The 60948-nt window shown below is 46.2% G+C and overlaps 2 protein-coding genes across 2 annotated transcripts; both read left to right on the plus strand.

Moving 5' to 3' along the window:
- Window positions 1–2005: 2005 nt before the first annotated feature.
- LOC119397627 (arylsulfatase B-like) lies at window positions 2006–19485 on the plus strand. The gene is given in 11 exon segments (XM_049416624.1): window positions 2006–2098; window positions 4043–4202; window positions 6994–7106; window positions 9668–9778; window positions 12453–12578; window positions 13305–13431; window positions 15712–15965; window positions 15967–16006; window positions 16541–16907; window positions 16957–17029; window positions 19321–19485. Coding segments are annotated over 11 exon segments (1629 nt in total).
- Window positions 19486–25347: 5862 nt separating this feature from the next.
- On the plus strand, window positions 25348–38991 carry LOC125758887 (arylsulfatase B-like). Its single transcript, XM_049416625.1, has 10 exons — window positions 25348–25352; window positions 27523–27740; window positions 28260–28372; window positions 30741–30851; window positions 32788–32913; window positions 33628–33754; window positions 35658–35954; window positions 36449–36598; window positions 36657–36970; window positions 38809–38991. Exons 1-10 carry the CDS (start codon window positions 25348–25350, stop codon window positions 38989–38991), a joined length of 1644 nt encoding a protein of 547 aa, XP_049272582.1.
- The last annotated feature ends 21957 nt before the right edge of the window (window positions 38992–60948 follow it).

The following is a 60948-nucleotide window of genomic DNA, read 5'->3' on the forward strand; positions in this document are numbered from 1 at the left end:
GAAACTTTTAGCGAAAATGAGACAGTTTGTTGTCATGATTCCCCCATGGTTAATTTACGCCCTTTCCAGCAGACGTCCAAAGGCCCTTGAAGTTCCCGTGTGTCATGGGTACGTAAGCAAGTACGCGCGAATGGCTCGGCCGCATTAATGACAAGTTACTTGTTTTTAAGCACTTGTCGTAGCTGTGACAACAAACACACACACGCACACACGCACACACGCACACGCATGCACGCACTGTCCAGCAATAAAGGTATCTCATTAAAATGAAGAGCAAACGCTTTTCGCTCTTCAGACATAGGCGTGGGCAGGGTTCCCCTTCGGGGGGGGGGGGGGGGGGGAGGGGGCAAAGCTTCGTCGCAGCGCCCTCCACCCTCCCAATTATGTCAATGTATGGCGCTGACATGAAAAGGGTCATTAAAAATGGTTCGTGGCAAGCAGTGCGTCAGAGATCCTAATAAAGTGCACCTCGTTATCGTGACCTTATAACGCGCTTCAAGCCCCTCTCGAAGAGTGTTCTTACATCGTGCAGTTATCTACGATGTAATCTTGCTTTCGTTTACTTTTTCTTAATTGTAGGGGCGATATAAGTTGTAACGAGGTACGAGGAAGCACCACGTACCCGACAAACAGTTGCGCAATTAACACCATCAGGATATCGCGTGCGTTGTTTTTTTACGCGTCCCCGCTTGGTGACGTCTCGTGTTTGCATACCACCCTGGAGCTATAGCGTCATAACGGGGCAGTAGTAAAGCAGCGTGTCCTTCACCGGGTAGCCGGAAAACAGTGTCACGCAGCTGCCAGTGCCAAGGACATACACGCAATGCGAGATAGGCGGATTAGGTATAACTCTTCTGTTCTGACGGCAACCTGGCGCTGTTGCCTGTGACTTGCAGCTCACAGAAAGGCTCGGGAGCTTCTGCTGGACTGCACCGTTCAAAAGGCGTGTGGGTTTACTAAGAAAATCTGTGCTTAAGGGGAGTCTGTCTTTTCCTGCGGCTGCATTTGTTCACGGCGCGAAACTGACCTTAATTGCAGAGTCGCTGATACATAAGTAACAAAAAGAATAAGAATCCAACAGACAATTAGGCCAGGGAAAGCACAGGGACCATGAATTGCTGCCTTTAACTGTAGTGTATTAATAGTGATGTAAATTGAAATGAATTAAAGTGGACGAAAAAGCAGCCTTGCGGTTGGTGGGATCTGAACCCGTAACCTTCGAACTGCGCGTCCGATGCTCTACCACTTGAGCAACAACGGAATTGAGCAACTACGGCTTTGAATAAGAATGCACAATGCTCAGTTTACTCTATCACATTCTGCTCGAGCCGGTATTGCTGCATTTTTGCCTGTATTTCTGCCGTTATTTACTATGTGTTCCATTTGTGTTACATTAAATTTGGTTACGTAATTTTTTGCTGTGATACGCTTTTATTGTTTTGTACAGGTACATTTTATTTATTTATTTATTTATTTATTTATTTATTTATTTATTTATTTATTTATTTATTTATTTATTTATTTATTTATTTATTTATTTATTTATTTATGCTCTGCGGTCATATGTCTCTGTGTGCATCTCAGTCAAATTGCAATTACCGTTGATCTCGTCCCTCCGGTTTGGAGCTTCAGCATCTGCATGTTTCAGATATTTAATATGATGATATAAAATTGTATTGAATTTAATTTGACCACCGCATCGCAATCGCATGCCTGGCAAGCACTGCGCCTTCGCGTAAGCCCTCTACAGTGAAACTGTTGTTTTGACTGGATTTTAATACGCGATTCTGTTCGTTTCATGTCGTCCTTGCATCGCATACCCCGCACCTCTCCCATTCTGTTCATTCCCCCGCCTCTTGGCACATATGTATATTTCTTTCTTTCCATTCTTTCTTTTTTGTTTGTTTATTTTGCGAGGTGCAACCTTTTTAGCCCAGCTGCTATTTCGAGGGCAACGTATACCAACTAGGCCGAAAGCTCAATTGTGTTGGCCTTTTCTTTCAGCATGATTCCGATTTTTCTCGCATTGTTGACACCGTCGGCCGTTCTTGCCGCCGAAAAACCTCCTCACATGGTCTTTATTCTAGCGGACGATGTGGTAAGTGTGGTCTTTGCGTTTTTTACAATGCCTCGTCAAGCTAAACAGAGCATGGTGCCTCTTGATTTGCTACCCTGTCCTTGGAGAGAGAGAGAGAGAAAGAAAGAGAAACGAAGAGGGAAGGGTTGGGGGTTTGACTAGGTACGTGCCCGGTTTGCTACCCTGCAATTAACAATGAGATATAATAGTAGATAGAACAGGTAAGAAAATACCAAGGGTAAGAAAACTAACAGGGGCATTGGAATGTGAGCGTACGGTACATACGCTAATGGTTCACAAGCGTTCATAGAAGTCCGGTCGCCTTTGAGAAACTTCATAAGGTTTTTGTAGCCTCGTACTCGCAATTATGCGTAAGCTCCTTCAAAAGATAGGCAGTGGCACAGATGATGTTCAATAGTGCCATCACAGCCGCAAGAGTTGGAGGCCGCGCTGCTGGCCATTTCTGTAAGGAACGAGTGGGCGTTCGCATATGTCACACGTACCAGTAAAGCAGGGTGTCCTTCAACGACCTTCCCTGTTTGCTTATTGCATGAAGAACGAAGATGTGCCCAGTGAACACCCACGACACTAATATACCCAATCTTCGATTCAGTATTGCAAGAACGCTTTTTCTGGAATTGTCGTATACGACTCGATTACTAAACATCGCTATTCAAACGCCTATAAGTTTACTAGCCTCTTCAAGCCGTGGCACCAATCTGGTACCGTGCCACTTGGTTGAATGTTGAAGCCATTGCAGTTGCGCTGTTTGTAAATTATGGTTGTTTTGTCACCATACTTAGTCAAATAGTCAAACTTAGTCAAATAGAATGTTTTACATTTCTTCGTGCAATTCCAAGATGGTGAGTTGAGAAAATTTGATGCTGTGCACTTTCGTGCTAAGGCAGCAATTTCCGCTCGTTTTGTGATGGAAGATAGATGTCCTAAAAGTTTCACTTGACCGCTGGTCTATGAATCCGAATAAAGAATTAGCTGCGCATATATTTTGTCTTTGAAGACTCGTTTATTAGAGCGCAGCTCTTAGGCGCCCGTTTCTTCGTTGAGCGGCGTCGCCGTCCGTGGCGTAACCAATAGACATGAAAAAATAAAATCAGAAAAAGTTACCCAGAATTCAATTTGAATTCGGGCCCTCTGCGTGGCAGTCGAGTATTCTACCACAGAGCCACGCTGGTGCTTGAAACTCGTTTGCAAAAAGACCCTATACAGGTGTCATTTCGGTCAAGGAATCGCTCTAACCCATGTAATATATAGCGTGGCAGAAGAGTAAAATAACAACCAGTCATCACACAATGCTAATTGCGCTATGAGTGTGTGGTTTATTGCTACCCACCCACTGCAATGTGCTCAGCCATAATTCTTCATCGTCATCAGCCACATGCAGCATCAACAAAGGGCACATAATACCTTACAGATGTGTAGCGGGTACCGCGCTTATCCGCAGAAAGACGAATAATGGCGTAGTGGGCACTGTCCTACTTCACAGAAATTATGATTTATGGCGTAGTCGATACCTTGCGGAAAGCCATAACTTCGACCACAGTTGGCCTTTCCCCAACACGAAGCTGCGCTCAGAATTCGCATTAGGCAGTATCGTAATCGTCGGTGAATTTTTTGAACACCTACGTTACCTTTTCTTGCTATTGTGGCGACACCTACTTGTTCTCGCACGGATGAAAAACAACACGACAAAAAAAAAAACGCGTTTTGCTTTAGATTTGCAGCCTCTCGTCGCGTTGATCCGCGTCATCTCAAGCCGCATGTAAAACCGCATAACTGAAACAAGCATTACAATGTGTGGCACAGCGCAAGGACACAGTGGTGATTCTTCTTTGTGGCTCTCCGTATTTGCGTTGTTTCATACCTTACAATGAATCCGAACCAACTAGCCCACCTCGACATCTTGCAACTACCGCACGACTGCGGTACGACTGACACATGGCGCAGGGATGGGCTGACACAAGTCTAGTAGGTGGCTATCAAATCCCCACGCCAAACCTGGACGCACTGGCAGCCCACGGCGTCCTGCTGACGCAGCACTACACGATGCAGACGTGTACGCCTTCCAGGGCGGCTCTTCTGACAGGACTCTACCCAATCAGGACGGGTAAGGGATTCTCATCGCTAAGATATCCACTTCTATACAGCCTGCTGTCGCGATTTATCGACGTACCGAGTCTCAACTCCCGTGAATTCAAGAGAGACGCTCAGAAGTGAGGGAAATCTTAATTTGACATGATAGGTGGGCATTTGAAAATGTTCCTTCCCAACCAGACAGAATCCTTCCCAACCAGACAGAATTCTGGGTGTGTCCAGATAAGATCGAACACGAGGTCCCGGTCACCATTCCCGATTGTGATGAAATTTACTGTAGGTCTAGGCATTGCACCCAGAACAATGGTTTCGCAGTTAGTTTTGCGAAAAAAAATTTTGTTCGCCTGAAAAAAATATATATAAATTTTGGCCGCAAAAAACGCTTTTCCGCCAATTTCGCGATTTCTGAATTTTGAGCGTACCTAGGGAAAAAACGGTGCAGTTCTTGGTCACGATATTTATTCCCCTTAAAGAACAAGTAAAATAAAATCTTACGAGTCTATTACTTCCCTTGCTTGTCGAAGCACTTTTGAACAAAAAAATCACAAACTTGGCAAATCGCACAAAATACTTCTATTTCAGGAATTTATTGCTGCAAGCAAGTTAAAGTGAGGATAATGAAAATCGGTACGTATTAACTTTGATACTTTCGCTCTCTTTTAAAATAATTTGCGCGGTTTTATCGCGCTCCGTTTTACTCGATAATTGGGCTGAAACGTAAGTGATTTACGAAAAACGCCGAAATTTGAAAATGATTTTCTCAAAAAGGCCATTTTTAATTTTTTTTAAAATCCCTCTGATTGAAGTCAAGGACGTCATCTACCATTGTGCAGAAAAAAACGTTGCATTATTTTGGTTGCTGACATGTTATAGTGCGTCAAATGTGTCCATGCCAGCCTAGCGGCCGCGTCGTTCGTTATCGGCTGAAACTCGGATATAAGTTGCTAAAAATGTTTGTACGTGACATAATCACAAATCAGCAGCTCCACACCAACAAATGCGCAGCCCGGTGTCATGGTTAAGCAAGCTTTGTCTTGGGATCAGCCGCTTGACAAACCCGCAGCAGCGGCCGCTCGATGCTGCGGGCGCTGACATTACATGAGTGCCGCTTCGACTGCGGATGAGCTCCGCTTGAGCGCCAGACTACGCTCAAAGGACAAACGAGAGAAGGAATGCATCACTGTGAAAGTTAAAGGCCGTTAAGTGCCAACAAATGTCATAGTATGCAACGAAAACTCTGCCAGCGATTTCCCAGTGAGCGCCTCCAGTAATGCGCTCATGTGTTGCTTTTTCTCTTCGGATGGCCTAAATATAATTAGGTTCATTCTATGAGCAACATATGGCACAAAAGAAAGCCATTGACATCTAAAGAAAGCTGTCATACGTGCTTCCGATGGTCGAGCAACTCAAACTGTAGTTGTTCATCTCGTGCCAGAACACTTGTGTCAGCCGGCTGTGAAAAGAAGTGTGTCCAAGTCCTTTACTTCATTAAAGAACCGCTTTTACAATACTGTATTGTTGGGCGTCCGCAGATAGAATATTCAACGCAAGTCGAGCGTTTATCACGATATTATGCGGCTTCGGGCATAACAGCAGGGAAAAAAATACATCCGTGCTGTATTGAAGGCGCTCACTGAGAAATTGCCGGCAGAGTTTTCGTTGCATATTATGACATTTGTTGGCACTTAACGGCCTTTAACTTTCACAGTGATGCATTCCTTCTCTCGTTTGTCCTCTGAGCGTAGTTTGGCGCGCAAGCGGAGCTTATCCACAGTCGAAGCGGTACTCATGTAATGTGAGTGCCCGCAGCATCGAGCGGCCGCCGCTGCGGGTTTGTCAAGCGGCTGATCCCAAGACAAAGCTTGCTTAACCATGACACCGGGCTGCGCATTTGTTGGTGTGGAGCTGCTGATTTGTGATTACGTCACGTACAAGTATTCTTAGCAACTTATATCCGAGTTTCAGCCCATAACGAACGACGCGGCCGCTCGGCTGGCATGGTCACATTTGACGCACTATAACTTGTCAGCAACCAAAATAATGCCACGTTTTTTTCTGCACAATGGTAGATGACGTCCTTGACTTCAATCAGAGGGATTTTTAAAAAAATTAAAAATGGCCTTTTTGAGAAAATCATTTTCAAAATTCGCCGTTTTTCGTAAATCACTTACGTTTCAGCCCAATTATCGAGTAAAACGGAGCGTGATAAAACCATGCAAATTATTTTAAAAGAGAGCGAAAGTATCAAAGTTAATACGTACCGATTTTCATTATCCTCACTTTAACTTGCTTCCAGCAATAAATTCCTGAAATAGAGGTATTTTGTGCGATTTGGCACGTTTGTGATTTTTTTGTTCAAAAGTGCTTCAACAAGCAAGGGAATTAATAGACTCGTAAGATTGTATTTTACTTGTTCTTTAAGGGGAATAAATATCGTGACCAAGAAGTGCACCGTTTTTTCCCTAGGTGCGCTCAAAATTCAGAAATCGCGAAATGGGCGGAAAAGCGTTTTTTGCGGCCAAAATTTATATATATTTTTTTTTCAGGCGAACAAAATTTTTTTTTCGCAAAACTAACTGCGAAACCATTGTTCTGGGTGCAATGCCTAGACCTACCGTAAATTTCATCACAATCGGGAATGGTGACCGGGACCTCGTGTTCGATCTTATCTGGACACACCCTTCTGTTAAATTTTCACCTATAAATTGTTAAGTTTTCTTTATTGGACTAACCTCTTCTTTCCTTGAGAGCTCGACAGCATATATATTGAAGCTCGCATTGAATTCGGTCCATATACTTCGCAGGTCTGCAGCACGATGTGCTCCTTCCTGCCCAGCCAGGAGGCATGGACCTCAGCGTTCCTACTTTAGCCGAACGCCTCAGGGACCTTGGTTACCAGACGCACGCTCTGGGAAAAGTAAGCATATAAACATAGTATGGGCTGTTTATAAGCAGAGCTGATTGTCAAGAGCAATGAGAGAGTTTTTCAGCATATACGACTATAGTAGAGCGTCTTGCCAAGTATAATACAAAGCGGAAGGGTGTTTTATGCCATTCCGGTTTACATACGCCTTAATAAACACGCCCAGGACTTCGGCACAGGTACACGTCCCGCATTGTATTGGCGGTGGCCGGACGCGCCACCGTAATATAGGAAAAAAATTATAGGTGACCAAAAAACAAATAAGTAAACTAGCTATAATAGCCGACTTATGACAAGTTAATATATTTTCATGACCAGCTGGAATATTCTGACGAATGCTAGTATATATAGCGTGGCACCGTGTACCGTACGATTTTCTTTTGAGAGGTATATATAGTAGAATTCAAATGTCCTGGCACACGATAAGCAGCTTTGTTCGACAGATGTGTTCTTTTTAATTGTGTTCTCATTGTGATTTCGCGTCCTATGACACAGCTTATTCTGGGCTATTGATAGTTTTAGTTCTGGGGACCCCAAGCCATGCATACGCACGCTCTTGCATTACTTGGTACTTCCAGCTGCACCCAAGGAGAATGCAAAGGAACGCAAAGGCATACGTACGCAAGCCGCTTTTGGGCCGCAGCACTACAACTCTCTTTTATAGGGTTTTAATTTAGGGTAGGCGAGTGGCTTGGGCCTCGCTTGCGTACGCAAGCTGCGTAACTCGCACAAGAGCCAAGCGCAAGTGGGGTGGACCAAGTTTACTTAGAAAAATTGACATTTAAGTCGGAATTGTGCAACTGTTCAGTGGAAATAAAGATTCATTCATTCATTCATTCATTCATTCATTCATTCATTCATTCATTCATTCATTCATTCATTCATTCATTCATTCATTCATTATGTTAAAATGGGCTGTGCGAAAAAACCAGGACACGAGAAAGAACACAAACCACAGCGCTGTGGCGCTGTGGTGTGTGTTTCTTTTCGTGTCCTGGCACATTTCAACACATATGCGTTCGCTTAGTTGGTGAAGTGTGCTTTCTGAATCCTCTATCTGCGTTTCCTTACCTTGAAAGGCTTAGCATGCAGGAAATAGACGACACGCTTTTGTTTCACGATTTATTTATTGCTCGTATATCAGTGTAGGCATACTAGTACGCCGTCACTATTTCAATATATTTACATGTTTGGCGCGCGTTTCTGTTCGGAAAGCTTCTCATAACAGATTAAGTTTGGCCTTCGAAGATATTTTGTCGACATATGATCATTTTAAATGGACGTTAGGAAAGGACGCGCCAAAAAGTTGCAGGACATTGTCCAAAATATTTGAAAGCGGTATCTACCACGTGACTGTCACTTCACGGATGCCTTTGGCAGGTCCACACCCTAAATAGCTGGTGCGTCTTCGCTCACATTCTCCATAACGCTGGTAGTGCGTGTTTTCTTTTAGATGCGAAGCATCTTATGGCGGAGTTCAAACCGATGGTCCGATGGTGTGCGGCGTGAGCACCCTTACTGCGCATGCGCAAACCCTCTCCACACACCTCTCCACTCCCTCTCTCCCCCTCTACACTACCCCTCTCCGCTCTCCCTCTGAAACGCGGGCTCGACATGCCGAAACGCTGCTTCGCATCGCCTCATGGTCCCCTTTAGCGGGAGATGGCGTGATTTTTTATTTTTTATTTGTTCGCAGTGAGCTCAAGTAAATTTAGCGCTAGGTATTATTTGGCCTTGTCTCACGGGTGTAACTGCGATCCAACTAATCAAATGAAGCCATATCGCAGAACAAGAGTTAGACAACGCACCACAAACGCTTGTGGCCTTTTTAACTCGAAAGCGCTTCATGGCGAGGTTGGCGAAAGCGCGCGCCCAGCTGGCGCCCGCAGAAGCGGTGTCCGGAAAGCACGTGACCTCAGAAACTCCCTGCAGCCGTGGCGGTCGTAGGAGAGAGGAATGCCCGCATGAGAAGAAGAAGCCCCGACTCGAACGGGGAAAAAGAAGGCGCATAGAAATAGTCGGCGCACTGCGTAAGCGCACCGACGTCTGCGACACGTGACCATGCACCGACGTAGCCTTATGGCAATGTAATTTTGCCGAACCCCTGCGTAACAGCAACCTAGCCTAAAGGAACGATTTCGGTGTTCTCATTTCATAAAAATAATGCTTAGGAATCCTCCGCAATTTTTGCATCTGTTCTTTCGCGCTATATATACTTCATTTCATCGTGAAAACGAACCAATTAACCGAAGCGTCATTCCAATCTTGCTGCAGCTAGTATGACTCTGAGGCCTTAGTATAGATCAACTGAATGACGCTAAGCCGAACTCGAGGTCTATGCAATGCTCCTTATATGCACTTTATATATTAATATGTGAAATTTGCCTGGTGTTTGCTCGCGCTGCGTGTGAACACCGCACGTTGCTTTTCCGCTTCAGTTACCCAGCTCATGTGATGCTTCTGAGAACAGCTATGGATACGATAGCTGCGCTCGTTCGTCAATTGAGCCAGAACTAAATTTGCTACATGTTCTCGTATGTCTTCTTCCATCTCAGTGGCACCTTGGCTACTCCAGGATCGACTATACTCCCACGAGGCGAGGCTTCGACACTTTCTTCGGCTACTACAATACTGCCAAGTACTACTACTTCCATGGACTAAACTTCGTGAGTTCCCCGCGTCTCAGCGCTTCTAGTGTGCTGCTTTTCCAACTTACTTTCGATAATATAATAATAATAATATCTGGGGTTTAACGTCCCAAAACCACGATATGATTATGAGAGACGCCGTAGTGGAGGGCTCCGGAAATTTCGACCACCTGGGGTTCTTTAACGTGCACCTTAATGTAAGTACACGGGCCTCAAACATTTTCGCCTCCATCGAAAATGCAGCCGCCGCGGCCGGGATTCGATCCCGCGACCTTTTCGATAATATCTGCATAGTTGTATGATTGACTTGACTTGCAGCGTATATGACTCTCTTTAAAGAGACACGTGAGCTCTCCGTGGATATCATTATACACTCGTCGGAGAGTCGTGGGACACCCAAAAGAGAGTTAACGTGTCTCTTTAAAGAGAGTCACAGACGCGACAAGTCAGGACTCACCGAAAGGAGTAAAACATACTCTCTCTTTTTTTTTAATAGTGTCAACGCTCATCAGGAAAAGAGCGAACCACTTTGTGCAGCCATGCTTCCCGAGCTGTTCTTGAAGATTTCCTCAAAACTTCTGCAAATCCAGTCTACAGAAAATAGTATTGAAGGGAAGCCGCGTACCACGTATACCAGGCGATCACTGGCATTGGGGGGAGGGGGCGTTGAACCCCCCCCTCCTCGGAAATTTTCAGAAAGGATAAGGTTTGGATGTGTTGGTTGGTCATCGCTTAAGCAGAATACATGGCGCAGAACCGAACACAGGTCAAGAGGATGACGGGACGAGCGCTCGTCGCGTCGTCTTCCTGTCCTGTGTTCGGTTCTGCGCTATGTAATCTGCTTGAGAGAAAATTTTCAGTTTTGCGTATGTATATATACACGCATACATACAAACACACGCACGAACATGCATAACGTGTGGCTGAGCACCCCCCCGAAAAACATTTATGGCTACGTCCCTGTCGGCGATGGAATTGGACGATAGGTGTTACGTGAAAAGCTGGAGGTCGTCAGCACGTATGAAAAATCAGACTCGGCCAGACGTTAGGATGGTGACGCATAATTTAGCAGGTTATCTAATGCTCCGATCTATTAACTGCGAGTGCATGCCTGTTAGAATAAGAACGTTTGGTGGTGCGTGTGGCACAATTTTCTAGGTTAGACGGGTTAGACCAATCCAGCAGCTACTTGGGTGCCGCGGTCGCAGCTGAAATGTTATAATCGCGCGAGCGCACCTGTATGTAAATGCCAGCGTTACTAGAATACCTGATATCTGTACATACTTGATTACAACGATGTAAAAAACAAAAAAAAAAAAAAACCACGCCAGGCCTGCACGGTAAGCGCAGCACAGTCACAGCGAAAGTTGGAAGAGCGGCATTTCTAGAGCCCGTTATAAACTCTCTTGGGACTATTAATACAACTACACCTGCAAGGTACCAACTACGCCATAAATCATAATTTTTTTGAAGTTGGGAAGCACAGCAGACTACGCCACTCTTCGTCATTCTGCGCAGAAGCGAGGTACCCGCTACACATCTGCAAGGCATTATGTGCACTTTGTTGATGCGGTGGCTGATGACGATGAAGATTTATGGCTGAGCCCTTTGTTATGGGTTGGAAGCTTTAAGCGAAGTTACGTAATTACGGGCGTCACACAATTCCTATTGTGTGACGCCCGGTCGTTCTTTCATTCTCCCAACACGCTATATAACATATGTTAACGTGAGAGAGAGAGAGAGAGAGGAAAGAACTTTATTGAGGCCCCGGGGAAGTAGATCATGGGGGCGTTATGGGCTTCCCTGGCAACTAATGCAAATACAATTGCGAGGTACCCACTACGCTATATATCATCATAACTTTAGTGAAGTGGGGAAGCAGCCACTATGCCATTTTTCGTAATTCGACAGAGAACCGTGGTACCCGCTACACATCTGTAAGGCATTATGTATACTTTGTTGATGCTGTGCCTGATGACCATGAAGAATTATGGCTGATTCCTTTGTAATGGTTTGGAAGCATTCCACGACCCACTCGGTGCGCAATTCGCATTGTGTGACGCCTGGTTACAGAATTCGCGTTGTGTGACGCCTGGTTATTTTACTATTCTACCAAGCTATATTACATATGTTAATGGGGTTCTTTCCCGACATGCATCCTGTATAGGGCCTTTTTGCAAAGCAGTGTCAAGTACCGGCATGGCTCTCAGGTAGAATATTGGGCTCCCACGCAGAGGGCCCAGGTTCGAACCCCGTTCCATCCTGAATATTTTTTTCTTATTTCGCGCGATAGAGGTTACGGACACAGGCGGCGGCGGACAACTACGGTGCCGAAAACGGCCGTTGTGATCTCATAACAGCTTTCGCTGTGAAAAGAAACGCTGTCTCGGATGTTCTAAACAGCGTAGATATTTACGACCTGAACGAAAAGTTAGTGCAGCGCGCGCCTACATGGAGAAACAATCAAACAAACACAAAAAAGAACGTTTAATTTCGCTATTGCCTACACACACACACACACACACACACACACACACACACACACACACACACACACACACACACACACACACACACACACACACACACACGAAAGAACGAAAGAACGAACGACACACAGTGGACGTTGCCGACACTGGGTCTTGCAGTGCTCTTTGCATTCTTTGTTGCTTTATATTTATTTATTTTTCAGAACAACAAATGTGGCCGCCACTTCTGGGACGACGAAGAGCTGGTGAAGGATGCAGACGGCGTGTACGACACTGACCTCGTCACGGACAGGGCGGTCGACATCATCTCCAGACACGACAGAGATAAGGTTAGACTCGCGCCGTTTGACGCAGGCATCGCACGAGGGTGGAGCAATCGATATGTTGGCGACAAAGCGCGCTACACAGCATCTGGCGCCACGAGTGATTTCAAAGTGATTGGATAGGCCAGGGGTCTCAATCTCACCTCAGCTCGCGGTCCGCAATCACGAACTTTAGTCTTTCAGGACAAGGGAGAGGGGGGGGGGCAGTAGCTTGAACAAAATGTCAGCGAACGTTGCCATTTGAAGAAAGACCTTTCCCATGTCTCATATATAGGTCATTTCTGAAGGGGATATTGAGTGAGGATTCGAGAAAGATGTCGCTACTGATCTCTAGAATGGCTGAAATCTGGACCGCCGATTCTGAAATATAGTTTTTTATTTCACGGCTATGTTTTAAAAAACACATGGTGACTGCATGGGTTACGTCACGACAATAATGCTTGAGATCGCTTACGTCTGTATAGCTCAGGAACATACTAATTAAGAAAAAAAATTAGGACGAAGACAGTCATTTGCGGGCCGGGCCGCCAGCGAAAGGTCCGCGCGCCGAGTGTCTGAGACCCCTGAGATATACAACAAACGTTTCTGTACGAATGCTCGGTCTCAAAAGTAGAAAAGGCCACTCGTTTTTTTTTTTATGCCGACCTTGTTTTGTTTATGAAAATAGAGAAGAAGTCAAGCAGAGGAAACGCTTTGTTTAGAATATACTCCTTACTCTTGTATGCTCTACAGCCGCTGTTTATGTACATGGCCACTCTAGCGGCGCACGGTGAGACGACCACTCTGACGACTGCCGCACCGGAAAGGAACCTGGCCAAGTTTCCGTACATCGGCGATCGCAACAGGACGCTCCTCGCTGGTGAGTGGAGCATGATGTACAGCAGCAACACAGTATCAGTGTTCGTGAGTCGCACCAGTCGTCTACGAGTGTATAAGCAAAAAAGAAGACACGTCGAAAAACAAAATGATTTCTTTACGCTTCGGCCGTGGGACGACCAGACTTCGTCAGAATAACAGAAGTGACAGTGGTGCTACAGCATCTGAGCGTATACATTTTGATTACAATGATCACTTGAGCACAAACATCATAAAAGAAATTGCAACAGTCAACAGCACCGCATCTAACTTCAGCTTGAAAATAACTGGTGACTATAACTGCGACGCGCGTAACGTAGTTTAATTATCTCCTAGAATGTTCAATACGTAAAATGAAATATGCAGGCGAGACCGAAACACCCTTCCGATATCGGTTTAACAACCGCAAGGATCATACCTCTTCACTTCCTCACCTTCCAATATCAAAGCATGCTAACGTAATGGGCCGCTCATTTGACAACATCACAGCCACAATACTCGAGTCTGGTTTTCGAACGCGTCATGGCAGGAAAGTTCGCGAATTATTTTTTCATCTTTAAATTCAATGCAATCGCAGGTTGTTTGAATGGAAGTGCGGAGAAACTGAGTGTCTTGCATCAATGACTGCAGTCAATTTTACTGCTTGTGCTACCTGTAATCCTTCTGCACGTGATGTGACTTCTGAATTGATTTGTTATAACGAGGACGTAATACGGGGCCCAAACTGATATGTTCCATTTCTGATTGTTGCACTGTTTAGGGGCGAAGCACCTTAGGGTCTAGGCTTGTCCGTTGTGTGGTGTCCGTGCTCGCAGAACAGCGCCGCGTAAAATTGAAACATCAGGTTTATAAATAGACTAATATCAATCACAATTGCAACAGAACGATATAAAACTCCTACAAGCACAGACCCTTTATACTAGTCGGCGACTACAACGTAGACAATATGGACCTTAGGACCTAGCTTCGCCCACTCGTCATCATTGACTTCGTGCAGATGCATTCCATTTTTTTCATGATGTTTGTGCTCACGTGATCATTGTAATCAAAACGCATGGGCTTTATATGCTGTAGCATTACTGTCACTTCTGTTATACTGTCCGAAACGTAAAGAAACCATTTTGTTTGTCGATGTGTGTCTTCATTCACATTATCTACCGGCGTCCATGAAGTCGTTTCCTTCAATTATATATATATATATATATATATATATATATATATATATATATATATATATATATATATATATATATATATATATATATATATATATATATATATATAAAGCTACGATGTCACGTGGTGACCTCATACTGTCGTGAAGCCACGGTGACGTCATAGTGACATCACAATTTTGGTGATCTGTGGCGTCGTGATGACGTCATATAGTGAAGTCATCACGTAATGATGATTTTTTTTTCATGACGCCGCGGACGGGAGACGCCTACGCCCTGGGACGTCGGTCAATTTTCGCGTTTGATGAGGCATCTAAGGCTTTCGCCTTTAAACAAAAAGTCACAGTTTCGCCGCAAGGGCGAAGCAATGAATGCGATAGCAAGAAACTAATGCTATACGAAGTGAGGCTCGCCAATGGATACTCTCAGTTTGAACAGCGCTCCTGTTGCAAAGGCGGCCGAAGCAGCGAAGGAAACTAGAGTGCTTCAAGTGTCGAGCTGTGACACTTGATAGTTCGCGCTTATCTTCTGTTTGTTCGTTTAGCGGCGTCCCTTGAGCTCGAGTGACTTTCGTACGCTCCGTAACATGAGCGCGGCATCACGGTGAAAGCTTGAAACAACCCTCTTCCCCTCACCACGAGAAAACCGCGCGAGCAGACAGCGGAAGGGCAAGGTTCTCCTTGCGCAAATATAAGAAGAAGCGAGCGAGCTCGCCGATGCGCTCCTCGCGCCGTCTCGCTGGTAATGAAGAAACACTTATAAGCGCCTGCCGTCTCTGAGTCCTGCCATCGGTGAAGGGTGTGTATATAACGCTCGCCGTTAGCTACCTGAAGGATCTGCGCTATCTGGCGTAGTGGTTAGCGCCTCGCGCTGCGGAACGATAGGTCGCTGGTTCGATTCCGCGCTTCGGAAGCATTTTTCTGAATTCTTTTTCTTTGGGACTTTGATATATATATATATATATATATATATATATATATATATATATATACGGTGCATGACGGCGGCGACGGCGACGGCGACGGCAAAATCCAGCCGAGACTGTCCATATAATTGCTATCGCAATGAAAACAAAAGAAAGGTGTACGCGGGCTGGTCTCTCTCATCAGGTACGGTGGACGCCTTGGACGAGGCCGTCGGCCGCATCGTGGAGGCCTTGCACACTCGCGGTATGCTCGCCAACAGCGTCATAGTGTTCACCAGTGACAATGGGGCAATTCCGTGGGGTGTGTACTCGAACACGGGCTCCAACTGGCCGTTGCGAGGCGTCAAGGGCACTCTCTGGGAAGGCGGCGTCCGTGTGCCGGCTGTAGTCTGGAGCCCGCTCCTCCGGCCTGGCTCCCGGGTCGTTCTGCCCCGACTCGCACTTGGTCGACTGGTTGCCCACTCTGTACTCGGCTGCTGGTAAGTGCTTACCCTTAAGCAATAGCTATGAGAGACGCTGAACGCGCAGTTTACGTAGTATATGCTTTAAAAACCTTCACCTCGATTTATTTTGACGAATGGGACAGTTAAGAACCTTCTCCAAAGTACGTAAGTACAGAGCCTGCAATTCCTGCAGTCTGGTAATTAACTGTACAGAAAACTAGCAAGGCCTAGGAGTAATGCAGCAGATAAGAGATTTAAAAGAACGTGAACGCTCAATCACCGTAAGACACGTAAATTTAACATGTGGTAGAGAGAGAGAGAAAAAAAGAGAGAAATGCAACTTCATTTAGTGAAATTTGATTTTTCATGGGGACACTCAGGCGGTGTGTGACGGCCACCTCTCCAACTTTTTTCACTGGCCGGAGTTAGGTCTCCAGGCTTGCGTTTAGAGAAGTTACCTAAAAAAGTGTGACGAGGAAACTATTAAGGAAGATAATAATGCAGTGACCGTGGAAACTAGAAGCGCTTGATAATTGCAAAGTCCATGCAATAACGATTCTGTCTCACCAGGCGGTAACGTCAGCGACCTAGGCACCATCGATGGTCTCGACCTATGGCCAGCGTTATCCACGGCGAAAAGCGATAGTACCGCCACTTGGCCTCGCAGCGAGTTCCTCATCAACATCGACACTGCTTCTGGGCTTTCGGGCTACCGCGACGGTAACCACAAACTCATCGTACTCACGAGTCCCAAGTCTCAAGCGCCGAACCCATTCAGCGACGTCGCACTACAGCAACACGTCCCCGTACCAGGTGGCATGCCAGAGTCTGAAAGCGAGGAGGCCGCGGAGGAAGACCTGGACCGACTGATGAAGTCCTCGCTGGCCTGGAAGACCCTGGAAGAGTTATACAGTGACGGACCTTGTTGCGCAGATGTGTCAGTGGCCGCAGCAAAATATTTCTCAGTCGGGATTCAAACTGCGTAGCGAGGGCCGCTACCTGTTCGACATCGAAAGCGACCCTTGCGAACTCAACGACCTGACCTCCACACTGCCGTCGGTAAGAAAAAAAAAAAAAAGAAACTCTGGGTCCTTTATGCATTCGCCTAACACGACTCGAAGGCGAAAGCCATCGTCTTTTTTTTCTTCTCAATCGATCTATTGAACCTCGGCCGCCCCCCTCCGAAAGCTTTTTTCGCCCAACGTGGTTTTGCACTGCCTCCAAGATCGGAGGCATTCCAGGCTTTGTGCACTTCACCTGATTTTGCACTACCTCCGTGATCGGCCCACCTTTGACTAAACGACGATGTCATGTGATGACGGTATCATGTGACGTCATAGTGACATAATAAGGGCGTCACGAATTGTGGCGTTGTGTGACGTCATCACGTCATGATTTTTTGCATCATTTGTGCTGACGCCGACGGTCAATTTTCGCGTTTGATGAGGCATCTAAGGCTTTTGCCTATTGGGAATCGGTGCGACAAGGTCGGGTTGTTTAAACCACGACCTCCTCTATTTAAACATGAGTGTGCGCAAGAGGCGATCGAAGCTGCTCGTTAAGATGGGGCTCACATCAGGAGCGCAGCCAGAAGTTTTTTGCGAGGGCGGGGAGGGGGGGGGGGGGTTTCAACCCTACTTTATGTATGTTCGTGCGTGCGTTCGTGTGTGCGCGTGTATATATACACAAGCAAAATTGAAAATTTTCGAGTTGGGGGGGCGGGGGGGGGGGTGTTGAACCCCCCTTGGCTACGCCCCTGGCTCACATCTGCATTGCATAGATCAAAGGGGCCAATCAACGGTGCTTGAGTAGGCTTAACTGGATCCGCGTTTCGTGTATGGTAGCACGCTAGCGGAATACAAATAAACGAAACAAATATAATGTAACAGAACAGGAGCGAACCTAGTATCAGGCTGACTGAACGCAATGCGCAAAAGTGCGAAAATGCTCGTAATAAAAACACACTAACAAAAAGCAGTCTCGACTTTTAGGGGCGAAGCTCCTTATAGCGACACCCGTTCGTCCCTCGTAGCGTAGTATGTAACCAGTCTTACGCTTTGACCTGCAAGGTGGTGCCGGTGGGAGATTTTTCCTGTGCGTTGTTGAACAATAAAAAATTCGCAGCGTTAGCTAAAAGCCGACTTCTTCTGTCTCTCATTCCCATTAGCAGCCATTCTTTACCTCCAAGGTAGTGCCTGGTGAGATTTCTCCTGTGCGTGATTAAACAATAAAAATTTTGTTCAAAACGCCGTTGATTGATGAAATAAACCAACAAAAGACGCCAGATGTTTTGTAAAAGCAAAACAAAAGAACGCCAGATGTTTCTAAAGCAAAACGAAAAGACGCCAGCTTCTTAACGAAAGACGCCAGATGTTTTCTAAGCAATGGTTTTCTAAGCAATGAAAATTCACAGCGTACATGTAAAATTAAAGTGCGCTGCAAGTCGTCATAACTCATCGAACCTTTAGTATAAACGCACCCGATCTCATGTCGGTGATGATGTACTGGGCAGAATTCACGGAAGATTCACGGTTTACCGATGAACCTCCGCAGCTTCGCCCACTCATCATCATTCACTCCGTGGATATGCTGTGATTTTCTTTGCGAGTGCTGCCTTGCCACGTATAAGTGCTGACTTGCCACGAATGCTGACTTGCCACGTCTTCATTTTTAGTGGACCAGTGGTGAGTAGTGGGATTTACCAAATTTCCGTGGCACATTTGTTGGGCTAACTGTTGCCTTCTTCGTTTTTAGTGGCCTCGCCACGGTGGTATGGTGGTTATAGCGCTCGACTGCTGACCCGAAGGTCGCGGGATCGAATCCCGGCCGCGGCGGCTGCATTTTTGATGGAGGCGAAAATGATTGAGGCCCGTGTACTTAGATTTAGGTGCACGTTAAAGAACCCCAGGTGGTCGAAATTTCCGGAGCCTTCCACTACGGCGTCCCTCATAATCATGTCGTGATTTTGCGACGTTAAGCCGTAGATAATAATATTATTTTTAGTGAACCAGTGGTGAGTAGTGGGATTTACCCAATTTCTGTGGCACATACCCGTTTATGATGATGACAGTTTTTTGGTTCGTCGGACAAGGAACGATTTGCTAAACAGCTTCGCTAATAAAAAAGTTGGACAAAGAACAGCTTGGCTCACGTTAGGCGGGGCATCGTAATACAGTGTAGTAAGAAAGTCGGCCGCCCTTTCCTCCGGTTCTTGATGTTTGGCCAGTTTTCGGCGTGCACATTTTGACGCCAACATGTCTTTTTTCTTTCCCTCGTAGTCGATCTTCGATATCTTGATTCTCGCCGATGCATTTCTCAGAGTCATTGGACGCTGCATGTTCATTCCGCAGGTGGTTGACAGGCTAGCGAAGAAGATGGAGTCGTACACAGAAGTCGCAGCGCCACCGAAGCCCCTCATTATGGACCCTATGGGGCAGCCTTCCGTCAACGACTGTGTCTGGGCACCGTGGAAACAAGCCGCCCAGACGACAAATCGCACCTGTCCCTGCCCTTGATGTTCCCGACCTCCGGCTTCCCATTACCTCCCATCTACAAACGTATTCACCAGTTTTTTTGCTGAGAGGAAAAGGAGGAGGAAATAACATTTATTAACGGCCTGCACGGATGGGATACTTCAGTCCAGGGCTCCTGCGGCCTTTGATGTGATTCGACCCCGTTGAAGCAGCTGTCGCTGATCCAGGAGCACGGGTTTTTTTATATGCTGTCGGTTACAACTTAAAAATAAATAAAAGCTCCTCCTCCGGGACTGCGGCGCGCCCGCCGTTTTTCTGAGTCGTGATAGGTGGTTTCAGTTCTAACAATGAGTACTTTTTCGCTGCTAATGTAAAACTACGTACATTAACAAACAAAAGTTTGTCGTCTCTTCTTAAAATATCACGTTTGGATGAGCATTGATGTCGGAATCTTCGCTGATATTTGCCAGGATATTCATTTTTTTTTCGATGGATAACCCGGCGCATGAACGTGTGTCTATGGAAAAGTCACGTACCTCAAATTCGCGAAAGCCACTCGACGTCACGTGAATAAGCAAATGCGATTGGATGAGGCATCTATGTAAATTCTGTCTCGATGGGACAGCGACGGCTGTAAGCGGAGCTTACATTTGTGCTCACGCTGTAACCGACTATAGTTGATTTTAGGCAATTATTGGTACCACAGCGCTGAAAGCACGTGGACAAGTTATAGGAAGATGAAGATGAATGTTGCCTGTCCTCGTCGCCTTCCTTGTCCACCTGCACTAGGACGCTATGGCCCCGTAATCAACTTTATTCGTTCGGATCGATATGATCGTTCATACGCGCAGCTGCGTATGAAGATTCTAAATGACTGTGCGTGAAAAGACGGACGCAAGAGAGAAGTCAAGACACGACAGACGCCGACTAACCTGGTTAGTCGGCGTTTGTGGTGTCTCGACATTTTTCTTGTGTCCGTGTTTGCCCGCCCACTCTTTTAGAATGAATACTTGCCAAGCTCAGCTCTCTGTTATTCGTATTTTTTTTGCATTATCTTTAAGCAGTGCCCTGATGCCAACTTGCGCATCGAAATTCGTATCGAGAATACGGTAGATCAGTAGTGTAGCCAGAATTTTTTTTCGAGGGGTGGGGTTGGAGTCTCAAACATAATTTATGTATGTTTATTCGTGCGTTTGTATGTGCGCATGTATATGTATACACATGTGAAATTGAAAAATTTCGGGTTTGGGGGCCGGGTTAAACCCCACAAACCCCCTCCTCCGGCTACAACGATGCGGCAAATTATTGGCCGCGTATCTGCGTGCTTCGCTGCAAATGTCGTCGAAAGACGATAGTCTTCTGCTGGCTGTACTACATGAGTCCTCCTCCTCTATGTTGAATCGCCGCATCTGGCTCATAGCGTCGCATTTTCAGCGCAGCCGAAGAAACACTAGCATTTTCAGCGCAGCCAAAGAAACACTAGGGTCTTTAGAATTACGTGTCTATGTATTTTCTAGAAAAGGAACACACCACCTAATACCTAAGTATTGATGTTGCGTGTCAGATATGCGTAATATTTGCTTTTTGATCGACAATGTTCACAAGTATGAACGCCGCTACCAGTTCAAGATGGCTGGGCGTTCAGCAAGTGTTTAAGCTTTGACCGGGTGGCTGAATCGTGTGACAGACAGACAGAAAGACACACAGAGAGACGGATCAAAATTTCTGCGTTCAAGTATCCCAAGAAAGACTATCGTCTTTAATAGAGAGAACCATTAAAATCATATTTCCTGCCCTGTGCAAACACGGGGACGACGCGATGGAATTACGAAGCATCGATGCGTTGCGTCTCCGTAACGGGGGCGGTCATAACTGTGGTAGCTAACGACTGCAGACGTTTGGGGGTATTGTTCAGCTGCCCGACATATAGCGTCAATGATATAGTAATAGGATCTGTTTTCCTTCCCCTTCCTGCCCTCCTCCTCCTTTCTGTCCTCAAACCCTTTACCCCTATATATATACAGGGTAGTATGTAGGCGCCTTTACATACTCCGGCAGAATTCTCTGTTTTTCATTAAATAGCTTTCTCTCTCTATCTCTCGGTTTTGCAAGCACAAAGAGTAAATGGCGTACCGCCATACTGTCGTCATGGGCTCAGTCGGCTCGATAAGGGAACGAAGACAGTGTTTTGCTCATCCAGGTATTGTTCAAAGTAAGCTTTTATTAATATAATATTATAATTGTTAACATTTATCATAGTAGTAATACTAATAATTGATTAATATATAATATAATGTTACATATATTCTTTATAAATAAGTACTGTATTTATCTTGAAGGGTTCGCGCCGTCGCGCTGCCAAGGAAGTGGTGGTGGCCGGTTGAACTCAAAAATAAACTTTTAATAACACTAACAAAGCCATGCGAAAGCTAAACGGTACGATAACGTGGGCACACGCACTCGCCCCTAACCTTGGCCTCGGCGGGGCACACCCCACCCGCGCACACAGCGTTCCGTCACCGACTGTCCGGGCCGCGCCACGGCTGCCGCTTTTAAAGCCCCTGAGTGGGCCACGCGCATCACTGGCGCGCAGCACGTGTCACGCCAGCCTCGCGATGGGTGAGATTCCCACAGTCTTAAGTTTTAAAGCTCCTTTCTTTCCCGCCACGGTGGATAAGTGGTTAAGGTGCTCGGCTGCCGATCCGAACGTCGCGGGTTCGATCCCGGCCGCGGCGGTCGCATTTCGGTGGGGGCGAAATGGTAGAGGCCCGTATACTGTGCGATGTCAGTGCACGTAAAGAACCCCAGGTGGTCGAAATTTCCGGAGTCATCCACTACGGCGTCCCTCATAATCGTATCGTAGGGACGTTAAACCCCAGATAATATTATTTCTGTCTTTGAGGAGCGGAACGTCAGAGGACGTCTTATAGGCAGGCCTTAAAGCAGGAGAGGCAAATGGGGGTGGAAATTCCGGCTAACATTTATTTATTTATTTATTTATTTATTTATTTATTTATTTATTTATTTATTTATTTATTTATTTATTTATTTATTTATTTATTTATTTATATAGGCTCGTGTTGTGATACCTTGTTATGTTGTCCTTCGGCCATCCAGCTGTTCTTAAAAAAATGGAATGGATGGGGAGACGGTCCTCTCGAGCATAAAAAGAAGAAAAAAGAGGGCAAAAAGGGGAAAAAAAAGGGGGGGGGTTCACCCCTTAATCATAAGGAAATTTTGAAGCACTGCAGTCGCACAGAATATGTTCAATAGTTTCATCACTGCCGCAGTGGTTACATGATACGGTGTCGGCCGTTCCTATGCAGCACGAGTACTCTTCACAGAGCCAGTCACATTGCAACGCGCTCGACAAATCGGACGACCGCACTCTGTCGGAAGAAAGAATCCTGCGCCATCGACCGGACCTAACGTCACAGAAAAAGGCTGTGCAAGCGCTACTGCGCTTTTTGCATTCAACCGGTCTCCCAGAACGGCTCTGACTGGAACGTCTTGCGTGTGTGTGTATGTGTGTGTGTTTTCGTTTTCATTTTATCTCTCTCTCTGTCCTCTTTCTTACCCCTATTCCCCCACCACTGTGCAGGGTAGCAAACCGGTCACTCGCGCCAGGTTAACCTCCCTGCGTTTCCTTTTCATCTATTTCTCTCTCTGTCTCTCTCTGAAGCACTGCCTGCGAACCCCGTGGAGCTCGAATGTCAACCTTTTCGCAAGGAACTTTTACCAAAAATGAGACAATTTGTTGCCATGTGTCACCCATGGTTAACGCCCTTTCCAGCAGACGTCCAAAGGCCCCTGAAGTTGCCGTGTGTCATGGGTCATGTCAAGCAGGTATGCTCCAATGGCTCTTGCCGCATTAATAACAAGTTTCTTGTTATTTAGCACTTGTCGTAGCCGTGACAAGAAACACACATAAAAACACAAACAAACACGCACACGCACTCACGCACACAAACACACTCAAACACACAGCTACGCACACGCACGCACGCACTGTCCAGCAATAAAGGTATTTCGTGTACGTGGTTTATGACAGTGCAGAAGTAAAAACTTTCGTTTTCGAAAGACGAACCTTCTTTAATGACCCTTTTCAAAGAATAACTTATCTTATCTGAAGAGCAAACGCTTTTCGCTTTTCAGATAAGATGAGTTAGTCTTAGAAAAGGGTCATTAAAAATGGTTCTCGGAAAGCGTTTGCCGTGCGTCAGAGATCCTAATAAAGTGCTCCTCGTTATGGTGACCTTATAATGCGCTTCAAGCCTCTTTCGAAAAGCGTTCTTACGTCGTGCAGTTATTAATGATGTAATCTTGCTTTCGTGTACTTCTTATTAATTGTAGGGGCGATAGTAACGGGGCAGTAGTAAAGTGGCGTGTCCTTCACCGGGTAGCTGGAAAACAGTGTTACACAGCTGCCAGTGCCAATGACATATACACGTGACGCGAGATAGGCGGGTGAGGTACAACTCTTCTGTTCTGACGGCAACCTGGCGCTGTTGCCTGTGACTTGCACCTCTCAGAAAGGCTCGGGCGCTTCTGCTGGACTGCACCGTTCAAAAGGCGTGTGAGTTTACTAAGAAAAAACTGTGCTTAAGAGGAGTCTGTCTTTTCCTGATGTTCCATTTGCTCAAGGCGCGAAACTGACCTTAATTGCAAAGCCGCTGATGCAGAAGTAACAGGACGAATAAGAATCCAGCATACAGTTTGGCCAGGGAAAGCACAGGGACCATTAATTGTAGCCTTTAACTGTAGTGTATTAATAGTGATGTAAATTGAAATGAATTAAAGTGGACGAAAAAGCACCCTTGCGGTTGGTGGGATCTGAACCGATAACCTTCGAACTGCGCGTCCGATGCTCTACCAATTGAGCAACAACGGAATTGAGCAACCATATACAGCTTTGAATAAGAATGCACGAATGCACATTGCTCAGTTTGCTATTCTGCTTGAACCGGAATTGGTGCATTTTTGCCTGTATTTCTGCCGTTATACACTATGCGTTCCATTTGTGTTACATTAAATTTTGTTACATTTCTTGCCGTGATAGGCTTTTATTGTTTTGTACATTTATTTATTTATTAATTTATTTATTTATTTATTTATTTATTTATTTATGCTCTGCGGTCATATGTTTAATAATAGTAATATCTGGTGTTTAACGTCCCAAAACCACGATATGATTATGAGAGACGCCGTAGTGGAGGGCGCCGGAAATTTCGACCACCTGGGGTTCTTTAACGTGCTCATAAATCTAAGTACACGGGCCTGAAACATTTTCGCCTTCACCGAAAATGCCACCGCCGCGGCCGGGATTCGATCCAGCGACCTTCGGGTCAGCAGTCGAGCACCATAACCACTAGGCCACCGTGGCGGGGCGGTCATATGTCTCTCAGTCAAATTGCAATTACCGTTGATCTCGTCCCTCCGGTTTGGTGCTTCAACATGTGCATATTTCAGATATTTAATATGATGATATAAAATTATATTGAATTTCATTTGATCACTGCATCACAATTGCACGCCTGGCAAGCGCTGCGCCTTCACGTAAGCCCTCTACAGGGAAACTGTTGTTTTGACTGGATTGTAATATGCGATTCTGTTCATGTCGTCCTTGCATCACATACCCCGGAGCTGTCACGTTCTATCCCTTCTCCCGCCTCTTGGCATAAATGTAAAATTCTCTCTTTCCATTCTTTTTTCTGTTTGCTTGTTTTGCGAGGTGCAACGTTTTTAGCCCAGCTGCTATTTTAGAGCAAAGCACCAACGAGGCCGAAAGCTCTAACACATTCGTCATTTCTTTCAGCATGATCCTGATTTTCCTTGCGTTCTTGACACCGTCGGCCGTTCTTACAGCTGAAAGACCTCCTCACGTGGTCGTCATTCTCGCGGACGATGTGGTAAGTGTGGTCTTTGCGTTGTGCGTAATGCCTTATTGTCAAGCTATACAGAGCACGGGGTCTCTCGATTTTCTTAATTTGTAGCAACGTTGGAAAGTAAGACTCATCTACACAGTTTTTCGAAAAGCTTTATTAGTTTTATATTATGACGTTTACTGAAAGAAAAAAAAAATACGGAGGAATGAAATGGTGTACACTGCCCGTCTACGAGGACTGAGTGATGTCGCATACTATTCAAATGCATTTCATTCAAACGGTCGTTTTCTTTGCAGAAAGCTTTCGGCTCATCGAAAATGCCTCATTTTTGTTATTTCGCTCAGATACGAGGGGAAAAAACGTATTAGTGTATTTTCTTGTAACAAGAGATGTCCTTTACGCAGCAGCGACAACGCTCTGAGAGAGAGAGAAACGAAGAAGGAAAGGGCAGAACGTTTGGCTAAGGACGTGCCAGGTTGGCTACCTTGCAATTGAGGATGGGGAGTAATGGTCGATAGAATAGATAAGCAAATACTAAGGGTAAGAAAACTAACAAAGGGCCATGGTAATGTGAGTACGTACGCGGTACACAGAGTAATGGTTCACAAGCGGTCATGGAAGCCCGGTCACCTTTGAGAAGCTTAACAGGGCTTTTGTAGCTTCGTGCTCGCGATAATGCGTAAGCCAAGGACCCTTCAAAAGACAAGCAGTGACACAGATGATGTTCAATGGTGGCATCACAGGCGCAAGAGCTGCGGGCCTCGATGTTGGCTATTTTGTTCGAGGAAAGAATAGGCCTTTATATATGTCGCATTTCAGTAAAACGTGGTATCATTTAATGATCTTCCCAGTTTGCTTAATAATATTAATAAACATAATCTTTTATTCAGCATAGAAAGAAAGCTTTCCTGGATTATTGGTATACGAATCGGTCAGTAAACAACGCCGTTGGAACGACATGTGTACTTGCCTCTTAAAATTGTGGCACCTCTCTAATAGAATGCCAAGTTGCGCTGTTTGCAAATGTTGGTTGTTTTGTCAAACGTAATCTAATAGAGCGCTTTAGATTTACTCGCACTATTCCATGATGGTGAGTTGAGAAAGTTTCATTCCGTCCCTTTCATGCCAAGGCAGCCCTTTCCGCTCGATTTGTGATGCGCGATAGGTGCCCCAGGAGTTTCACCTGGCCGCTAGTCTGTGAATGCGAATAAAGAATTAGCTGCGTATTTTGTCTCTGAAGACTCGGTCGTTTTGTTTGAACACCTATGCTACCCTTTCTTGTTACTATGGCGACACCTAGTTTTTCTCATACTGACATAGTTCATCTGTATGATTATGGCACACTGCAGCGCAAGAAACACACAACGGACGGTACACTAACGACGACGACGAACGATGAACTTGCAACAACCTTTATTGGAAAAATTTCACACATATTTATGCTGTCCGACGCAGACGTCATTCAGTACACATGCGCAGGAACGCCAACTCTTTATCAGTTAGTTGTAGGGATGGCACGCTTACACAATTATCCGCCAGATAGGAAATGCGTTCTGCTTCTATGACTTCGCGGGTGATTCGCGTTTTGCTCTTCTTAATGACGGACGTGTTATTTAGCTCGGGTGCGCAATCCTGACACGTTATACAATGGCTGGCTAGGAAACCTTCAACATCCTTTCCGTCACGCGCATTTTTTACATTGTTTGCATGATCTCTTAGCCTATCGTTTACGCACCTCCCGGTTTGGCCCACGTACATTTTCCGCACTTTAAAGGAATTTTGTACACCACCTCTCCTGCGCATTCAACAAAGGGCCGCCTGTGCAATAAAGGCTGTTGCAAGTCCAGCGCTCGTGGTCGTCGTTGATGTACCATCCGTTGTGTGTGTTTTGCGCTGCAGTGTGCCATAATTATGTACCAACAAGCCCAACTCGACACTTTAATCATCTGTATGAAAAACGACAAAAAAAAAATGTTTTGCCTGGGACTTGGACGCCAATGAACTGGTGCCGCTAAAGATATTTGTCTCAACTTATATTAAGGCCTCTCATTGCGTTCATCTGCGGGCGTCTCAAGCCAGAAGTCTAACCACATAACTGAAACACGCAATGTGTGGCACAGTGAGATACAGGGGAGATTCTTCTTTGTGTCTCTCTGAGTTGTGCCATACTTTATCATGAATCCGGACTAATTAGTCCACCTCGACATCTTGCGACTGCCGCACGACTGCGGTACGACTGTAACGTGGCGCAGGGTTGGGCTGACACAAGTCTGGTGGGTGGCTATCAAATCCCCACGCCAAACCTGGACGCACTGGCAGCCCACGGCGTCCTGCTGACGCAGCACTACACGATGCAGACGTGTACGCCCTCCAGGGCGGCTCTTCTGACAGGCCTCTACCCAATCAGGATGGGTAAGGGATTCTCATCGCTAAGATATCCACTTCTATACAGCCTGCTGTCACGATTTATCGATGTACTGAGTCTCGACTCCCGTGAATTCGAGAGAGACTCTCAGAAGTAAGGAAAATCTTAATTTGACATGATAGGTGGGCATCTGGAAATGTAACGAAGAGGTCAAAGACGTGGCACTACTAGCAAATGATGATGTATTTGGCATTGTCGATACCCATAGTCACGCTGTTATTACCGTGTAGAATAAGAATAAATGCGTGACTTGAGATGTCAACTTTTCTGGATATAACAGAGGAACACCAACCGAGGTTAAGAGTAGAAGTAAGTAGAAACTTTTTTTTTACATTTCGAAAGTTCCTTTCCAACCTGATAGAATTCTGTCAAATGTTCACCTTTAAATCGTTAGCCTTTATTTATTGGACGAACCTGTTCTTAACTCGCGTCCTCGACAGCATATATATATATATATATATATATATATTGAAGCTCGCCTTGACTTCGGCCTATATACTTCGCAGGTCTGCAGCACGCTGTGCTCCTTCCTGCCCAGCCAGATGGCATGAACCTCAGCGTTCCTACTCTAGCCGAACGCCTCAGGGACCTTGGTTACAAGACGCACGCTCTGGGAAAAGTAAGCGTATCAACATAGTATGGGTTGTTTATGAACAGATCTGATTGTCAAGAGCAATAGAGAGTTTTTCAGCATATACGACTATAGTAGAGCGCCTTTCCAAGTATAATAGAAAGCGGAAGGCCGTTTTATGCCATTCCGGTTTACATACGCTAAGGATTTCGGCACAGGTACACGTCCCGCAGTCTATCGGCGGTGGCCGGTCGCCCTGCCCTGATATAGGAGAAAGAAATTATATGTGACCAAAAACCAAACAAATAAACTAGTTATCAAAGCTGACTTATGACAAGTTTATAAAATCAAATCACCTGCTGGAATATTCTGACGAATACTAGTAGCGTGACGAAGTGTACCGTACGATTTTTTTTTGAGAGGTATATATATAGTAGAATTCAAATGTCCTGGCACACGATAAGCAGATTTTTTGACAGATGCGTTTTTTTATTGTGTTCTGATTGTGCTTTCGCGTCCTATGACACAACTTATTCTGGTCTATTGAGAGTTTTGGTTCTGGGGTCCCCAAGCTATGCGTGCGCACGCTCTTGCGTTCCTTGGTATACTTGAAGGTGCACCCAAGGAGAATACAAAGGAACACAAAGGCATGTATACGCAAGCCGCTTTTGGGCCACAGCACTACAACTCTCTGTTATGGGGGTTTAATTTAGGGTAGGCGAGTGGCTTGCGCCTCGCTTGCGTACGCATGGCTGCTTAGCTCGCACAAAAGCCAAGCGCAAGTTGGGTGGACCAAGTTTGCTTAGAAGAATTGACATTTAAGTTGGAATTGTGCAACTGTTTAGTGGAAATAAAATCATTCATTCATTCATTCATTCATTCATTCATTCATTCATTCATTCATTCATTCATTCATTCATTCATTCATTCATTCAGTATGTTGAAACGCGCATTGCGAAAAAACCAGGACACGAGAGAGAACACATACCACTGCGCCGTGGCGCTGAGGTGTGTGTTCCTTCTTGTGTCCTGGCCCATTTCAACAAATATACGTTTGCGTAGTTGGTGAAGTGTGCTTTCTGCATCTTCTATTTGCGGTTACGTTATCTTGGAAGGCTTAGCATGCAGGAAATAGACGACGCGCATTCTTTTCGCGATTTATTTATTGCTTGTATTTCAGTGTTGGAATACCAGTATGACGTCACTATTTCAATATATTTTGTATCTTTGGCGCGTGCTTCTGGTCGGAAAACTTCTCATAACAGATTAAGTTTGGTCTTCGAAGATATTTTGTCGACATATGATGATTTTAAATGGACGTTGGGAAAGGACGCGCCAAAAAGTTGCAGGACATTGTCCAAAATATTTGAAAGCGGTATCTACCACGTTACTGGTGCTTTTCACGGATGTCTTTGGCAGGGGCACACCATAAATAGCTGGTCCGTCTTCGCTCACATTTCTCCATAACGCTGGTAGTGCGTGTTTTCTTTTTTATTTGTTCGCAGTGAGCTCGAGTAAGTTTAGCGCCGGGTATTATTTGGCCTTCTTTCACGGATGTAACTGCTATAAAAGTAATCAAATGAAGCCATATCGCGGAACAGGGGTTAGACAACGCACCACAAACGCTTGTGGTGATTTTTTAACTCGAAAGCGTTTCATGGCTAGGTTGGCGAAAGCGCACGCCCAGCTGGCCTCCGCAACAGGCGTCCGCAAAAGCCATGTCCGGAAATCACATGATCTCTCCCACGAAAATTTACGCGGGCGCCCACATCTACGTCAGCCACCCCCTGCAGCCTTGGCGGGCGTAAAAGAGGGGAATCCCCGCATCGGAAGGGGAATCTCCGACTCGAACGGGAAGAAGGAAGGCGCATAGAAATAGTCAGCGCACTGTGTAAGCGCGCCGACGTCTGCAACACGTGACCATGCACCGACGTAGCCTTATGGCAATGTAATTTTGCCGAACCCCTGCGTAACAGCAACCTAGCCTAAAGGAACGATTTCGGTGTTCTCATTTCATAAAAATAATGCTTAGTAATCCTCCGCAATTTTTGCATCTGTTCTTTCGCGCTATATATACTTCATTTCATCGTGGAAACGAACCAATTAACCGAAGCGTCATGTCAATCTTGCTGCAGCTAGTATGACTGTGAGGCCTTAGTAGAGGTCAACTGATTGACGCTATGCCGAACTCGAGGTCTAGGCAATGCTCCCTACATGCACTCTATCTATTAATATGTGAAATTCGCCTGGTGTTTGTTCACGCGGCGTGTGAACGCCGCATGTTGGTCTTGTACTTCGGTTACCCAGCTCATATGATGCTTCTCAGAACAGCTATAGATTCGACAGCCGCGCTCGTTCGTCAGTTAAGCCAGAACTCAGTTTACTACATGTTCTCGTATGTCTTCTTCCATCTCAGTGGCACCTTGGCTACTCCAGTATCGACTATACTCCGAGGAGGCGAGGCTTCGACACTTTCTTCGGCTACTACAATACTGCCAAGTACTACTACTTCCATGGACTAAACTTCGTGAGTTCCCCTCGTCTCAGCGCTTCTCGTGTACTGCTTTTCCAACTTACTTTCGCTAATATCTGCGTAGTGTCTGCGCTGTTTTTGTCGTTTGAAATTTCTTATGGTGATGAAGCTGTGCTTATTACTTCGTTCTGTGTGAACTTTCTCTGCGAAAAATGTCGAAAAGACATGACGGTCATTAGATGTGGACAACAGCTGAGTATTCCGAAAGTGACCGAAGAGGAGAGAAATACACTCTAAGAAAAACTTTTTGACGCTGTTTTCCTAGTCTTGACTTGCAGCGTATATGAATCTACGATACAGCCTTCCTGCGTTGCATGGCATTTCGCAAACCAACATACAAGCGATGACTGGAGCTCAAGCAAATGCCCTGAGAGTGTGCCTTGGCCTACCAAAAAACACATCAAGTATGGGAACCCTTGCCGAAAGCAGACGCCTATCAGCTCCAATGCTTCTGCAGCAGGAGTTTCTTCGAGTCCACTTGCGTTATGCCACCGGAGTGCCGGGTCATCCGCTTGCTTCAGACAGCGGTCTTGTGGTGCGAAGCTTGCTCCCGCTGCATTATCAAAGCGCGTCAATGCCTACGGAGCCATCGTGGAAAATTCCTTCGTGGTCAATAATCACCTTTGTGTCTGGGTTCAAGAGCAAGAGACGTACACCCGGACCAGCACTAACATAATTCACCCTACAGCACGTGGAAAACAATTACAGGGCTCACCATCATATTTACACTGATGGCTCTGTTACACCTACATCGTCTGCAATTGCTGTCTGGATTCCATCTGCCAATGTCACCATCTCTGCCACTCTTAGTCACCGTACTTCATCTACAGCGACTGAACTGGCTGCACTATGGGCTGCTTTTAATTACATCGTAGACCAGACAGCTGAGTCTTGGGTCATCTTCACCCGGCTCAAGAGCGGCGCTGCAGTCTCTCAAGTCTCATGGACATCAAACGCCTATGCAACAAAGCCTGCGACCTCCATCACCGGATTGCTCTATAGTGGATACCTGCCCACTGTGGAATACAAGGCAACGTCCAGGCTGATGACGCCGCCAAAGCTGGACATGACGCCTCGAGAGAAATCATCGAGATACCTTTCTCGAGAAAAGATGCGGCGACAATCGTATTGGCACACGTTTGGCGCCTCCAGCGATCCCTCTGGACAGATGCCAGTTACCAGTATGGACCTCTTTACAAGATCGACCCATCATATAACTTCGATATGCCGCGAGACCTAAACAGACAAGAGGAAACATGCTTGCACCGCATCAGACTAAACGTCGCATACACCAACTACTTCAGGAGCAAGATTAAGCTGTCGGACTCACCAATGTGCGTTCAATGTAACGTCCAAGAAGGCCTGCATCATGTTCTTTGTGAATGCAAGCGATACGCATCAGAGACAGTCTGTGAAGGCGGCCTTGTATCTTAAACTGGGCTCGTGCTTAGAGTTGCGACATGTTCTGGGCCCGTGGCAAAGCAGCAGCTGTGCGCTACGTGCCGCGAAAGCGCTGTTGACTTTCTTGCGGGCCACGAGCCTGAACGAAACTTTGTAAACTTGTGTGCCAGTATGTGTTATGCGTTTATCAGTGTATATATCATAATCGTCACCCAGCAGCTGGAGTAGCATGTCTGGCGAATAGCCAGGCAAAGATCTCCAGCTTTTCATTAAAATGTTTCTCTCTCTCTTGAAAGAGACGCGTGAGCCCTCTGTGAACACACACACACACACACACACACACACACACACACACACACACACACACACACAGCACGCACGCACACACACACACGCACACACACACACGCACACACACACACACACACACGCACACACACACCGCAGTGGACGTTGCCGACACTGGGTCTTGCAGTGCTCTTCGCATGGTATCGTTGCTTTATCTTTATTTACCTTTTTTTTTTTTCAGAACAACAAATGTGGCCGCGACTTCTGGGACGACGAAGAGCTGGTGAAGGATGCGGACGGCGTGTACGACACTGACCTCGTCACGGACAGGGCGGTCGACATCATCACCAGGCACGACAGAGATAAGGTCAGACTCTCGTCGTTTGACGCACGCATCGCACGAGGGTGGAGCGATCTAGACGTCGGCGAGAAAGCGCGCAACAGAGCATGCGGCGCCACGAATGATTTCAAGGCGATTAGATAGACCAGGGGTCTCGATCTCACCTCAGCTAGCGGGCCGCAATCACGAACGCAATCACGAGTCTTTCAGGGCAAGGGGGTGGGGAGGAGTAGTTTGAACAAAATGTCAGCGAACGTTGCCATTTGAAGGAAGACCTTTCCCATATCTCATATGTGGGTCATTTCTGAAGGAGACTTGGAGTGAGTATTTGAGAAAGACATCGATACTGATCTACTAGAATGACTGAAATCTGGACGCCGATTCTGAAATATAGTTTTTTTTTATTTCACAGCTATGTTTTAACATATGATGACTGCATGGGTTGCCTCACGACAAAAATGCTTGAGATCGCTTGCGTCTGTATAGCTCACGAACGTACTAATTAAGAAAAAAGAACAGGACGAAGACTGTCAATTGCGGGTCGGGCCGCTAGCGAAAGGTCCGCGGACCGCGTGTCCTGAAACCCGTGAACGTTTCTGTAAGAATGCTCGGTCTTAGAAGTATAAAATGCCACTCGTTTTTTTTAATGCCAACCTTGTTTTGTTTATGAAAACAGAGAAGAAATGAAGCAGAGTAAACGCCTTATTTAGAATATACTCCTTATTCTTGTATGCTCTACAGCCGCTGTTTATGTACATGGCCACTCTAGCGGCGCATGGTGAGACGACCACTCTGACGACTGCTGCACCGGAAAAGAACCTGGCGAAGTTTCCGTACATCGGTGATCGCAACAGGACGCTTCTCGCTGGTGAGTGGAGCGTCCTACAATGTGGAGTTGAGCGTCCTACGCTCGCTTCAACTTGCACCGTCACGCGCGCCAACTGGCTGACGCGAGCCAAGAAACTGCCGCCAAGTTATCGGCCTACCGCTGCAACGGAGCCGGCGAGTCGCGGCAGCAGCTCATTTCGTTCGCTCAAACCACGGCCGAGAACAGCACCTTCGCTGCACGCGAATGCGCTAGTCACGTGTTTTTTTTTCTATTTCGCGAGCTTTCGTTGCAGCTTGGAAAAAAAGGTATACGCGAGACTTTCTTTATCGCAAATAATGCAATGGGGGTTTCTGAACACGCTCTCGAACATTGCAGGTCGCAATTCGTGCCTAAGGTCAATACTTAGCGATTTAGTTAAATAATTCTAATTAACACATTAATTCATTAAAAGCCAAAAGAAATGTCTGTAGTGCGCAAGGTGGCTGTCGGCAATTTGCAACTGATTTCACTCGCCTGCCTCTAATATTGTATTTTTTAACCCTTGGCTAAAGATAACTGGGACACTCGGTATATATATAACGAAAAAGTAAAGCCGACTCCCGCTACAACTCGCGATGAGCTGCTTCTCCCTCGGGCGTACGAGAGGTCTTGCTCATGTTGGGAAAGGGCTCGGCGCGCACAAACCCCCGCTCTTATACCCACTCCCATTGGTCGCCTTCTCTGCATCGGCACATTCCTCTCGCCGAGCTGCGTAACAATAACGGCGAGGGGGGGGGGGGAGGAGTAGTTTGTACAAATTGTCAGCAAACGTTACCATTTGAAAGAAAACATTTCCTTTATCTCATGTACAGGTAATTTCCGAAGGAGCTTTGGCGCCCAGGATTCCAACAACAAATTGATACCGATCTCCAAAATTCTGAAATATAGTCCTTTTTTCACGGTTCAGTTTCAACACATGGTGACAACATGAGATGCCTCACGAAAACAATGATTTAGAATAGCCATGCACGTGTAGCTCACCAACATACTTATTAAAAAAAATAAGAAATGTGCGACGAACACAGTCATGTGCGCGTGCTTGAGACCCCTGGTCTACATAGTCTTGAAAAATACTTCACCAGACTAAAGTCGGTTTCTCTGTGTCCTTGACACTATTTGAATGACATATGATTGTTATCGACAGGTTAAGCATGAGTGCCCTCCATTGGTCATTACAAGCATGTCAGGCGCATTGGAGACTGTACGCTAATAGACATATAATATACACACTAAGTATTACGCATTAAGGACAAGCCTTATCTAAAACGTCACAGGGTCCCTTATGCATTAATTCACCTAAGACGACTGGAAGGCGAAAGTCACCTTCTTTTTCTTCTCACTCGATGTATTGATCCTTCCCCGCCACCCTCCGAAAGCTTTCTGCACATAACGTGGTTTACCACTGCCTCCAAGATCAGCCCACTTTTGACCAAGCTACGATGTCATGTGATGGCGTCATCCTGTGACGTGACGTCACAATGACGTCATAGTGAGATCACTACTTTGGCGATCTGTGACGTCATCACGTAATGGTTTTTTTGCATCACTCTTGTTGACGCCGCCGACGGGAGACGCCGTTCAATTTTCGCGTTTGATGCGGCATCTAAGACTAAACTGGACGCGTGCTGTCCAGAAGGCTCGTGAGAGAGCGGAGTGGCATGGCCTCCCTTCTCCAACATGAGATTAGCCGACGGAAAGCAAGGGGCCCTCTCTAGGACTGCACTGGCTGGCTCCTCAGGACCTTAATAAAGTTCCTTGTCTGTCTGTCTGTCTGTCTGTCTGTCTGTCTGTCTGTCTGTCTGTCTGTCTGTCTGTCTGTCTGTCTGTCTGTCTGTCTGTCTGTCTGTCTGTCTGTCTGTCTGTCTGTCTGTCTGTCAGTACGCGGGCTGGTCTCTCTCATCAGGTACGGTGGACGCCTTGGACGAGGCCATCGGCCGTATCGTGGAGGCCCTGCACACTCGCGGTATGCTTGCCAACAGCGTCATAGTGTTCACCAGTGACAACGGGGGAGTTCCGTGGGGGGTGTACTCGAACACGGGCTCCAACTGGCCGTTGCGAGGCGTCAAGGGCACGCTCTGGGAAGGCGGCGTCCGTGTGCCGGCTGTAGTCTGGAGCCCCCTCCTCCGGCCTGGCTCCCGGGTCGTTCTGCCCCGACTCGCTCACTTGGTCGACTGGCTGCCCACTCTGTACTCGGCTGCTGGTAAGTGCTTACCCTTAGGCCATCGCTATGAGAGACGCTGAACGTGCAGTTTACGTAGTATATTCTTTAAAAACCATCACCTCGATTTCTTTTGACGAATGAGACAATTAAGAAGCCTTTCCAAAGTACGTAAGTACAGAGCCTGCAGTGATATGTCTTGTAGTTAACTGTACAGAAAACTAGCAAGTTGTATGGTGTGGCGCAGCAGATAAGAGAGTTAAAAGAGTGCGAGCGTTTAATCATCATAGGATACATAAATTTAACAAGTTGTAGAAATGCAACTTTATTTAGTAAAATTTGATTTTTCACGGTGACGCTCAGGCGGCGTCTCACGGCCACCTCTCCAGCTCTTTTGGCTGGTCTCCAAGCCGGCGTTTAGGGCCTACGAAAGTGTGACGAGCAAACTACTAAGTGATCTAATAATGCAGTAACCGTGGAAACTAGAAGCGCTTGATAATTGCAGAGTCCGTACAATAACGATTCTGTCTCACCAGGCGGTAACGTCAGTGACCTAGGCACCATCGATGGTCTCGACCTGTGGCCAGCGTTATCCACGGCGAAAAGCCATAGTACCGTCACTTGGCCTCGCAGCGAGTTCCTCATCAACATCGACACTGCTTCTGGGCTGTCGGGCTACCGCCACGGTAACCACAAACTCATCGTGATGACGAGTCCCAAGTCTCAAGCGCCGAACCCATTCAGCGACGTCGCACTACAGCAACACGTCCCCGTACCAGGTGGCATGCCGGAGTTTGAAAGCTGAGGAGGCCGCGGAGGAAGACCTGGACCGTCTGATGAAGTCCTCGCTGGCCTGGAAGACCCTGGAAGAGTTATACAGAGACGGACCTTGTTGCGCAGATGTGTCAGTCGGCTGGCGTCAGAAGGCTGCGGTTCGGTGCTCGCCGCAGCAAAATATTTCTCAGTCGGGATTCAAACTGCGTAGCGAGGGTCACTACCTGTTCGACGTCGAAAGCGACCCTTGTGAACTCTACGACCTGGCCTCAACACTGCCGTCGGTAAGAGAAAAAAACTCAGGGTCCCTTATGCATTCCACTAAGACGATTCGAAGGCGAAAGCCATCGTCTTCTCTTTCTTAGTCGATCTATTGATCCTCCACCGCCTCCCCCCCCCCCTCTGAAAGCTTTCTGTGCCCAACATGATTTTGCGCTGCCTCCAATATCGGAGGCATTGCAAGCTTTCCGCACTTCACCTATTTTCCAACACCTCCTTGATCGGCCCACCTTCGACTAAACGACGTTGTGATGACGTCATCATGTGACGTCACGTTAGGTGACGTGATAGTAATAGGCGTGCGCGGAGGGGGGGACAGGGGGGCACAATGTCTGTCCCATACATTGACTTAATACGGAGAAGGGGCGCTGCGATAAAGCTTCGACTCCCCTACCCACCCCACCCCCCTTCTGAAGGGGAGCCCTCCGGACGCCTATAGTCATAGTGACATATAATGACATCACAAATTGTGTCGATGTGTGACGTCATCACGTCATTATTTTTCCCATCACTTGTGCTGACGCCGACGATCAATTTTGGCGTTCTGTGAGGCTTCTAAGGCTTTCGCCTTAATAAGCAATTGGGAACAGACGTGAAAAGGTCGGTTTGTTTAAAGACGAGTGTGTTCAACAGGGGATCGAAGCTGCTCGTTAAGATGGGGCTCACATCTTCATTATGTAGATCAACGGTGCCCGAGTAGGCTTAACTGGATCCGTGTTTCCTAACTAGCGGAATACAAATAAAAGAAACAAATCTTGTAATGTAAGGGAACATGATTGAACAGAGTATCAGGCTGACAGAACGCAATGCGCAAAAATGCGAAAATGTTCGTAATAAAAACACATTCTAAGAAAAAAGAAAGCCTCGACTTCTTTTGAGAGCGCTGATTTGCCACGTATATGGTTATCTTTGAGGAGACACGTGAGCTCTCTTTTGGGTCATTGGATATCATTATACTCTCGTAGGAGAGTCGTGGGACACCCAAAAGAGACTTAATCTGTCTTTTTAAAGAGAGTCATATACGTGGCAAGTCAGGGCCCACCGAAAATGGCAACACATAGTCTTTTCGATTAGTACGGGACGTTCCAACTAACGCTATCCAAACATTGCCGAATATACGGTATGAGACCTGTGCGCTGTTTGGTTTCTGTCCGCTACTGCCATCAAAACATTTTTAGGGGCGAAGCTCCTCAGGCTGTGGGCCTGTCCCTCCTTTGTAGTATGTAGTAGTAGGTAGCCACGCATAGTGGGATGTATCCACTCCATGTGATAAAGATTTTTGAAGAATAAGCGCGTTCCAGTACAGTGGAATGTACCCACTACACGTGATAACGATGACGGTGACGCTGATAACCATGAAGTATAAGCGCGTTCCATGACGATGACGACTGATGAACATGAAGAATAAGCGCGTTCCCGTATAGTGGAATGTACCCACTACACGTGATAACGATGACGATGATGACCATGAAGTATAAGCGCGCTCCAGACCATGATCGAGTGGGCAAAATTTGCGGGGATTGACGGTTTACCAGATTACCTCCGGAGCTTCGCCCACTCATCATAATTCTCTTCGTGGGTATGGCGTGATTTTTGTGTATACTAATCTTTTCTTTAAAAAAAGTTAGAAGAGTAGCTTGGCTAACGTTAGGCGGGGCATCGTAATACAGTGTAGTAAGAAATTCGGCCACCCTTTCCTCCGGTTCTTGATGTTTAGCCAGTTTTTGGCATGCACATTTTGAAGCCAACATGTATTTTTTTTCCCTCGTAGTCGATCTTCGATATCTTGATTCTCGCCGATGCATTTCTCAGAGTCATTGGACGCTGCATGTTCATTCCGCAGGTGGTTGACAGGCTAGCGAAGAAGATGGAGTCGTACACAGAAGTCGCAGCGCCACCGAAGCCCCTTATTATGGACCCGATGGGAGAGCCTTCCGTCAACGACTGCGTCTGGGCACCGTGGAGCGTCTGGGCACCGTGGAAACAATACGCCCAGACGACAAATCGCTGCTGTCCCTGTCCTTGACGTTACCGACTTCCAGCTTCCCATTACGTCCCATCTACAAACGTATTCACCAGTCTTTTGCTGAGAGGAAAAGGAGGAGGAAATAACATTTATTAACGACCTGCACGGAGAGGGTCCTTCACTCCAGTCCAGGGCTCCTGCGGCCTTTGATGTGCTTCGACCCCGTTGAAGCGACCCCGTCGCTGTTCCAGGAGCACGGATATTTTTAGACACAGTCGGTTACAGCATAAGAATACAAGCACCTCCCCCAGAACTGCGGAGTGCCTGCCATTCATCTGAGCAAGAGAGTCGTGATAGGTGGTTTCAGTTCTAACAACGAGTACTTTTTCGCAGCTATTGTAAAGCTACGTACATTACCAAATAAAAGTTTGTCGTCTCTTCTTAAAATATTACCTTTGGCTGAGCATTGATGTCGGATTATTCGCTGAGATTTGCGAAGAAAATTTTTTTTCGACCGACAACCCGCGACACGAACATTGTGTGTACAAGGAAAAGTCACGTACCTCAAATTCGCGAAAGGTGTAAGACGTCACGTGCGTGAGCAAATGCAACTGGCCGAGGCATCTATGCAAATTCTGTCTGGATGGGAGAGCGAGGGCTGTAAGCGGACCTTACATTAATGCTCATGCTTTAGCCGTCTATAGTCGAGTTTACGCAATGATTGGTACCACAGCGCAGAAGGCACGTGGGCAAGCTAGAAAGATGAAGAGGAGTGTTGTCTGTCCTTGCTTCCTTGCCCACCTGCACTATAACCCCGACTCTAACCTGGTTAGTCGGCGTTTGTGGTGCCTTGAGTGCGCTTAACTGGGCTGGTTTGTACATGATTAATGAGAGAGCAAACAGCGCTAAACACGGGACGGAGAAGAAGAACGACAGACACAAGCGCTGGTGGGCCTTGACTTTTTTCTTGTGTCCGTGTTTGCACGCCCAGACTTTTAGAATGAATACTTACCAACTAGCTCAACTGTCTGTTATCGTATGGAGATGTTGAGGCGTTGTTTAAATCGGTGCCGTGTTTTCTCACGTATGACACGCCCCTGCGTATAACTCGTACCCCGAACTACAAACTGCATAAAAGATGAAAGGAAACGAAAAAACTAAGAAAATATTCTCCATGCATTGCCGTGAAGCCGTCTTTATTGCATTACCTTGAAGCAGTGCCGTGAAGCCAACATGCGCATATAATTTCGCATAGAGAATACGGTAGATCAGTAGCGTAGCCAGAATTCTTTTTCGAGGCGTGGCGTTGGGGTTCAAACATACTTTATGTATGTTCGTGCATGCTTTTGTGTGTGTGCATGTATATATACGCATGCAAAATGGAAAAACTTCGGGTTTGGGGGGGGGGGGGGGGGAGAGGGGTAAACCCCCAAACCTATACCTCCTCCCCCTAGCTACACCGGTGGGTATAATCATTTGAAAATTTCATATAGTTATACGATATATTGAACTAATTGGCGTCTTTTCTTCCTGCGCGTTCGACTGTATTGCGGCTCCATTATACAAAGACAACAACGCATGGTAGAACGGTATCGCGGAAGGAATTTCGTAAAAACGTGTTTTGATTTCGCGCATCACCTAAGGCGCCGTCGTCATGGCATCGGTGCACCGGTCTCGAGAGTACAATCGTCGTCGCATTGTTTCTCGACGAACTCCGCGAGCGAAGTGTATTCGCAGAGCTGCTCCTCCCAGTCGCCAATTTTAGACCAGGCCACGTCCGTCGAGCCATCGAACTTGTGCTCGTAGCGTCGACGCAGTTCCCTTGTCGCGTGATGCACCCAGAGAAGATTGGTGACCGGGTAGAAACCGCGCCAGTCGTTTCTGCAGTAATGCCAGTTCATTCTCGTGTTAGACCAAACACCCGCCATCTTTTTATTTATTCATTTATTTATTTAATTATTGATTTTACTTCAATGACAGCGAAGCTACTTAAGCTTGGCAAAACTCGGGCATCGTCAGCACGAAAATGGGCGAGTAGCGCCACAGAAAGCGCGTTTATGCCAAGCAGCTCCTAGCATAGCATAGCCATGCATAATGTAGTATTGTAAAGCAAAGGGGTGGGAAAGGGAAGTGAGAATGGGAAGGAGTGATGTGAGGGTGCGGCAACTATAAAAACTAAAACATACGTTGAAGCAACACTATTTATTAAGAAAGGCGGAATGTAAGGACGAACGAGGAATTTTCTTACGCAGTGCGCGAGCATTGCAGCCGCATGCGTCTCAGTACTTGAGCATAGTGCTCGGAGCTTGCTTTGGTGGAGCAGTGAGCACAATTCTTACGATCATCATTACTTGTTTTGCGCGTAATGTACAACTAGGATATGTGTGTGTCCGACGTCTGAACGCGAGAAACATCGAAATAGCGGGAAGTATTATATGCTTCCTGTTACTTTCCGTCCCTTACCTATAGGTTAAGGGACAGGAATTTGCGGTAAAGAGGTTCCGAGGGCGAATAGGACAGGAAAGTGCGTCCGTTACCTTACTATTATTTCCATGTTCTTGTTAGTGGATGTAACAGCAGGCTCAACGGTATCGTGGAAGTCGTTCTCGGCCGCCCTGAAGATCGGCGAGTCACCTACGATAGTTAAAAAAAGAGATACAACACGTATACAAAGGACGCTTTCACATAATATTGCCATTATCGGCGTTGCGAACTCGTAAAAGGCCCATGCCTATTAAGGCGAAAGCCTTAGATGCCTCATCAAACGCGAAAACTGACAGTCGGCGGCGTCAGCGCTCCGCGGCGTCGGCGTCAACACGAGTGATGCAAGAAATCATCGCCACGTGGTGACGTCACCGTATGATGTCAGCATTACGCCACTGGTCGTCAAAATTTGCGACGCCATTATGACGTCATCACGACGTCATAGTGACATTATAATGTGACGTCACATCATGTGAAACTATTGTGTGACGTCACACGACGACGCCACCACATGACAGCGTCGCTTGGTCAGAAGTGGGCACCTCATCTGGTGCAAAACCAGATCAGGTGCAGAAAGCTTGCAATGCCTCCGATCCTGGAGGCAGTGCGAAACCACGTTAGCTGCACAGAAAGCTTTCGGTCGATGGCGTGGCCGGATCAATACATCGACTGAGAAGGAAAAAAATGTCTTTCGCATTCGAGTCGTCTTCAGGCGAATGCGAAGGACCTTTGCTAATTATTATTATTATTATTATTATTATTATTATTATTATTATTATTATTATTATTATTATTATTATTATTATTATTATTATTAGGTCATTGTTGTCGGACCCGTAGCCAGGAATTTTTTTCGGGGGGGGGGGCACTTGCTGAAAACCTTGACTATTTGAGAAAAACACCTATTTTCATTATTTATTTTTGGTAAACACACCTACTTCACCAAAATTGGGGGGGGGGGGGGGCTACAGGGCTACTCCCTTGGCTACGGGCCTGGTTGTTGTTGTTCTAGTTTATCGGCCTGCCTGCCAGGCAGCCACGTGCTCGCGTCGTCATGGCAACGCAGGAGTGACACCTCGTCATCGCGAGACTGACCATCGCTGAGACGAGCCGAGGCGCCTCCCGCGATGTACACCTCCACACCCCGCGTGAGCATGACGTGGCTGCGACCGCCGATGGTGAAGCGGGTGTTCACTTCGGCGAGCGCGTGGCGCTTGACGAACACACGACGCAGCCAGAGCGCGCGGTGCTCGAACTCGAGCGCTGCTTCGGCCACGGCCAGATACCGCGCCACCTGGTGCAATACGCTGCAGAGCTGCGGCGCGTTCTCCAGCTGCAGCGAAAGGGTGTAGCGAAACAGCCATTTGGGCTAGCTGGTAATGGTTCATCTTAATGCGAAAAGTGTGGCGCAACTTATAGAGAGGGACAAAGGAAGTGTCGTCGGACAGGGACAAAGGAAGAGACAGAGACAAATGAAGTGTGGTCGTTTTTAACACGAAAGTGATTTAGGCGGGGTCCACCAAGACTTCAGTGACGTATTTCCGTCACGGAAATGACGTTGAAAAAATTTACACGACCAGATGACAAAGAAAAAAAACGTTCCGTCACCGGGCATCGAACCCACGACCGCTCGGCGTGTAACAACAGATGCCGGGCACGCTATCCACTGCGCCACGGTCACAGTCTGTAGAGGCTTTACAACGTGCCTTTTATATCTACCACTGTCCCGGTCGGCGGGGCAGGTGTTGCTCTCTGGGAGCGATGAGGTAAAGTAATTCGTCATTACTACGGCCTCCGCGATTAGCACCTGCAAGCGTCACACGTCCGTCCCATTCGGCGCGTTTTCAATAGAAGTTCAATTTTGTAAATGCCTTAACACACCGCGAGGTGGCGACATTAGCCCAAGCGTCGTAAAAGCGTCGGCCTCGCTCATAGCATCACGCTAATCCAAACCGAAAATAGCTCTGCGACGCGCGCCTGCCTCATCTGGCTGTAACCCCGCGTTCCCCGCTCACGCGCTCGCCCCGAGAAAAATCACAGCCGGGCTACCGGGGCGGCACGACGCGCTTTGCGTTTCCCTTTAGTCCGGCCGTGGTGTTAAATCACATTTTAACATGCCGCGGGATGGCGACCAAGTTCTGCGTCCAATATGCGACGCTCTTCTGGCTATCACACCTCGTTCTCTGATTACGCTTTCACCGTTAACTACAACTACCACAAGGTTTTGTTTAATCATTTAATATGGACGTTAGTCGTCGGGATGGAGATGTACCACTAATCATCAAAGTGGGTGCATACACGTCAAACGGTGCCATTAGCTGCCAGACATCAATATACATTGTGCAAACTCTCTTATATCAGTGTACAGTATACGTTCAGTTACTTCTGTAAGGGCACGCTCTATTTCGTGTTATTCCGATTCATATGACGGAGTGATCAACCATGTTTTTTTCTTCCTTTGTGCCTGTCAGTGTGCCCTTCTTTTTGCAATAAAAAAGGACGTAGAGACGCTAAATCAGTTTGAGCTCTTAAATTAGTATTTCAGAGGTCAACTTTTGTTGATATTCCGTACTGATATGTTAATAATTTACTGCTTTAGTCGCGGTTTATGACTCTGTTTTGTAAAGCCTCTCAATTTAGCTTTATTTATTTATTTATTTATTTATTTATTTATTTATTTATTTATTTATTTATTTATTTATTTATTTATTTACAATACGGCCGGTCTCCAACTGAGACCATAGTCCGCCACTGTGGATCAGTGGTTACGGTGCTCGGCTGCTGACTCGAAGGTCGCGGGTTCGATCCCGGTCGCGGCGATCGCATTTCGGTGGAGGCGAAATGGTAGAGGCCCGCGTACTGTGCCATGTCAGTGCGCGTTAAAGAACCCCAGGTGGTCGAAATTTCCGGAGCCCTCCACTATACGGCGTCCCTCATAATCATATCGTGGTTTTGGGACGTAAAACCCCAGATATTATTAACTGAGACCATAGCAGGTGGGCACTATGTACATATACATAGGACGCTCGTCATGTTAACAATAAAGCACATCAACTTCGTACTTTACACATGGGCAACTTTATATGTCTGCAAAAATTGCACCAAGCATGCAGGAAAAGAAATTTGTACTTGCGGTATTCACATTTCATTCAGGCCAGTCGCCACAATTACAAAAATTAGTACTTGATCGATCGAAATCTTACACGTGACGCGTCGTGCGACAGGTATTGGTTGATGAAATCAACCAATACCTGTCGCGCCTTCTTGCTGCGCAGTTGGGCCTGTCGGCTGCGTATTTGGCGTTGACATTGCGAAGAAGGCAGGGTATTTTTGGCTGTTTTTGACACGGAATTGTAAGTTCGCTGCTACATGCTACGCTATAATATTTGAATCACATGTTCACGGGAGCCTTAACAGCAAATCGGCAACGCTTTATGACTACGTTTCAAAAGTGCTGTGGGCTCTTTTAGCTTTCACCAAAAGCTGCGAATTCGTATTCTGCGCGTGGTTGCAGGAGCAGGGGCTCATCTCACTCCCAAAAACTGTTGTTTAGGCAAAATCCTTAGATGCCGCATCAAACGCGAAAATTGACCGTTGGCGGCGTCAACACAAGTGACGCAAAAAGTCACGTGATGACGTCACTATGTGGCGGTATCATGACGCCACAAAACGCAGAAATTTGTGACGTCATTAAGACGTCGCCATGACGTCATCATGACGTCAGATAACGTGCCGTCACATGGTGGAGTCACCACATCACATCCTCGCTTGGTCAAAGGTGGGCCGATCATGCAGGCAGTGCAAAACCAGGTGACGTGCAGAAAGATTTTGAAGGGGGGGCAGGGGAGGATCAATACAGCGACTGAGAGGAAAAAGAAGAAGGCTTTCGCCTTCGAGTCGCCTTAGGCTAATGCACAAGGGACCCTGTGAGTTTTCCTTTTTTTTTAAAACCAAGACTTAACTTTCTGTAGTGGCATGGGTTGCTCTTTTTCAATGCCAATGTCCTCCTTCAATGAAGGCCGTGGGAATGCTCCTCCCCCCTCCCCGAACTCCTAATCTTTACCCCTGGCGCTCACTATAAACGGGTGTGTGAGAGTACAACATTCCACTTTGTAGGCGAAACGAAGCCGTTCAAAAACCATGCACGTACCTCGATCTGGTCGAGAGGAACTCCAGCGTACGACATGTGCCAGACCAAGTACGCTCGTGGCGTTTGTTCTGCGAGTGACACGATGGGGGCACGCTGCTTAGTTTTGACATCAACAACAGAATGTATCTGACATATCGTAAAGGGTGAGCAATTATACACAGTATGTACATCAGTGCTGAAGGCTAGGAATCTTCGGGACGTCGACGGATAGAACAACCGCTGGTCGCGAATATGTGCAGGCCATTTCTGTTGTTGCACCATACGCTCCTCCTGTCGTGCGGGATGTTTCCGCAAGGTTTTTATGTTCTAATAATGCCGCTTCGAGCCTTTCACAATACAAAAGGCGATCGAAGCCTTCAAATGATTTCTCGCCTGGTCAGTTGTTCACTTATGCGCAAGAGTCAGTTACGGATAACTTAGGCCCCTCGACAACATGTAATATAGCTTGCAAAATAGAGACATGTAGGAGACGAAGATATGCAGCCACAACGGTGTCATCTTATGGCAGTGCTGTCAGCTAGAGCAGGTAGTATTACAGCTGCAATGACGATATTGTACACGGAGCGTATCTGGTGGTGCGAAGGGAGTGGGGCCTCTTTTGAAGTCAAGGGAAAGAGCAAAATTAATTGTAGAGAAACATCCGTTAACACATGTGAATAGAACTTGGCGGCTAAATTGCACCAATATATATGCTTCAGAAATGTGGAGACGGAGTGAACGAAGTGGTTAAGAAGGTTAGGAACAAAGTACTGAACCATTCGGAGTGCAATCAGACAACCTGCAGTTATATGAAAGAAAGTATAATATGCGGCAACCTGGATGCAAAATATGTAAAGAAGGAACAAGAAAGCAGTAAAGAGAATATTTACAGTAACACAAAGTACAATACCCCTCTTCGATGCCAAGGTGGCGTCCTCCTTTGCATAAGAAAATGGACGAGCCAACGCCTGTTGACACCGTGCCAGTAGATGGCAAACGGTGCCACTATGGCGTGCCCTGCGACTGTAAAGCTGACTTTGCCGCTAACGTTGTTTAATGGCGGCGTGGCCAACTTTAGCCCTGCGCGTCACGCGCACACTCGGTGTACGAGTGCAGTCGTACCTTTCATATCGTCACGTTGCGGTCAACAGCGAGGTGCGAAGACACATATTTCGCGCCCTGTATTTATTTGAACAACGTCTATTGCTTCCATTAGTGAAGTAAGTAGGCAGTGCGGCGAAGCCTACTTGCAGATTAGAATAACCAGTCTATTCACCAACAAGAGATCTTCCTTCTCTCCTTTCGTTCGACTTTCGGAAAAATGTATGAACGACTGCCTTGATATCGATAAAACAAACAAAAAAGCCAAGAAAATCAAGCAATACCCAACTTAATACCAGTGGTATGCTTCACGCACCATGGCTGATAATTAATGTATTGCAGTATACAGTGAAACCTCGGTCATACGAATCTCGCGGGACCACCAAAAATATTCGTATCATCCGAATTTCGTATCACCAGAAAGCATGGAAAATTGTCATGCGACAAAAGAAAGCTGGCGTACATTTTCATCTATTGTTTTTCAGGGCCGCAGCAACGTCAGGAGGAACCCTGAATAATTGTCAGTTAAGTTTTTAGATGTCGGCACTCATACCAGCACTCGTAAATATACGGCCTGTACGCGCGTATTCAATTAATGAACCAGGTGCGTTAATTGTGACCCGCGACAGCAGTAGCCCCTTCCAAATTTTAGTATGCTTTTTTGCATGACACTGAAGTACTGCAGCGAAAGTAACAAAAGAAGCGCTTTGACGCGATGGATCAAGGCCACAAAATTACAGAACCACAGTCCCATGTAATGATTTTGCTACCGCGGAAGTGTTGGGGATGTTTTTTTGGGAGATTACGGCCGTGCCCGCACAACTGCGACCTCAACGGTCGCGCGTGTTGGCGTTGTGAGGCTTGACTCCTTCGCCAAGATAAGCATGGCGCTAATGTCCTGTGTAATGTAAACGCGAAGGCACACGGAGGCACATAAGAGCCTCAAAGATTCGCGCACACAATCTCAGAGGCCGTGACGCGTCTTTCAAGGTTTATTCTGACCGTAAGAAAAGTGTTTTTCGTACACCGTGATTTTGACGATTCGGCAGTGTGGCGCGCATGCCCACGCTTGCACGTTCTTGGCGCGTCTTCCGCGAGAGCGCGGACAACACCTCTTCGTACCTGGGCGGTAGCGTACGTTCGTATCAAACTTCACTGGGTGAAAATCGGTTCGCAACAACCGTGCTCCATTACATTGCAGGCCAATGGGCCTTGGCCGGGACCAACGAAAAATTCGTATCACCCCGAAATTCGTATGAGCTGTGATCGTATCACCGAGGTTTCACTGTACCCAGCAAACCGAGAAGCGGCAACATTTAGGATAGAAGGCTCTCATTTGTACAACATTCACTACTTGGTAGTATCGCGGCATTTATCTGACTGCTTAACTTTCTATTTTATTTAATTTTTCATTTTTTTCACGGTCGCATTCATTATACACATTTTGATTTGATGCAGATTCGAGAACCTTTTGAAACTTCCGTCTTAACATCTCCTGTCACGAACCTCCTAAGAGAAATGCTCAACGCAAGTCGAAAATCGTCGTCAAATGACTTGTTGGCAAACAAGAATCGATGGCCACTCGCCTAGCCTATACGTAGTTTATTGACGTTCCTAGAATTCCTTATTAGTTTTATTACAAACACCAGATCTCTAATATGGCGTGATACTAAATTTAGTGTCGTTTCACTGTGATGTCGCTACAGCAGGCGTTAGCTGAAACAAAAAAAAAAAAAGCGTTATCGTGTCCCTGCACGTGTTCTTCCGTACGTCGAACATCCATCTGCGTCACCACGTTAACTCATCACTCCCAAGCGTCATGTGCGCCGGGCACACCTACCACTCCGGTGTCACACTATTGTAAAAGGAGACGCGATCTCTCTCTGCTGGCGTTCCGACAACCAAATCTGCAGGAATTCTTTGTTACCTGATTCCTTTGCATCTCGTACATTGTTCTGCAGGCTCTCGGTTTCTTTATCTCGGGCCTTGATGAGTTCTTCGGGGTACGAGTCGAATACGCATTTGACGCTGCGACAAAAGAAAGCGAAAGAAAGCAATGCAGCAAAGCATCAGGGCTGACTAGTTTTTTCTTACGAACATATGTAGCGTAAGAGCATTTTTACGAACTCTGGTTTTATACACCACTATTGTGACGCGAGCCGTTTTCTTACCTCTTGAGTTCCACGAAGCCGGTCGTGAAATGCATCTGCCCGTTCCTTAAGTCGGAGAGTCTCCTGCATGGCCGAAAGGTAGAGACAGATGTAAGGAAACCTGAAACTTTCATCGCTGGTCTATAGTATCCGCACATTGGTTGTGCTTGTGTTCTATGTCGATAGCGTCGGCCACAATGTACCACGACAACATTTGGCTGCTTCCTGGGCAACTACTTCAGCGAGTCGGTCGTCCCTAAGCTTAGCACGGTGACGCTGACATTTGTACTCGGAACCATGCTCGGAACGCATACGTCTGTTTTCCTTCACCTATGAAATATAGTGTGCGAGCGCAACTGGGAGCCCCCACTTACCTGTACACAACACTATCTCTCCATTAACAGAATTACCACTTCAGCACCATTGGAAAGAAAGAAAAAGGAACTGCATGCGTCCCTCTCAGTCCTCTCTCAAACACGTGTTACTGCTCACGCTGCTCATTCGTCACTTCGTGTAACGCACTGCGCTTCGTCACACTTACTGTTGCATGCGCACCTATTCAGGTAACGTCACGAAGGCCATTTTGTTGTCCTACTTTCACTGTGGCGCTGTAGTTAAAAGGTCTGAGACAAAGCAGATCATCAACCTGGTTGTAAGCAATATGACGGCCCCTGTGAGGTCAGTAGACAGACCTGCTATTTGCACTGTACTTCGCACACACACAAAAAATAGTGACACGGTTTTTTATGCAAGTGGCTAGAACGATTCGTCACAGTGTGACATGACAAACTGCGACGACCTGTGACGTCAGGGTGACATCATAGGATTATGTTATCACATGTTGATGACTTTTTTTGTATCGCTCGTGTTGACGACCACGGACACTTTTCGCGTCTGATAAGGGCTTTTGCCTTAATCATTTTCGCGTTGATGCACACCTTATCCTAAAGCTCAGAGTGATTGTGCCCACTGATGTAATTAATTCACCCTTAACTCAATCTAACTGACCGCTATAAAAATGGTTATCGAGTTGTAATGGTTTAATTTCTCGGAGCAACATCCACACCCCGTGGGGGAAACATCGCAGAAAGCGTACCAAAGTTGTCTGATTGTTTTTTTTTATCATCCTGTGTGAGCTTTGGGGTCAGCCATTATGTCCCACTGTTTAAGAGAGGAATATATAAAACCTCTTCCACGCTGAGTTTTCCGCTACGCCAAATTATGCGCCGCCTCTCGGCTCATACTCACGAATCTATCTTTATCTTGTGCAGCAGCCGTTCCCGCGACTCGGGCGTGTTGTCGAGCTTCAGTACCTTGAGCACACTGTCGCCAGTGTGAGCGTGGACGCGGAAGATTTCCGAGTTCTTGCCGCCAGCAATCTTCTCGATATTGTCTCCATTTTCTAGGGGTCTTAAGGAGCGAGGAAGACAAAAACAACAACACAATTAAGTATTTATAGGTTCACCTGAGGATCTCACGAAATGAGGAAACACAAAACAATAAAGCAAACTTTATGTGCTTGGGCTTCCGTTTGTGGTTTTCTGTGTTCCTCACTGTGTCCTTGCCTTCATCAAGCGCGTCCAAAAATACAGTATGCTATTCTAATTTGCTTTAAACACAGCGCTCATGAAATAAAGGAAGGCTTTAGCTCACCTTGCTCAATTTACAGGCAATTTCAACAACAACGCGTGTGTTTTTTTTTTCTCACTGTACTATATTCAGGAAGACTTCGCCAGCAGAAAAAAAAGTGTTAGTCTTTCTTTCCCATAAAATTTACTTAGAGTCTTTGCTCCAAGTAAGAAAATCAGATGAGATTCTGCCAATACGGTGTGCTTTTTGATAATGGCATTTCCTTTGCTGTCATGCATGCTTCGTATCGGTAACGAGCATCCTTTCTTGCATTATGATAGACAAGTAGAAACTAACCCCACAAGCTTATCATTTTATCGCTTATTTCTGTGTAAATGATTCCTTGACAGTGTAAAATGGGACAGCTTTCCGTATTATTCCTCAGCAGATATGGATCGAAGCAGCAGGTGTCAACAAGATATCGTTGCGGGTGAAAATTACATGGCTAAAGCTGAAAGTATGTGGATTAAGGCGAAACACGAGAAAGGTCGAGAGCTATAGGTTAGAAGCAATCAATTATGTCCCAGAGACAGGTCTTTTACCCTTGTACATGCGAAGCACCCTCTAGAATATGTGCGAACATGGGAGAAGGCGTAAAATGTGGTATTCAAATTTATTTTCGGTATTTGAAGGTTAAACGTCAACAGAGAAAAGAAGGGTGCATGTACGAAAGGCTAACAATTTAGGTTTGTGCGGCGACGTATTGCTTATTTTTCGTCCTTGAAATCGTTCTTATGTTCGTTCTTGTGCCTCTCAAACCATGCTCCAACTCGTACCTGCTCTCTGTACGATACACCATATTTACATACACTATAATTTCATTATAACAGTTACATCTGACACAAAAATAACTTCGTTATATCCGAAAATTTGTTTTAAATGTACATTCATAACACTGTATCTATGACAAGACTACTTCTCATTTACTTTGTTATAACCGATAATTCGTTATATCCGTGTTCGTTATATCGAGGTCTGAGTGTACTTTCAATGTTTTCATTGTCAACGTTCACCGAGCAAGAAAATAAACGGATAAAATGTCACCAAGACTGCGTACATGCTGTTGAAGAGTTGCGAAAACGTTGTGAATGACCGTTGTCCACAGGCTGAAAATAAGTCTTTGAACTCAGTGTCGATATCCGGGTACAGCTTATTCCGAGACCGCGACCAGGGCCAGTAGCGTCTGCGGAGGCCACTATGCGAGGTGGGAGCAAGCTCGGGATCCTGTGAGCGAACAAAGCGTTTGCAGAGTTGAACTTTGTCTTGAAGGACAAACAGACGAGACTGGTATACACGGTAGACAGATGGCGTGGATTACTGCGCTTCAAGAAATAGAGCTTTAACGCTTCGATTTATGGGTTGAAAAATAAATTTCGGTGGTGATTTAGTGGTAAATGCGAGAGAAATGCGCAAGTATTACCTTGAATTACTTGTAATTATCTGCAATTACCTTGATATTGAGCGCTCGCCAAAGTTAACCTTCAGTTAGCCAACAGTAACCACCAGTTAGCGAAAGTCACACTTGGCAGTTGTAACCAACACCAGTCAACGTTGGTCAACATTTGCAAACGTTGCTTGTGTGTAAGTATACAGGCCAGCCCCAATCTATCGGTCGGCTTCATACACACTCTGAGTCTTTTAATTTTTCAACTTTGCCCTCCCTGACCCTAATGCATTAAAATGTTAAAAAGATTGCTGCGAACACTTACCAAAAGGTCGTCGTCTTGAACCGGCGACCATATGACGCTCAAATAAGAATATAATTTAGACGCCAAGCTTTTACCCTCCGCCTTATCTTCGGGATGTGCTGCGGGTAGTCTTTCGGACGACTGCCGATTGGAGACTAGCGCGTTCAAGAAGTACGCCCCTAGGCGGTATAGCACGTATATCAGTCCCAAGAAGGCGATTAGCGCAAGGCCACCTCCGTAAAGTGCCGGGAATTGTACCTGCGAAGACGACACAGAGGAGGTATCTTACATCAGCCCATGATGATGATGGCAGCAGCATCATATCGCTTCACGAAGTTAACTTCTCCCGAACTTCTGATGAACGGTTTATTTGTTATAATGCAAGAAATGCTGCCCAGGTATAGTGCAACAACCGCAGGCTTTTCCTCTAAACCTCAAATTATTACGGCTCACAAACTAAACTATTATCGCTTGAGATCGAGATTTAATTATGAAGTCAGACATAATATACATGACTTGGATACTCTAACACATTTAGAAACTTATGAGCACTATTACACAATGAGACGCAGAGAGTATTGGAAAGTTGTCACATCCCGTTTGAATACTGCTATGAAACGTTTGTGTTATTCTTTACCATCATTGTTAAACAATTTAAGTTTGTTAATTTTTATCTGTTATTTGTTCCCTTGCTAAACTATGTTTGTTGAAAAAATTTGATTTGATTTATCCTGTTATTGTGTTTTTTGTGTCTTTTCTTTTAGACTGTAGTGTTTTGCTTTTATTCTGCACTAATCACATGTTTTTGTTTTGACTGTTTTTCATTGCCGTTGCACACACGCGAGACATTATACGTGGCGCTGCGGACTTTTTTTCTTTGTTGTCCTCCATAATTTATACTTGGTGGAAACAAAGATTTGTTTTTATGACGATACGATGAGGCCGCCATATGCGTACTCACTTTTACACAAATTCAATTCATTTCAATTTGTTTAAGCTAAGCGCTTCAAGAGAAGAGACGGGATCATGGGCGTCGGCAGGATTTTGTCTTGGGGGGGGGGGGGGGGGGCGCAAAGCCGTGTTGACCACGGCTTTGCGTCGGCATGGCGCTGCAAAAGGGGCAAGTGCCTTTTTTTGCACCCCCATGCCGACGCCCATGCACAAGATGTCATTTCGCGTGCAATTTGCAGTACACAGTGTCGTTAGTAAGCCTATAATCTAATTAACTAAAGTTTCTGATTTTTATGAACTAATAAATCTTGCGGTCCACGCGATATTCTAAATGTGTTCCTGCTTGTTACACTGAATGAATTTCTAAATTACTTGCTGTGCATAATATTTCGTCTGCTGGAAAATTTCCTGCTGACTGGAGGACCAACGGCGAGTAGCTCCCGTTTAGAAAAAAGTGAGTCAGAATTTTTATTTGAAGTTACTGTCCGCTTTCCCTCTTATGTTGATGTAAAATTTTCTTACATGTTCTGTCACAGGTTATTAATAAATTAATTGGCGAGCATTTCTCCCGGACTAGCCTTAAGCACAGTTTCAGAAAAGGCCACTCAACAGCGATTGATCGAATCACTCTTGTTCACACACTAGCATCCTCTTTTGACAACACAGCCTATATTGATACAACCCTTCTGGATCTTAGCCGTGAAAATAACGACAGTGACGTTTTGAAAGAATCCATGTCAGTTTAAGTTTACCTTCCTCTTTACAGCCTTGTTGCTTACATTCGGCATAAGGTCCCCATGAGAATTTTTCACGTTGGAACCTCGGATTGCACGTTTATCTTGTACAGATGCACGCAAAAGTTACGGATTAGGAAGCTTATGATGACCATGATGACGACGACGACAACATTAAAGGCTATAGAGTTGTGATTTCACGTATCATATGGAAATGACGTTTTGGCCCAGTTCTCGGCCCACACGATTCAGGTTTTGAATACTGTCGAGGATGTGGCGGTGAACATAATTTGTTAGCAAATATAAGTATACGAAGTTGAAAGAACGTCGCACGTCTTTCTTTAAACAAACCTCGCCTAGGACAGTCGTAACTGCCGCTAAATTCACGTCTAATTTCCAGGTGGCGGCAAACGAAACGCCGTTAGCTAATAGGAATCGAGGACTACTTAATCGTAAGACATATTCTGCCAGGGGCGCAGCCAGAAATTTCAAGGCGAAGGCCTTAGATGTCTCATCAAACGCGGAAATGGACCGTCGGCGTCCCGCGTCAGCGGCCTCAACACCAGTGATGAAAAAAATCATCATCACGTGATGACGTCAGCATGTGACGTCATCGCTACGTCGCAGATTCTCAAAATCTATGACGTCATCATCATAGTTGTGCGCATGAGGGGTGCAGAGGGGGCGGCCGCCCCCCCCCCCCTCCCAATCATTCAGAGGGGGCGCCAATTATGCCCAGTACTCAGTCGGACCTTTCACGTTATTTTTAATGTGCAGGGTTGTTGATACACATGATATTTGACAATAATGGCGACCAAGCACCCACGATGTTGCATTCAAAGAACTGTTTACTTCCCACTTTTATCCCAGGAAAGCCGGGAACCAATGGCAGGCCTTTGTGAGAAGCACGTCATCGCTTCATTTTCATTTTTGCACCATTGCGGAGCTCGTTTTCTTTCGCACTCGACCAACAGAGGAGGGGGGGGGCTGCGGTGAAACTTGCCCCATCCCCCCCCCCCCCCCAATGGAGAACCCTGCGCAAGCCTATGGTCACCGTGACGTCATTTTGACGTCACATAACCTGCCGTCACGTGACGACGTCATCACATGATGTAGATTGGTCAAAATATGGGCCGATCACGGAGGCAGTGCAAAACCACGTTCGGTGCGGAAAGCTTTCGGAGGTGGTCGGGGGAGGATAAATACAGCGACTGAGAAGAAAAAGATGGCTTTCCGTCTTCGAGTCGTCTGAGGCGAATGTTTAAGAAACCCTGTGAGTTCTTTTTTCGGGTGGAGTGGTGGGGTAACTGGGGTTCAAGATAATATATAATTGATTCGCTTTACCTTATGCACGACTGCGACAGCCGTTCCATTTGCGCGTGTCTCGATGTGGTAGTGATGGTAGTACTGTCGAAGCAGGAGCCTCGTCGTTGTGTTCAGCAGAATGCGTGCGGCCTTCTCCAGCAGGATGGCGATGCAGACGGCGACGAGTGTGAGAGCAATCAGCATGGCTGTCAGTGTACCGGTCAATGAGGGACGCCGAGTACGGGGCAGGTGTCTACAGACAGACCATCGACCACATCCGGCCTACATTCGAAATCAGTATAACTCTCACCCGCTACCGTGTAGTGATGATGATGGTGATATTAACCACTCGTGGTCTCGTGCCACTTTGATGATGGCAACTTTCGGTGGTGCACTGACGCTGACGGCTCTTTTTGCGACATGCTGGTCTTGCTCATTCGTTTTAGTAGTTTAATCTTTTTACAGCTAAGCTGTCTTAAGCCCTAACCACGTACGCGTTACAACGTGTCAGCGCGTGGCGTGCCCTCTCCCTCGATAGGAACGCGACGCGAAGCCCTGCTCTACACGCCACGCGCTGACGCGTTGTAACGCGTACGTGTGGTTAGGGCTTTAGTCTATCCTGTGCCGTAGCCCTCGTCGCAGCAGCAGCAGCAGCAGCAGCAGCAGCAGCAGCAGTAGTAGTAGTAGTAGTAGTAGTAGTAGTAGTAGTAGTAGTAGTAGTAGTAGTAGTAGTAGTAGTAGTAGTAGTAGCAGTGGTCACGCAGGTCACGTGACCAGAGGGGAGATTGAATAAATAAATCAATAAAGCGAAATAATGTCGATTATGGCTTTTTGTACCGAAAGGCATCATCATCATCATTACAGCATCGCTGCTGTAATGATGAACCCTAGCCCGCTCGACGGCTCTCCCGGAGTGGAACTGGCTGATTTTTTTTAGAGCGCAGCTCTTAAGGCCTGAACACACGTACGCGTTGCAGCGTGTCAGCTTGTGACCTTTTGACGCGGCGCCGCGCTCTCTCCCTATGGGGAGAAAGGGCGCGCGGCTACACGAAGCTGCGCGCCCTCTCTCTCTCCATAGCGAGAGGGCGCGGCGCCGCGTCAAAAAATCGCGCTGACACGCTGCAACGCGTACGTGTGTTCAGGCCTTTAGGCGGCCGTTCCTGCGTTGAGCGGCGTCGCCGTCGGCGTCGGTGGCTTAACCGAGCGAACGAGTTCGTGCCACAGGAATTGGGCAAGCCCCGCTACCGTGTAGAGCAGGTGCGAGTGTCAAGCGAAAACGAACACGTGAAAATGAGAGAGAGAGAGAGAGAGAGAGAGAGAGAGAGAAGAAAGAGGGAGAGAAAAATAGAGAGAAATTAAGATAATAAAGACACAAAAATGCAGAGAGACATGGAAAACCATAGAAATAGATAGAAAATAAAAAGACACGAAAATGAGAGAAAAAGCAGAGAGCAAGACAGAAACAGAAATAAAAAGAGAACTCAAGAGAAACAAAGAAAGAGAGAGAAAGAAAGGGAAGGAACGAGGACCTCTCCCCTCCCCCTATACTTTCCCCCTCACCACTCCACCTCTGAAACGCGGGCTCTACATACCGAAACACTGCTTCGCTTAGTAGTGCTTCCACTGGGGCTAGTTGGTATGGCATTGCGAAGTGAAACGATGCGCTGCATAGATGAACTTAGACGAAAGACAGATGAACATGAAACGGACAAGGACCTTGCGCACTAACAACTTTTATTCAATCGCTTTCGCTCGTCAAATATATACACAGATTATGAAAGGTGACGTGTGCAATGACACAAGAAGGAGCAAAGAATCATCAAGAAAGTGTGACGCAACAGCTCCAGTGAGCACGTGCCTTCAAGACATCAAGCAATTCATTGACGTGTGCCAAACCAGTGATTTAAAAACTTAACTGTGTCAGAATCTAGCGCTACCGATGGTGCGCTTACACAATCGTGGCCCGTTATCTCATTCATTAGGAACGCCCCAACCACTTCTCGATTTTTTCTGTTATTTCCCACATGTGCTAGCTTCTTTGTATTCTTAAAACATGGTGTGCACTTAGTTAGAACAGTGTGCTGCTAAATTGCTAGAAATCGTCAGCTTACCTACCAAATTTTCATGCTGCCGCAGCCTTTTGTTAAGGCATTAGCCGGTTTGGCCGACGTATTTCTTGCCACATGTAAGGGGTATTTCATAAACTACACCATTTGAGCACTCTACATATTTATACTTGTGCTTTACCTCGCACTTTTTCCGCGACACCTGCTCATCATTTGCTTTCTTACATAGTCCGCGCAGTTTGTACGAAGCTGAAAAAATTACTTTCACCCCGTTCGTTTCCCCTGTTTTTTTGAGCCCATGTGATACCTCATGTATGTACGGAATGACAGCCATCTTTTTGTATTCTTTGCTGTTTTCTTTGTCCGGTTTTGCTTTGCCACAAATATCCGAAAGCACTTTTTCGCAGACCGAGACGATTAGTGTCTTTGGGTATCCACATTTCAGCAGTTTCTTGACCTGCATAGCAAGTACGCTATCTTTATTGTGGTCACAAGATTTTTTGATTGCCTGCCCTACACACGAATATACAATCCCTCTCTTGACCACCTTTGAGTGCCCGGATTCGTAGGGCAAAAGTCACTTCTCTGACCTGGTTTTGTATTCCCAGCACGTGCAGTGTCTCGAAAATAGTAAGCACAAATCTAAGAACTGTAGCTTATCATTATCCGGCAGTTCAATTGTGAATTCCAAACCTTTCTGCGCTTCGTGAAACAGGTTCAACACTTCTTCGACATTTATAGCATTAAATTGGTCGTAACTGAAGCATATAAGGAAATCGTCTACATATCTGAAGCATTTCACTGCCCCCAATTGCCCCAATGCATTCGTAAGCTTTCTATTTCCTTTCCCTAGAAAGATATCCGACAAAACGGGTGCAACATTCGATCCTATGCATATTCCTGCTTTTTTCGTGTAAATGTGTCCTTGGAAGCAAACAAACAGGGATCTCAAGTACAGTTTTAAAAGTTCAAGAAAGTCTCTGACACTTATACCACACTCACTCTGGAACTTGATGTTTCCATAGCAGTCAATACTTTCCTCAACTGCCGACACGACTTCGTCCTGTGGAATGTTGTAGAAGAGGTCTTTAGCGTCTACTGATATGCACTTCACCGGTTCCCTATCACTGAAGTATGCGGCAACTTCAGCAGAATTGCGCACATGGAATGGGTCTCGTACTGGTAGTCGCTTCAGATGCACTTGGAGGAAGACCGACACGTTGTGTTGCCAAGACCTTTTGTCTTCCAGCATGACCCTGAAAGGGTTGCCCTCTTTATGCGCCTTCACACTAAAGAAGGTGTCCAGGCTCAGCCCATCACTGGACTTCATTTCTTTCGCCAAGGCAGGAAGCCGCGCGTCTTCCACTCGCTTTATCGCTAATTGTCTCGCTCCTTCCAGAACCTTTTTGTTAAATTCTTCTTTCCTTTCGAAGTTCTTGGTCATGGCTTCATCTGCCTTGTTTAGATACATTTCTTTATCTATTACTACGAATGCGCCTGTCTTGTCCGAAATTAGAAGGCGCAAGTCATTTTCCCTTAGGAACCTTAGTACGGCATGAGGTTCACTGTTCTTTTTTCCACGGCTTGCTTCCGATACGTGTCGCATTCCTTCTGTAATACACGCCTCTTTTTTGCTCTCCGGAGCCTTTTCTGCTATATTGTACACCATAGCCACTAAGTCAGCCGCGTCACTTTTTAGATCGACTGCATACTTAGGTCCTTTGTCCAAAGTCGACAAAACACTTTGCGGGATATTCTTTGAGGTCAGGTTAACAACCGTAGCCTCGTGGTCTGTCTTTGTTTTAAGCAGATCCCAGGCTCTCCTACTTCTTTCTTCAGCCACATCGTCGAAGAATCTACACATTCTTTTAGCAGCACTTTTCGCCAGATGCTTCGCGCATTTGGCGAAACTTATACTAGTTTGCCGTTTATGGCGACTTTCCTGTAGACGAAGGTTTCAACACTCTGCTGAAACTTGAGGTCCTCAAAAACACTGCCAATGTTATCGATGCTGGCTTCACCTTTCCCTGAAATTTCTTTCCACTTCCCGGTCGAATCCTTCACCGTGGCACAATAGTTTGCGTTGAGAGGGATGACTTCTCCCTGATTCGCTGTTACAGCAAGCAGCACATACGCGTGTCGATTGTTCGACCAGTCTCTTAGTGAAAGTGAATGCTTCACAGAGACAGCTGTCCAGTCTTTGAAAAAGCCACCGTACTTCCTTATTCGGCGCGGTACCGACACCAGAATATACTTGGGTAGCCTGGTGAGCACTTTCCTTTTCCAAAACTCATCGTGGTGACACATCGACTGTTCTATCTCAAGTCTGTGAGACTTATTGAACTCTATATTATATAACTCTTCGATGGAGAGATTTGGCTCTATGTTGGCCAGATTGAGCATAACAAAATGTGAGATCTCTATTATCTTTGTATGACAAATCCGACATTTTAAAACATCTGCTTGCTGCAACATGTAATTATCGAGCACATTTGAAGTCTGTGAGAGGCTTAGCTCATGCCAAGAGGTTTGAGCGAAGCTTCGGATCGCATGGTCAAGGGAGACGTTTGGGTCGTTCGTTGGATTCAACATGCTGTACTTGTAGATGTTATCGACACGTACAGCTCCATTAGCAGTGTTTATGGCTTCGTGAAGACGCGTGACCAATCTGTGCAAATGTGTTACTGAAGTAACTGAGCCATCTAAAGCAGCCGTATCACTGAAGAGCTCCGGGTGCACAGAGGAAAACTCTTCGACAACTTGCAAGGCTTCCTGCATGAAAGAATAAGCTCCAGTGTTGGCATCGTTTGCAGCAAGACGCACTGCTGCGTAGAAGTTGCGGAGTCCTTCACTGATGGCAACAGCAGGCTGAAGCACACCCTTCAACTCGGCATGCAGCAAGCAATGGATGGCTGCCCATGATACTCCGCACTCCCTTTTGACGTACTGCAACAACAAAAATTGTATTGTTAGTATTGCCATTTCTTTGACACACAATGCAAATTCAGGCACTTCTAGCTTCTAATATACAGGGTGAATCTTTTAGAACTGACCTATTTCATTGGGCTGTAGATTTGTTACACAGTATCCAACTTTAATTCGGTTTTGTGGCAAAACAATAAGAAAGGATCAAAACTTAATGACCCATCTCATTTTTTTTTAATGTGCAACGCAGAAAGAAAGAATAAATAAAAAATAGTGAAAATAGCAAACTGCTGTACAAAAAGGGTGGCTTGTGCCTACAAAACGTTGTTTAAAAAATTGGCTGGGGCTTAGCTCAGCTATAGGTCTGGTTATGCAAGTGGAAGATTGCTACATTTGGTTACACTTGTTTACCCTTTGTTGTGGCTCGGCTCCGGTCGGTCTCATTTGGTAGCTGACCCCTGTCGCCTTACCCATCCCTTGCAGAGAGGAGAAGCGCTCGTACGAGAAGAGAGAAGTTTACTTACATCTTTTTACACGAGAGGGAAAGAACTAATGAACCACAAAAGTATTCGGCTTTAATAGCCCCGAGTCTGACAACACTGAGGCACTTGAAAACCGGTGTCAGCATCTCCCGCCAATACGATGAGTTGCCGTGCCGGGGCTACGACCCTAAATGGCATGAAAGGGCCACACAATACACATGGAGAGGAGCATGGCCGCGAACGATGTCCAATGGTGTCACAACGGCCCCACCCAGAGTAAACGTATGAGTCCCACGCTTGGGCGACCTTTTCCCGACAATATACGGCTGAAAAATGCCGTGGTTCCATGCGATCCCCTTCAGCGACACAACCT

Source organism: Rhipicephalus sanguineus, chromosome 6, assembly GCF_013339695.2.
Source record: "Rhipicephalus sanguineus isolate Rsan-2018 chromosome 6, BIME_Rsan_1.4, whole genome shotgun sequence".
Classification (NCBI taxonomy): domain Eukaryota; kingdom Metazoa; phylum Arthropoda; class Arachnida; order Ixodida; family Ixodidae; genus Rhipicephalus; species Rhipicephalus sanguineus.

Bases quoted from the DNA above. Each gene is read 5' to 3' on its own strand.
- LOC125758887 (XM_049416625.1), top strand. The intron at 30,852-32,787 runs GTGAGTTCCCCT...TTTTTTTTTCAG, and splicing joins ACTTCCATGGACTAAACTTC to AACAACAAATGTGGCCGCGA. The intron at 36,971-38,808 runs GTAAGAGAAAAA...TTCATTCCGCAG, and splicing joins TGGCCTCAACACTGCCGTCG to GTGGTTGACAGGCTAGCGAA.